We start from the raw sequence: 72,089 nt of genomic DNA on the forward strand, positions 1-72,089 counted from the left end.
TATGACGAACGATTTAACAGTGACAGACGGTTTGATGCAACCGGTTCTTACTTTAGGCATTAGGCACACGTGTCTGACAAAGGCTGGTTTTATTGTCACGCGGACCGTCCGCGCGGAGCGATCCACGCGACTAATTTGTATGAAATTGATGTTATAGTCCGAGCGGTCCCGTCCGCGCCACTCTAAAACGCTCCCTGAAGTTAACACATATAACATATATAACATATATAACCAGTGCGCATCGCGCCGCGCGGTCGGTCCGCGTGACACTAAAACCAGCCAAAGTTATCAGTCTTTATTAATTGTCTAATCTCTGACCGTAACAAAGAAAGGGAATCTGCCGTACATAAAAGAAGAATGAACATTGAACACGGCCATTTATCAATAGAGGAGCAAAAAACCTGATGAATGGACGGCTGACTGTCATATTTGAAAACATTCACGGGAAATACTGTTTTATTAAACAGATTCTAATATTAGCTACTTTTATAAATAAAAAAAAAGAATAATGGACCTATTGTTGTCTGCCGCTTCGTGAAATTTGAGTTGTATTGAAAGAATGTGACATTTTTGACGGAAAAATCGTATAAATAAATAAATAAATATTATATTAGGACATTCTTACACAGATTGACTTAGTCCCACGGTAAGCTCAAGAAGGCTTGTGTTGCAGGTACTCAGACAACGATATTTATAATATACAAATACTTATATACATAGAAAACATCCATGACTCAGGAACAAATATCTGTGCTCATCACACAAATAAATGCCCTTACCGGGATTCGAACCCGGGACCGCGGCGTAGCAGGCAGGGTCACTACGCGCTAGGCCAGACCGGTCGTCAACTTAGGTATATTGTGTTGTTGAAGGAGCCTCTTCACTTTGCCGTATCACGGTCTGTCAAATTATGCCCCACAAGGTATTGTAAATTCCATTGGGTAACCATTTTAAATTTGCAACAGTAAACAATTGAATGAGTTTCCAACGGCTGTTTATGCAGAGTTCTAGAAACGACTGAAGCGAGGGATTGAACTATTCTCGTTTCATAATACTAAATTATGCATAAGGAGGCTGATTCTTAAAACATACGTTAAGCTTTCGTGAGACATAGGTATTCAAATATTTGCATGGGCCCGAGCACTCCTACCTGATGATGATGGGTTGCCATGTGACTCGAAACAAGTCGCCAATCGCGATATAGTGATCAATCCTTATATTGAAATGTTAAAATTTGATATTATTTTTCATTTCGTTTTGACACGATCTTATGTCGTATTACTACGATATAGCTACCAAAGAGGATAATCGACAAATGTCAAACAACAAGTCAAGATCAAAGTTTCTTGACGACTTGCAGTTCTTCCCATTACTCAATATGATTTTAGTTTCGATTAGTCAACGAAATCATGTGATTTTTTTCGTGAAACGATTCCTGTCAGTATTTATCATTACATTAACCTGAACCTTTAACGAATAATGTAAGTAATTTATTATTTTATTGTGTACCTTTTAACTTCCTATTTCTGTGATAACCTGATATGACCTGTAAAATGTTTAATTTTTACCAATAAAGAAACTGAACTGAACTGAACCGCTAAAACTGTTTCACATCTGGTTAAATTATGAACTGAAATGATTTTCTTATAAATATAACTCTCATTACATTCTAACGAAGGAGAATGGAAAGAGATTCCAATTTTCGCAATAGACCCTCAGAATCGGCCCCAAGAAGACGTTGTATTTGACAATCCAATGGCACAAAATAAATGGCACTTCGGCACAGATTTAAACAATGAATAATAACTCCTCTGATGCGACGTGACTCTTTGTACCGCGTGACCTTTGAACTTACGAATCCAATCACGATTTGAAAGATTCGAAAGTAAATGAAAGATGAAAGTCCCGATCGCCCATAGTTAGCCTTACCTGGCTTACCCAGAAAGAAAAACATATTGTCGAGAAAGATGCTATTGTAGAATGTGTGAATAAAACCATATCGTTGAGAAAGATGTAGAAAGTGTCGGTGCCTAAATTGAGAATTGCGCAGTCATTAAATTGTAATTCGTGTCTACTGCCGTAGTCATTAATCAGTAGATAACGGTTTTATAGAGGTCGTAAACCATCAGTAACGTATCTTAGGCGTTTAAGTAAAAATTGTAATTTAGGTGGAACTATTTATGATATCGATAAAGTATTTATAACTTCGTAAGGAGATTAAATATGAAGTGATATCAGTTAAGACTCCTTATTCCTTAGAGCGCTCATCAATTTCACGAAACGGCCATCGATAGATGGCGTTGGCGCTCGGTACGCGAGCACCTGCAACTCAACGCGCGTTTCAACGCCGACACAAATAATCTTGATAGTTTTGAATTAAATTGGTAATAACATAATTTTCAATTTTATACGGGGAATTTCCTGTTCATGGTATGGTAGTAGTAAATAAGGTGTATGAATGTAGTAAAAGTATAGTAGTCTACATATACATATATAAATACAGGTTTCCTAATTGATTGATTCAACAACCAACACCGCTGAGCCGAAACTACGAAAGCTAGAAAGTCGAAATTTGTATAGATTGCATTAACAAAATTTCGAAGAGATAAGAATCGATTATGAAAATTTACACCCCTAGTAGAGGGAAAAAGGGGGTGAAAGTTTGTATCGGGATCAATTTGTTTTTTTTTATTAGGAAAATTTTAGTTAGGAACTTGAAATTAGAGAATAGTTTAATAGTGATTTCTGTTTTTTTATTGAATGTATATGCATACTGATTGGTCCCATTTTTATCAGAACCCAGTTCTGATGATGGGATCCTGGAGAAATCCAGGGAACTCCTCAAGTCTGAAAGGCATACATATAGCGATTTTTGTGTTTTTATATGAATAGCATGCATTTACGTACGGAACAATGACATTTGGTGCAGTGGAACTGTTGATGATGGTCAGACCGGAACTCCCTAAATCTAAACGGCACAGTTATAGTGACTTTCATATTTTTATAAGAACAGCATGCACTTACGTCCAGAATAGTGACATTTGGTGCAGTGGAACTGCTCATGATGTTGTGTCACTTTTTAACCATCGCCTCAAATCTCTCAAGGAAGGACGGTTCTCAATTCGTCTGTTTTTTTTTTGTTTGTTCCTCGATATCTCCGTCGTTACTGGACCGATTTAAAAAATTTAATAATTAAAGCATTAAAAGCAGTTTTAAAAAATACCTACACATTTCTACATGTGCTCTGCCTACCCCTTTATGGGATACAGGCGTGATTGTATGTATGTATTTGTACATAATCCAACATTCGCAAGTAGCTTTCATCAGAACCCAAAAGGCGGCGGTTTTTTTTTCTTAAAAATTATTAAACGTTTTTTTTATGGGATAGGAGGCAAACGAGCAGACAAGTTGCCTGATGGTAAGCGATCACTGCCGGCTATGGACACCCGAAGCACCAGAAGTGTTGGTGCGTTGCCGACCTTTAAGATGGATGTACGTTCTTTTCTTGAAGGTTTGAAGGTCGCATCGGTCCGGAAATACCGCTGGCAACAATTCATTCCACAGTTTAACTGTGCATGACGTGACCTGTGCAAAACATTGCGTCTTAGAAACATTTGAAAGGGTGAAAATCAAATTATGTACATGTTCGTTCTAAAAGTAGCTGATCAAACATCGTCGGTTTGGAAAGCCTGCGGTTAAATTTTTGCTCCTTCCTTACTATACATATTTTATATAGAGGGTTTTGAGATTTAGGTAATAAAACAACGCTTCATTAGGTTTAATAGCATTATGTAAAGTATAATGTCAATGTAAGTGCAAGCAGTCTTATGAATAGAATAGCAGTTCTGTTGACCACCTCCTGACTCCATCATGAGACCTTGGACCTCATCTAGTTCGATGGTGCTCGTCGGCCCAAATCTAATGAGCCCAAACATGATGGGGTTATAATGAGGAGAATAGCAGTTCTGTTGACCACCTCCTGACTCCATCATGAGACCTTGGACCTCATCTAGTTCGATGGTGCTCGTCAGCCCAAATCTAATGAGCCCGAACATGATGGGGTTATGATGAGGAGAATAGCAGTTCTGTTGGCCACCTCCTGACCCCGTCATGAGACCTTGGACCTCATCTAGTTCGATGGTGCTCGTCAGCCCAAATCTAATGAGCCCAAACATGATGGGGTTATGATGAGGAGAATAGCAGTTCTGTTGACCACCTCCTGACTCCATCATGAGACCCTGGACTTCGTCTAGATCGATGGTGCTCGTCGGCCCAAATCTAATGAGCCCAAACATGATGTGGTTATGATGAGGAGAATAGCAGTTCTGTTGACCACCTCCTAACTCCATCATGAGACCTTGGACCTCATCTAGTTCGATGGTGCTCGTCGGCCCAAATCTAATGAGCCCAAACATGATGGGGTTATGATGAGGAGAATAGCAGTTCTGTTGACCACCTCCTGACTCCATCATGAGACCTTGGACCTCATCTAGATCGATGGTGCTCATCAGCCCAAATCTAATGAGCCCAAACATGGTGGAGTTATGATAAGTAGAATAGCAGTTCTGTTGAACATCTCCTGCCTGACTCCATCATCATGAGAACCAGAACCTCATCCTGGTCCCAAAATATAATAATAATTCAAACTCTCAACAAACTTCACGTATAACTTAAAATCCAAAATCATATGAAAAGCATGTCGAATGCTAAAATTGCATAAGGTGTAAAAAGGATCAAGATTTGTTTAGTCGCAGTTTACGGCACTTCTCGGAACTATCGCGCTGCTTACGAAAGCTAGGTGCGCCGGACGATCAAACGCAGGTCCGTTGTCTTCGAGCGCTCGGCGCAGACTGAGCGGGCTCGCGTTAGCACAGTGTCTTTTATTCGAATTTTAGGTGTTTTAAAAACATATCTATCGACAGAAAGGTATGTCTTATATGTATGATTTTTTTTTTATATGTCAATAAGAAGTTCTAGTTTAGGATAATATTATTTAAGAGTTACAAAAAATGCAGGAATCGCAGGAAAAATACATAATGTAAACCTCTTATTATCGAAAAAATGGGGAGGATACGGAAGGTTATTTATCCACCATTTCAAGTAAATCTTAAAATGTCAAAGTATTAGCTAACTCGTACAGGATATAACAAATAGGATTGTGATCATTTATTACCCCAAATAACATTTTTAACAGCACAATCACGATTCTAAACGAGCTATTCCACTACGAAATTTGAAAACGTCTTCCGAAAAAACTGATTTTTCGGAAGTATAAAAAGACATATTTTAAAGTAGTACCAATTGACTTTCTAGCTTAAGATATGTACTTTTAGGAACATTATCATTTTTTTAATAATCATTTATAGTTTCTTTATAATTTTGAATGAAAAAGGTTCTATTTTGCAAAAAACGCTCGTCTTTAGGAATAAGGCCTCTTAAGCACTGGAACATAAAGATAGTGCTTGATAAAGATGATTATATTTTAAGTCATTAAAAAGAGGTTATTTAATTTCATAGTGTTATCTCATCTTATCAACAGCTGCAGGCCTAGCACATGATGGCCGCGAGAGTATGTCGCCGCGAGATAGACTACCTGTCCTTATGTCATTAATACAATTAGACAAAGACGTGTAGTCTATCTCGCGGCGACATACTCCCGCGGCCATCATGTGCTAGGCCTACTGGTTACATTGCGATTGACAACAAAATTATGATTATGACATCAGAGAAATTAACGTAAAGGTACAAGCACGTAACTTTAGCGCTGAGTGAAATATGGAGGGGATAGCTGTGCATGGGGACGTATACCCTTCGCCCCCTGTAATCCCCTGAGAGACCTGTTTTTGACTTCTGAAGTTCTTCTGAAGTCAGCGCTGAAGTTACTTGTACACCTGTCACTTAACATTTTCATCATCGTTATTATTTGTAGTTTTTTGATGATACATCATAAACTCACTTCTCTACTTTTGGACTAGCGATAGCGCCCATCTCAAAGTCCAGCAACGCACTTACAACCCCGCTGTTGTTGCTATGGGTGACATTCGTCGATTACCATAACGCGGCAACGTCTGGTCGTTTACCTCCTATATCATAAAAAGAAATAAAATTTAGGACACGGAACGTGTTTTCAAACGGGTTTTCTTATCCACAATTCCACACGACAACTTTTATTTAAAAAACCGGTGTGTTTACACAATTACTTTAATTAAACCTTGACTGCGAAGTAAAACAATGATTAGGTCGCAAAATACTTAGACGACCTTCATTCAACCGAGACTAGGGCAATTCGAATTCACATTTGTGTCTATTTGATTTCAGTTTGACGATAATGCTAGTATATATCTGTACAACGTACAGGATGATTTTAGGAATGAGTCAAATGTGTTAATTAAGAGAGCAAATGCCCACAAGGAAATGTTAAAAAATGTAAAGATATCGCAAAAAATCCAATGGATTGAAGGCCCATGAAACGTAGACCCAGGGCATATACCACAGAACTAAATCAAGATAGAAGGAAAAAGTGTATCTACTTCGCGTGCGGAAAAGTTAAATAGCGAGCAACATTGTTCGCCGCGCAAGTCAGTCTGCTCCCGACCGCTGCCTGCGAGTGACATACAGTGAAAAATACAAAATGGGTCGGTATTCGATAATTAACTGTTCAAACACCACCAATAAAAGCAAGAGTTTTGAATGATTCACGGTTATTTTCATTAGACTTATATTGACCGGGATATAGACCGTGATTACCTTTTTGATTTTTGTCGAGCTCCCGATATTTCGACGCAGTTGCATACATCATCAAAAAGGAAAATCAAAAAGGTAATTACGGTCTATATCCCGGTCAATATAAGTCTAATAAAAGCAAGGGTGTTAAACAAAGTGTTTCCTATCATTGGTAAGTACCATTTGTCCTAAAATATTTTTTATTAAATAAAAAACACAATTTTCCTATTTTTATCATAAAAACATTAGCTGACGTACGGCCGTCAAACTAGTTTTCCATTGCGGCTTTAATTTGACGAGTCCGACTTGGCGTGCGTTTAAAACAAGCGATATAAAAATAGGCTATTCAAACTGTCGGGACAAAGTGAAGGTAGATTTGTTATTTTGTCCGTCGAACTCACGTCGAACTTAAGAATAGTGGTGCACCACGGAACTATATCGTCATGTATGCTGCGATTTCCTTATTCGATTTAAATCGATTTTGCGAAGCAGTGGAAATTATAATTATGTTTTTATATTGTTATGAAACTATACATATAAAGTACGAGTGAAAAGTAAATTTAACTTTAAAATAGGTTACAGTTACGGTATTAACGTTGAATTTGTGGTCGGCAGAAAAACAAATACAAACATAATACGCTCTATATTTATTATGAATAAAAATAACTCTAAAAATGTGTTAATGGTTAATTATATTTATATATTACTAAAAGTTGTAACAAATAACATGAGGATAATGCTGTGAGTACATGGTCGATTTTCTTAAAAATATTACGAAATATTAACTAGTATTAATACCTACCTACTAAAACCTTTGTTCCTGGCCTTAGGCAAATTATATACCTACTAGTGAATTGTTTGTCATCACACGAATACAGGTATATACTTACTTCATTTCACAACGAAGATGAACATCCGATATTTTTAACTTCGGCGGGCATCCCGCACGCAACCTCCACAATCGATCGAATGGGTTACGCGTCGACAACGTTCCCATCACTAAAGTACACTCGTGACGTCATAGGCTCGACACAAAACGTTACACGCTCGGTTTCGCTGTTAATCGCCGAGCATTTTCCTTCTATCTTGATTTAGTTCTGTGACATATACTTTTTCACTATTTTTTAGATCGGACCATGCTTTTACCATTTATCATGCTTTATCATATGGAAATTGTTCAATATGATCAATTAACCATCTAAATATGGATAGCATGACAATAAGAACGCCATGGTGAATAAATCGATCGTTACCTATATTTTGGACGTTTGGCTTAAAAAAACGACCACCAAAAATCACCCAAGTATGGTGTGAAAAATAATATCAAAGAGAACTGATGTTTCTCGTTCGAACGCCACCAAAACAATTTCAATTAGACACGCGTTAGTAAAGGGATTTTAAAGGAAACCCTTGATGTTGGTCATAAAATTTAACAGCACAATTACGTTAACAGACGTCAGTCTCTCTGAAGTTAGTGTGGGGGGTCGGAGTTTGCGTTGGGGGACCGATTACTGGCTATACTGCGTTTGCTGTGCAGATTACTGATGGTAGATGCCGGGTCTAAATTCAATGCTTGTAAGCTACCTTAATACCTACCTGTAATACCTACCTAGTTCCTACCTGTTTTTTTTTCCTTTCTTCCAGTACAGGCCAATTCCGGTATTGACCCTAAAAGGCCATTATTTAGAGGCCCGTTACAGTCCCAGTCAGACAGACAGACAGAGAGATAGAGACAGACATACGGCCAGACGGACGGACGGACGGACCAGAAAGTGATAAGGGATACTATAAGGGTGACGCTGGCGTGGGTCCATATTGGGTCATATAAAAATATTTGTTATAAAATTATTGTTTATACCGATTTGTGCTCCGAATGATCATTTCTCATAATTTTACTTATCATAATTTTCTTTCATTATTATCAATAGTACTACTATCACTGTTCATAATAATCATTTAGCCGAAAATTTTTAATTATAAATTCTATACAAATATTTAATAAAATTCATAATTTTGTGTTTAAGAAATTCATCATAAAATTATTTAAAAAGTTTTAACTTGTGCCATTTTTATAGAAACGCGCTTGGAGTTTTTACAGTGACATATACAATTTACATTAAAAAGTCGTTTCTGGTTTGCTCACGGTCAACCTAATAGTCCATGGGCCAGTGAAGAAGTCGGTATAATTTGGGGGTACTAAGTTTCCTTTTTACAGCAGTTAGATAGGCTTATAAGGATGCTAAAAAACTATGATTGCCATCTCAAAATGGTAGCTAAACAAAATGGCCGCCAATCCAAGATGGCGGATATTCAGTTTTACAAAATCGACCATAACTCCAGAAGTATTGGTCCAATTTCATTTCTTTTTTTTTTAAACGAAAGCTCTTTTTGTGTACTCAAATAATTGTTATATTCATTGTTTCGATAAATTCAACCATTAGTTGGTAATTAACGAAAAATGTAAAAAAAATTCTTTTTTTCTAAGACTTTTTGTCAAAAATCATGTTTCTACAAAATACCTTGCATATCCTAATAAATATTTAAATGCAGAAAAATAGTGCCATTAATCACCTTTAATTTGATGTATAAAAGATACAGACTTAATTTACAAAAACACATAGAGGCTTAATTTTAATTCTGTCTTCGTTGAAATTCACCGTTGTGCATACGGTACTAAAAGCTTCAGGTTGAAGTTGTAGATTACTAATGTGCTGTTTTTAGTATATTTCTGCAATTTTACTTACAATTAAGAAAATAACTGAACATGATAGTATCCGAAATCCATTAGCTTTAACAATATAATAAAATATGACATAGGTAAAGTACTGTTTTAGATATTTTATTATTTTTATAAAATTTCTTTAGTGATGCAGCGCCAACCAACCGAGGTAATACAAAATAAATAAACTAGACATAGTTGAGGTCCTATCTCATCACATTAACCTTTTGACCAGCATGGGCGGATATGGCCGTCGCTGGAAATGCTTCCTAAGGACGCCAACCATGGCCATCAGTTTTGTCAATTACATTGGGGACCCATGCGGGCCTTTTTAATGCCTAATTTTGCTCAAATAATCGCGATCCACGTCTGTCTGGTGTCCGGGGCACGACATATTGTTTCAATATTTGGCGTTTAAAAGGTTAAGCCTAACTCTGATCCGTGTTCGAGAAAACTTATATTTAGTTAAAATAATAGTCTTGAGAAATGCACTATAATGCATTAATAAGGCATATCTATGAAGTATCCGACTACTAAATAACGTGATATAGGTACCTACCGAATAAACCTTAATTTACGCACAGAAATATATAACTTATTACCGATAATGTAGATTGTATAGCCAATATCACCAATATCAAGCCTTCAAGACAATCACAGGTAACAGATTAATTTTCTCCTAATTTTTCGAACTTTTATAGCAGGTCTTGTCTCTGAGCTATGCTTCCAAAACAATACACGCATATTCCACCTTCAATCATGACTTACGTGCCCTGACCCGGCCCAAGCCCATTTTACAGTAGCAATCCGATCTCTATAACTCTGACCCGTCGCCGCATCAGCATCATCTCGTTTCGCTTCCATCGTAGAAAGACATACCGAACGTGTTGTGCTCTATATGCAACTTTTAGCCTCTTTATTTAGTACATTGTTAGTGTCCACATCTCGCAAGCTTATGTCACGGTGAGAAGTACCCAGTTACACACTGATCAAACATGTTGGTCTTCAGTGACTGGTATCCTTACCCTTAATACGTCCTTTAGCCTACAAAAGGCATCCAAGTCCTCCCTGTGATCTCCGCCGGCAGGGACGCCGACCCAAGTCTCTGTATTGTGTTAATGGTTCGCCACAACTCGACGTTTTGTGCCTATTTTGCGTGATGTGGGGGATTTAGCTAGTCCTGCCAGCTTATCTCCTCGAGAAATCCTATTAGACCTTTAATGTTGAGTAGGAGAACTTTGGAGAGGTCTCTCGGGGTCCTCGGGGATCTGAGATGTTTTTTCCTGTATGGAGCCACTCTGCTCACTCAATCACCAGGTGACAGGCACCCTCGTCACAGGGGAATGTTCATAGCATCTGTTATGAAAATATGTTTGTTAAATAGTCTACGACCTGTTCTGACATTGGTTACTATTCTCAGGCGGACTTTCCCTAGTTAAAGGAGTGTCTTTGTGAGTTTTCCATTGATGCTAGGCTTGGCTTGTTTGACTGAAGCATTTGATCTGGTTTTGCCAGTGTGCTGTGTGTAGTTTCCTATTCAGCATACCTTGCTGAAGGGCATAGGGAGAATCAGCAGTCGACCCCAGCTGCCTGGCCAGCTCGTAGGCCGCATCATCACCTCGAGATCCACTGTGTCCTTTGGTCCATTGAAGGATGATTTAGTTATTATGACTTACCGCCGTTAGTCGTTTATGGCATTCCTTAACCCAAGCCTTATTTGTTGTTCCGGATAACTTGTCCTCTGTTACTTGTTATAAAGGCTGAAATATGGAGCTTTGGATAAGTCTGTCCTTGCCATAACTTTCAATTTGTACATACCTCTATATGTTTAACTACTTTAACCCAACACTCACCGACGGCATACATCATCGGCTTCTGAAGGGGAACATGTGCTTCTTTGAAGATGACAATGTTATCCGCATATCGAAGATAATTGAGGCATACATTTATACATCTATCATCCCTATTGCGGCTTTTATAAATGCCTTCCTGTTTAAAAACTTGGCCAGATTGCATAACCCCGGAGTTACTCTCTACTAATTGAGATTCGTCGATACGGGTGCTAACTTTTCTTGATTCAATAGCAGGTTGCATAGAAACATTCGCATTTTGGAACACCTATTATGAAAATTCAACTTACGTGAGTAGGTAATTAAAACGTCTGTTATTAACGTCTTCTAACGTTTTTCGTTCGGTAATGACCAACAATACATGTTAATAATATTTAGCTCTACTTTGAGCGGTGATAAATGTCTCAAAGTTTGTCCATCCGGTATATCACGGCTTCGTTGTTTGGTAATCGGTAAAATATAGGTAAGGAATATCTATTAATGCTGTACTAAAGAACATTTCTAAAGTTTGCCCGAATTCTGGGGGTGCTTTTCACTAACCCGCTCGTCCGTAGGTTTTTTTTTCAAATCTGAGAGTCCTTGAATGCGGAACTATTTTCAATCCGGAATACGATCTAACCCTTATACGCAAGTTGATGACGGAGTATCCCGTCTCCCGGGCACAATCGCAACAGAATTGCATAGCGAATTCGCGAATATATGAGCGAAATTAGGCATTACGGAGTCCCAATTTTATTGCATTTGGCGTCCGTATCGTTGGCGTCCTTGGCAAGAATTTCCGGTGACCACCGTGGCCGTCCGTGGCGGTCAAAAGGTTAATGGTTCTATCTTGACAGTCTCGATACATGTTAGTCATATACCTAGTACACTTAAATACTTAATTTTCATCATTGAGGTGTGTTGCACATATGGTATCTAAACAAATTTTATCCTAGTACTATAGAATGTCTACAAACTCATGGATACTATCATGTTCTATTAACATAAACTATTATTCTAATTGTACAATTGCTAAAATAAACTAAAAACAGCATATTTGTACTCTACAACATCTTTTAGTACTGTATGCACCCCAACTGCACAACGGTGAATTTCAACGAAGGCAGCTTTAAATATAAGCCTCTATTTGTTTTTGTAAATTAAATCTGTATCTTTTATACATCAAATTAAAGGTGATTTTTTTTTTTTTTTATTAGCCTACTGTAGTGTCCCACTGCTGGGCAAAGGCCTCCCCTCGCTTCTTCCACTCAACCCTGTCATATGCGTAATTTTGCCAGCTTGGATAAAATGCGTTCAAGTCGTCCCGCCATCTCTTTTTCGGTCTGCCTGAACCCCGGCCTGCACCCTCCCTCCACGGTGATTAATGCCACTATTTTTCTACATTTAAATATTTATTAGAATATGCAAGGTATTTTGTAGAAACATGATTTTTGACAGAAAGTCTTAGAAAAAAAGATATTTTTTTTACATTTTTCGTTAATTACTAACTAATGGTTGTTTTTAGCGAAACAATGAATATGACAAGTATATAAGTAAATAAAAAGAGCTTTCGTTAAAAAAAAATAAAAGTGAAATCGGACTAATACTTCTGGAGTTATGGTCGATTTTTTAAAACTCAATATCCGCCATCTTGGATTGGCGGCCATTTTGTTTAGCTACCATTTTGAGATGGCAATCATGGTTTTTTAACATCCTTATAAGCCTACCTAACTGCTGTAAAAAGGAAACTTAGTACCCCCAAATTATACCGTTTGGCAAAATTGGACCAGCTGGCCCATGGACTATAACACGCTCCTCCTCGCTACGCTCGTCGTCGCACCTAACTGGACTGTCACATGTGATTCCTGTTCTGTTAACGATAAATTATATTACTCGCAATCGTTATGATCAATAAGTATATAAACATTAACATTAGTATAAAATGTATTTATGATGAATGACATTATGAACATAAGTCATTCGTAGTTACGATAGTTATTAACATAAAATTGTTATAAATAATGATCATTATAATGTAAAATTGTATGAGAAACATTTTCGGACTACCAATAATCTATATACCAATTTTATATGAACTTTGGGGCACCCCGCTGGCGTACATCAATGAATTGTCTAGTGAGTAGGTATAACTGTCCTCACCTGGGGTCTGAAATGCAGTCCGGCGACAGACAGACAGGCAGACAGACAGACCGAAGTATCTACAGATGTACTCAGATGTAGTGCGAAAAGATTTGCCTTCATATTGCTACGGAAACGTACGAACGTGTCATGCTATTTCAGCCAGTGTCAGTATAAGATGTACTGACATTGGCTGAACTAGCATGACAAATACGAACGTTTCCGAAGGAAACCCTTTTCGTTCTACACCTGTACAGACGGATAGACGAACAGACGGGCGGTCTGTCTGCTGTCTCTGTGTAAGGTTGAATTGCGTCAATGCATTATCTAGTGAGCATAGATGCCATGATCTCCTGTCCCCACAGAGGCCGGGTCTGAAATATTGACCCTAAAAGGCCATTAGAGGCCCGTTACAGCCAGATAAGCCATCTCGCACCATTTAGGATGCTACGATTGAGGTCGTAGAGCAAATCGAGGATTTAGTCGTGTGCTTCTCAAATTGGATATTTGATCTTTGAGTTACTGTGTATGTGTATATTATTACAAAATGAAGGGAGTTGTCCACAAATCCACATACTAATAGGTACCAAAAGGGTAGGATAAGCTAAGAAAAAGTGCTCCCAGCGTTTTTAGGTCGAAACTATAATCAAACTAGCTTTTGCCCGCGGCTTCGCTCACGTTAGAAAGAGACAAAAAGTAGCCTATGTCACTCTCCATCCCTTCAACTACCTCTACTTAAAAAATCACGTCAATTCGTCGCTTCGTTTTGCCGTGAAAGACGGGACAAACAAACAGACACACACACTTTCCCATTTATAATATTAGTATGGGTGATGCCTTATGGGGAGGTAATATTTTTTTTAGCTTGTTATATTACTTCGTGGCATGGGATGTGGCTTTTCAGTACAGAAGGGTCCTTATGCTTGAAGTTTAATTCGTTATTGTTGATGAAACATAAAGCCACTTTTGGCACATTTAAGTTTTATCGGAAAGAAATACTAGTCGTTTAAGACCCACACCAACACATGTAACGTCCATACGTTACGTAGACTATGGAGCAATACATTACGAATGGTCACATGGTCAGTATAACGGGCCCCGCCAAAGATGGCGGGAACCATCCACAGTTCTTATAACATACCGTGTTCGCATACACATATGGTTCACCGAAGGTCAAGATTCTACATCGTAACGGTTTCTTTCATACGCGTCGAATCTTCGTGTGAATTCGCATGGGTGTGCTAATTTGAATGAGCTTTTGTAGATCTTATAGTATTGTGGTAAGGTTTGAAATGGTAGTTTTATTGATTCTACGTTATATGAGACGATGTGACGATAATGGACGTATTTTAGTAAAAAATCCTTAAAATTGCCATTTAAATATGACTCTTTCGACAATATAGGTAAGGTCAGTGCGGGCAAGACCGGCATACTTGATTTGAAAAAAGTTTGAGTGATAAAACTAGGACTAATAATAAAGAATGGGTGACGAAAGCAGAATCAGACATGAAAACCGAACGAGTCGAGTCGACCCAAGAGTATTAGTCGACCCATAATATGACAAATGAAGTGATATGACAGGTGTAGCTAACTATCGGCATACTGTAGCGGCCAATAATCACCAATTTTTTAATCTCAGAACTTTTTGTTTTAACTTTTTAATTTTATTTTGAGCACTTTGTCCGAATCCATTAGGCTTGTGTAGTACATGTACTATAATAGTACATAAAAAGACACGATTCCCTGCACTGTACTAGACCGAACTACTCCCAAATGATTTTTCTCTCTAGTACATTTAGTACACTCACACACGCACAACAGAATGGGATCGTAAGGAGCGAAGAGCCTAGAAGTGACAATGACAGCAAAGCGATCCGTGTGAGACCGCGCGAAAACCGCCGATCTCCTCTCGGTTAGTACGAGCGAGCGTTACTGTACGCCATATGCAATTTATCTCTCGCTCTCTCGGTGTACTACTGTACCTACTAAATGTGCAACTCGTAAAAGAACGAACTAGTACACTTCGGAGATCGTACTTCTTGGGAGCGATCTTTTCAGTGAACGAGCAGGCACAGCTCTAGAATCCATATTTATAATACCTTGACTATTACCTACCTACCTACCGATATTTTACCGTTGCAGGCTGGTCAATAACGAAATTGTGTACCTAATGGGTACACAATTATTATCGTCAAAATTCCCCATCATTTCCTCGCATTGTCGTTTAAGCCTTTCTCCCACTACGGTACTCGATTAAGGTCGTTACTCGTTAGTATTACATGACGGGCTATCATCATATTGACGTTAAGTTTCGATGGCGACTTGAACCGAACGAACGGTCATATAACATACAATAATTTGTATGCCTTTGTACTTTATTCCAAAAGTTTAAAGTTGAGAATTGTGTACGTGTTAATGACTGGTTGTAATACTTTTAACGATGAACTTTATTGCTTTAAAAAAAAGTATAATGATAGTTAAAATACTTGTAGATAAGTGTTCATGTTGTATGGATACAGATAGATGAGAATGTTTTTTAAACAAGTTGACTATTGCTTCTCATTTTACTAGTATGTTCATGGTTGTTCATGTAGATTAAAACGATAAGTTATTATAGTTTGTTTTGGAATTATGTTTGTTCAAGTGTCGTCTGTAAAGATAGGTACCTACATACCTACAGTAAGCTCAAACGGGCTAACATGCATGTACTGTGTGATGAAGTTATTATGCAGAACAGCAGCAGTCAATTATCATCTTCTTTAAACTCTGTTATGATGAAACGTCGTATCCCCACCGAGTAAGGGGTTTTAGAAACGTCTCGGAGATCAGTAGATGACTGTTGAAGGTACAGTAGGCGATAAAAGCTTGTGCCAAAAATATTTTTTTTGTGCAAAAAAACTTATATAATTTTTAAATGGAGCGGCCGAGTGTTTATGACAACAGGCCCCTGCAGGGGAGAAGTGGCAACCACTAGTCAGGTTTTAAAGTCCCCTCAATCTCTAATCTGCCACTTTTCCCCTACTTGTTCTGCGGTTCTGCCTGTCTGCGTAGCCAAAACGGTTAATCTAACCAACATACGTACCGCACGCTCTGTTGAACGTAAATCATAACTCTAGTAGGCATTGTTTACATAAAAACCAGTCAAGTGTGAGTCGCACTTTTTGGGTCACAGGTTCTGTGTGAACATACCATTTATACGTTTTCACGCATAGTTGAATAAGGAGTATTAACGTTTGTGGGCATTTTTAGAATTTGGGACCCCCCCAATTAGCGTAACTTGTTAACAAAAAATAACTTGCTGTCAGTTTTGTGACGACAATTAAGCATGAAATTTCAATAAAAATATTGTTTTTGTGTTAATTACATAAACTTTAAGGGTTCCCTTTATCTTGCAGAATATCGATTGTCCCAAATACATTTGGTATAGCAGCTTTCGCAGAAACATTTTTACCCGAATGATACTTTTGCATAATTGTACAAATAGCATAACTGCCGTATCGCATATCATTCATTTGGCATAATTCTGGATAGCAGAATACTAATATTGTCGATTTTAATATAGCAGAATTGTATAAAGTATACATTACATTTCACCGAATTAGTAATAGCATACTGTTAATATCGTCGATTTTAATTTTCCAGCATTTTATGACGCATAATACCTACTCATGTTGCTGACTGTAATTTTATTTTGCACCGAATAGACGATCCGCCGAATTTATTTTGACATGTTGCCAGAAATGTAGATTAGGTTAGAATCCTTATCCAGACAAAATACTCACACGACACAGAAATCTTATATGTCACAGAGTCGGTTTAGGTGCGACGACGAGCGAAGCGAGGAGGAGCGTGTTAGGTTGACAGTGAGTAAACCAGAAAATCCTTTTTAATGTAAAAAATAAATAAAACATAAGTGACATTATTCTGCGCATCAGCATTTGTTATTTTTTTTTGTTATTTATTGTTATTAATATACAGTGACAAACTTATGTCTAACACATAGTCCCACAAAACTCTGGAACAGAACGAGTTTGTCTGTGGGATCAACAGTCTCTCAATTACATAAACAATTAACTTAAAGAAAAATCATTAAACTTCTTAAATAATAGATAATATAAATTATTGTAATATATATAGGAAATGTTTTTTTAGCATAGTTTTAAATTTGTTTGGGTGCTTTTCACTTCGGATGGCTTCAGGTAAGCTATTGAGCAGATATGGAATACGCTTTTTTAGCGATCTGTCACCAAAATAATTATGAATTCTAGGCACAGATAGCTTACCTGTAGCCACCGACTTAGTGTAATAGCTGTGCCCTATAGGATGTATTGGCGCATTAGAAGAGTTAGGGGGTTTTGCACTAGACAGCCATGGTTATTGACTGCGAGCAGGTATTTATGTTTAAGGCTGACTGGTAATATTTTACATATTTTGAAAAGTAACCTATAGTTTCCTTTACATTTTGCTTTGGTTTTATTGTTAACTAGTAATTTTAAAAATCGAATTTGAATGTTTTCCAATTTATCTATGTTAGTCTTGGTGGTTAATCCATAACTGTCTAGTGCATAACTCAATATGGAATCTACCAGTGACATGTAAAGACATCTCAAAGTGCCTATTGGAACTCTAAATTTTAAATGGAAGAATTTACCAAGTAAAACTCTGAGTTTGTCATAGATAAAGTTTACATGTAGCGACCAGGATAAATGTTCGTCTATTTGCATTCCTAGGTAAGTAACACATTTAACTTTCTCTATAGGTCTGCAGGTACAATTATTCATATTTTGGTGACAACAAGGATAACTGTGGGCATATAAACAAATTGGAATATTGGTGATAGGTAGATACGGAGAGTGGATTAGTAGCAGTTTGGTTTTGTCAGCATTGAGAACTATCCCATTGTCATGAGACCACTTAACGACTGAGTCTATATCTTGTTGTACAAGTCGAATAGTCTCTTCTATGTCAGTGCCGGCGCGCAGAGCACAGAGATCGTCCGCAAACATGTATGCCGAGCAATGCTGCAGCACCTCGCACAAGCTGTTGACGTGCATCAGGTAGCAGACTGGACCACACCCTGAGCCCTGCGGAACCCCACACTCGACTGCACACTCATGACTGAAGGTGTTCCCAACCCTAACTTTGTAGGAGCGCGAAGTGAGGTAGTCGCGGAACCACGAGTTCAGCGGCTCGCTCACTCCACACTCGGACATAGCTTTCAAAAGGGTGCTCGTTTCCAATGTGTCGAACGCTTTTTTAAAGTCGAAAAATACGGCCAGAACAAATTTTTTATCATTAAGGTAGTTGTTAACTTCGTCTGTAAATTGGGAAAGTAAAGTTGTGGTGCTTTTATCCTTTTGAAAGCCATGTTGGCACGGGCTGATGATGTTATTTTTCCTGAGGTAGGTACTGAGTTGGTCTATTACACATTTTTCCATGATTTTGTCGATACTAGATAATATTGCGATAGGTCTATAGTTGGAGAAGGATTTACGACTACCTTTTTTGTATATGGGCCGGACTATGGCTTCTTTAAGTTTACTGGGGAAAATATGATGCTGAACTGATAAATTAACTAACTTAGCAATAACTGGGCTTATTTTGTCAGCAACTAATTTTATATCAGACATGCGTACGAGGTCACTGCCAGGAGACTTATTTACGTTACAATTATTAATTATTTTTCTTACCTGATGGCTTTTAACAGGCTGCCATCTCATACACATGTCGATTTTTTTGACATATAATTCTCTTTCTTATGCCAATGTATTATTGTGCCTAAGACAATTGTGCGAAATGACAGAATGCCAAGTCAAAAGAATGCGACACAATTTTCGACAAAACAATTAATCGATTATACGACTATTATACTATTTACCATTATGCCATTGTATTACTCTGCTTTAAATAATTCTGCAAAATGACAGTATGCCAAGAAATTTATACAAAAAGTAAAATATGACAAAGAAAATTATGCAAGATAATGGTAATCCAAACTTTAAGCGATAATCCACATTCTTCAGAATGTGAAAAAAGTTAAATTTTATACAGATTTTATGCTTAATTGTCGTCACAAAACTGACAGAGAGTTACTTTTTGTTAACAACTTATAATTGAGGGGACCCAAATTCTGAAAATGCTCTTGTTCATCATTAATACATCATCATTAACAGACGGACAGACGGACAGACGGACAGACGGACAGACGGACAGACGGACAGACGGACAGACGGGCAGACGGGCAGACGGACAGACGGACAGACGGACAGACAGACAGACGGACGGACGGACGGACAGACAGATGGCTAAATTTTTTCTAAATACTTCGCCACTTTTTACGGCCTAGCCAGTCTAGCCACGTCGGTATTTGTGTAGGTTTCCTACGGTACCCTAAAAATGTACCATGTTTGTATTTCTGAACAATGGCACATAAGTTAGGTACTGAGTACCAACTCTAGTAGACGTATAGTAGTAACCAGTTGGTATATATGAAAATAACGATCATCGTGAACTTTATTTTCTTTGCAACAGAGTTGAATTAGGATTCTATTCACTGATCGTATCGGGTATTGTAATTGTAACACCGTTTCGATTGGAAGCAATGAAAATGAGCGTTTTATCCATCCATACTTCCATACTAATATTATAAATGGGAAACTGTGTGTGTCTGTTTCTTTGTCCGTCTTTCGCGGCAAAACGAAGCGATGGATTAACGTGATTTTTTAAAGGGAGATATTTAAAGGGATGGAGAGTGACATAAAATAAATAAAAACAAAAATAAAAAGATATTTATTTACCAAGCGAGACCGCTGATTTTCAGTCCCCAACCAATAAACTTAAATCTAATACTTAACTAAATAACTAGCTTACTAGCTAACCCGCCGAATAGATCGCTGCCAAGGCGATGTAAGTACTTAATAATTACAGGGCGAAAGGGATACAGAGATTATTTTTTTTATATTTTGAATTTGAATAAAAGGTTTAAAGAGCAAAACAGAATAAATTAGCACTAAGTAAAGGTTGACAAAACTACTTATTTATCAGACAAAATTCATCGTGCACCTGCTAACTTAACTGGCGACCAGTTACACGATGCCTTCTGTTGTGATGGAAACCAGCTTTTACACATTTTTTTAAACAAAAACTGGGATTTGGTTTTCTTTATAGGAGGAGGTAGATCATTCCAGCACTTAGATGCTGCAAAACGAAAACTGCCCTTAAATAAAATCAATCGGTGAATGCGTGGAACGTAGGCTACTTTGTGTCTCTTTCTAACTCCTTACTTTTCTAAAATAGCGGGTGGAAGTTTGTATAGAGCATTCCGCAATTTTCGAATTTAACACGAGCGAAGCCGTGGGCAAAAGCTAGTGAAGAATAAATTACAATATCTCCTTCTTACATCAGAATTGAGAAGTATTAATTCCTTGCCCATGAGTTGCCAGATTGAATGATTCCTATTTGTGATAAAAGGATTTTTTTTCGAAATTCGAGAATTTTAGTTTTCATACATTTTAAAAAACTTTATGAGGATATGCGAAAAATCGAGAGAATCCCGCAAATCTCGACCATCTGGCTACCCTAAAGTGCAGTACATTTTGAGACACTACCTGACGTGCCAAGTCCCTCAAGTGACAATTGGTCGAGAATCTGTATATCATCATCATCCTCCTTGCGTTATCCCGGTATTCGCTGCCTTTCATGGGAGCCTGGGGTCCGCTTTGACAACTAATCCCAAGATTTGGCATAGGCACTAGTTTTACGAAAGCGACTGCTATCTAACCTTAGAACCTGAAGGGCAACTAGACCTTATTGGAATTAGTCCAGTTTCCTCACGATGTTTTCCTTCACCGAAAAGCGACTGGCAAATATCAAACGACATTTCGCACAAGTCACAATTTGGATTTTTTTCAACCCCTTTTTGCCAAGAGTGGCACTGAAACTTAGTAGTTTATGTGCTCTGCCTACCCCTTTATGGGATACAGGCGTGATTATATGTATGTATGTATATGTATTTCGCACATAAGCTCCGAAAAACTCATTGGTACGAGCCGGGGTTCGAACCCGCGACCTCCGGATTGAAAGTCGCATGCTCTTACCGCATGCTTTTAATCTGTCGAGAATCTGTACAGCCTGGTAAAAAAAATAGTAGAAAATAATAGGAGCGCTACCGTCTATGTAAACCGCTTGTGTGGAAACTATTTTGACACTTCTATATGAGAAAAGTAAGTGTTGCTATGATAAATAGTACATTACATCAGAGGCCGGGAAAATGAGGATTTCCGGCCAAGTGGGTTATACGGCCGAGCGAGCGTGCGAGCGATGCCAGATACGAGGCCGGGAATCCGTTTTCACGCCGAGGCATGCATAGTGCTTTTCTCAAACATACAATGAAATAAAAAAAATGCTCTAAAGGACAATATTTTATAAAAAAAGACTTTGCAGGCCCTAGGCCTAAAAAATAATATGAAATCCCTTTACAGTCCTCTCGAGTTGTTGCGCCCAAAAAGCGATACTTCCCAGCCCATTTTAAGGAACGTAAAGACAATATTTCATTGCATGTTTGAGAAAAAAACATTACTTACCTCCATTTTTACTCTTTACTGCCAAGAAAGGTATGAAACATCGATTTCGGCCTGAAATAACCTCAAAGTCTAGAAGAATAAAAAAGCCTTAGGGATATCCAGAGCACTTTATTTTTTCAAATCCTTTGAGATTAAAAAGGAAATTTTACGTAGGCCTGTTATGCCTTTACTAAGCCAACCTAAAGTTATTGAACCCGTTACAGGTGTAGTTAAAATGAACCTCGAATTTAATCTTAAATTGATTTTTGTTTCAGGTACTACGGCGTAGGTTATTTGGCGTTATATGAGGCAAAGGAGATCATTAATTACGTAATGTACATATATACATATTAATTGGGACTTTGTTACCTATGTAAAGTATATGCGTTTCTATAATTATTGCCTAAGGCGTTCTTTACACATAAAATAACCTAACCACAAAATTAAAATTTTGAAAAAACCCCCGACTGCGACATAGTAGACCGATTTTCATGAAACATGGCTAAGAACACTCCCGACTTACTCAGCTTTCAGACTAAATTCATCCGTTCGGGAGCTACGATGCCAAAGACAGACACACACACAGACAGACAGACAAACAAACAGACAGACAGACAGACGGAAAAAACACTGAGAGAAATCTAAATCGGTTCATCCGTTCGTATGTTTAAAACAATATGGAGCTCGACGATGCCAAAGACAGACAGACAGACACGTCAAACTTATAAGTTATAACACCCCGTCGTTTTTGCGTCGGGGGTTAAAAAATACCTTGATGTAATTATTTATACCTTAAAAGCTACTCAAGGTATAATTATGCCCGATTTATTATTTTTTAATCACTTCCTTCCTAAAAGCCGGGGCCCGATTAGCAACTCAAGGCCAAGGTAACCGTACGCGAAACATTTAAAAATTTACCACCCGAGCGCCTTGAATTCCCATCTTTTTTTTTTTTATTATTTATTTAAAGAAAAAAAAATACAGTTACATAGTACCTTAAATTAAATTTTCGCCAAACTGTGAGACAGTTTGTTGGAGTAGCGCTCATCTTCAGTCCAGAGTTCAGCAAGCGCGGTTCTTCATACAAATGTAGTTAGTTCTCAAGGACATAATTTTCCTCTTCAAATATTGATATTATGGATATACAATATTAAGTAACATAAAAACAAAATTGTTTATTTAAAAAAAAAAAACACATGGATATATGATACAGAGGATGGTGCTATCCTGTAAGCAATAAATGCCCGTGTTTGGTAACGCCTCTTCCCTATTTAACTATTAACATATTATATATTGTTGTTGAAAATTCTATTTTCTCAAACATGCAATGAAATATTGTCTTTACGTTCCTTAAAATGGGCTGGGAAGTATCGCTTTTTGGGCGCAACAACTCGAGAGGACTGTAAAGGGATTTCATATTATTTTTCAGGCCTAGGCCTGCAAAGTAACTTTTTTTTATAAAATATTGTCCTTTAGAGCATTTTTTTTTAATTTCATAGTATGTTTGAGAAAAGCACTATACATGCCTCGGCGTGAAAACGGATTCCCGGCCTCGTATCCCTATCCGGCCTCGCTCGCACGCTCGCTCGGCCGTATATACCCACTTGGCCGGAAATCCTCATTTTCCCGGCCTCTGATGTAATGTACTATTAATCACTAACTTAAACTAAGTTGTATACAATTTTACAATACCAAAGGGTTGTATATAGAGCTACAAAGGAACGATAACCTATTTACGGCGAGGACGCACATTAAATGCTGACCGGAGCAAATAAATTGATGCTCCTATGTTTGACTTTTTTAATATTTATAAGAATTAGGGATGAAAAATCGTTTTTCTCAAACATGCAATGAAATATTGTCTTTACGTTCCTTAAAATGGGCTGGGAAGTATCGCTTTTTGGGCGCAACAACTCGAGAGGACTGTAAAGGGATTTCATATTATTTTTTAGGCCTAGGCCTGCAAAGTAACTTTTTTTTATAAAATATTGTCCTTTAGAGCATTTTTTTATTATTTCATTGTATGTTTGAGAAAAGCACTATACATGCCTCGGCGTGAAAACGGATTCCCGGCCTCGTATCCCTATCCGGCCTCGCTCGCACGCTCGCTCGGCCTTATATACCCACTTGGCCGGAAATCCTCATTTTCCCGGCCTCTGATGTAATGTACTATTTATACAATATTTAACAAAACTCTTTCAATAATTATAGGTATCAAAAGTTTTATTAAAAAATGCATTATCTATGTTCTTCATCATCATCCTCTTTGCGTAAAAAAAATCGAATTTACAATAATGTTATATTGAAAATGGGGACTTGTACACTTCCGTCGAATTTCATTTCATCTTCCCGTACAAAGCACAAACTCAGCTTCGTTGGCACAAGCAAAACAAAATGAGTCGAATTGAGAACCTCCTCCATTTTTGAAGTCGGTTAATAAAATTAAACAGTCATGACCTACAACAACAGAGATCAACATTAGGTTAAAATTCACTGTATTTTTTACCCTCGGCTAATAAAGCTAAATAATCTTTTCAACTTCAACTATCAACTTTTCAGATCAATCTAGCTAGTAATTTTAAATGGTTACGCTCTCATTTGTATGGAGAACCGAGCTTTAAGAGTCTTAAATAAGATAAGCCTAGCACACAGTTACTTTCAAGTCATTCCGCTATCGTGCGAAATTAATTTATTCAAATTAGCCCTGCCTTCTGCTGAGGGTTTCTTTATGCTCCTAAAATTTACCTTTCTTTGACAGCGACCCTCAAAGGGAGTTAAGCCGATATCAGAATCCATAATTTGTGACGTTATACACGGTGCTCGTGAAGAAACGGATTAATTTTAATTTTTATACAGCGTATTACCGCACTGAGAGAAATTTGCATTGTGAATTTAACAAGTTCGACTTGTTGCGGTTTATCCGTTTGAATCAGCCTAACGTATGTTTAAAACAATATGTGTCAGGTTGTTTTTATAAAATCGACTTGTTGATTCAAATATATTGCCGATTCAAATGACAAGTAGCTTGTTGTTTGAACCAAGAGCACGTAGGCGCTATTTTAACTTATAAAAACAATTCTTGTATATTTATTTATTTATTGAACGAACATGAAAACTGGTTGTATTTTCTCTCAGTGCGAATTTACCGATCATTTTTTAATACTAAAATGCCATATTGTACAGCAGGGCAAATCTTGACTGGGAGGCAATTGTAACTAATCCATTTTTAATAATGCAAACATTGTAAAACACGGAAAAATGAACCCGTTACATTTGCCCCCCAGTCGACATTTGCCCCGCTGGACCATACCTATAAACTTTTCTGGATTTTGCCTAGTTTCAGAATTCAGAGTTACAAAATGAAAAAGAAATCTTCTTGTTACTCAGTACAAAAGGCTTTTTAACGGCTTTGATGCCATTATGGAGAATAGGCTCACTATCCTCATTGATAAATGTCGAAAATTGAAAAGTAAAACCTTTCAATAATGAAGTTTTTAGAAAAAAAAAATGTTAAAACTCATTCCATATTATAGAATGTAGTTATAAAAGAAGACAGATTTCTATGACACACTAGGTAAATATGTCGCTTATGCTACAAAGCTTCGTCGCAGCCTTTTATATAAGATAAACTAGATTAGACGGGTTTTCTCAATGAATCAGACCGGTCCGGACTGTTCGTAAATCAATTTAACTATAAACCTACAGTTTAGTATAACTTGAACCCGAAAAATATTAAGGTTTAGGAGACTAGTACGGACTGAGGTGAGTTGTGACAGAGGAGAGTAGTAATATCATCGATTTTTGTTAACGTATTAACTATAATTATGTATTAGCGAGCTTGCAACGGCCTAGGCTTTTTAATCCAAGGCTCATGCTAGCAAAACGCGCCATTGTGAACTTGTTGATCAGGAATAAATAGTTAAATAGTTCCGTAAGATATCGACGTTGTCACAATTCGCCCCAGACACAACTCATCTTGGTGTCCCCTTTTTTTTGTTTTTGTTAGAAAAATATTTATATCTGACTATAGTTTTCTTTCAACAGGCAACTTGTAGGAACCCTAATACTACAGTCGACTTCTGAGACACTAATGGGGAAAAGTGGGTTGTAAAATTCTTAATGCACGGGGCATCCATAGTTATCTTGAGCTGACAGATATATTAGGACTGTCAAATACGGTAAACGGACATAGATACGCAATGTTAATTAAACACTAACCCCGTATTCATAAACGTTCACTAAAGTGATCAAGTCGATAAAGTTCGTTTGTCCCTTTCCGACGTATTGGTGTGATGGAAAAGGACAATCGAACTTTATCGGCTTGATAACTTTAGAGTACGTTTATGAATAAGGAGGTAAGATTAGCTATATCTTGCAGTCGCATCAATACCAATCTCAGACGAAGAATACTATAGACTTGACGCAAGCGTACACCCGTAAGGGACAGATATAGAATAATGGAGCGAATTTAAGAATCACTTTAAAAATGGCTGACAGTTTACCATAAACAACCTACGTAATTTGGGCGGATAATAAGCTTGACAAGTCACGTCCTTATTGTTTGCCCTTGTTGTTTGCCACAAACTCGTTTGTGGCAACGGCGGAAAAGTGAAATTATGACAAACATTTTGCTCTCTGTCACTCTTATTATAATTTCTATGTGACCATCTCGTTCGGTAGTGGTATTATTATTTGGCTGTCTAGTCTATAGTATCCTTTGTTTAAGATACCAATAAACTTTAATTTTGTTGAATGGCATATCGGTACTCTTACAGTAAATAGACATACGCATGCTTTAACTAGCCATAGCTGAACCTTAGCTAGTAGAATTAAAGTTTAAGTTAGTTCAACGTCTGTCATCGATAGTAATTCTAGGTAGAGAGGAAAATCTTTATTAATGAGCCGGTTTGTAGGCGGCGGTCGGTGGCAATGACCTTGCCTTTGCCGGGACTTGGATGGAAAACGGCTTAAGCGACATAGTTTTATGTTTATGTCTGGGTTCTTATTAATTTTCTATTCTCTTCTTTTTCTTCTTCTTCGTGTAAAGGGATCAAGTAAAACTAAATTTTTGTTTGCCAATGCTTAGCCACTTCAAGCCCTCAAGGGGTAGCCCTTAAGAGATCTTCTAGTACACGTTGTTGAGCACCGGGGACACTGTCTCATATGTGTTGTTGTTTGGGGGACGCCACAATCGCAGAGTGCATACTCTGCGATTGTGGCGTCCCCATCCCCATGCGCGATGGGGGCATCCCCATGTCGCCCAATCCCCAATTTCTGGAGATTATCCTCTGATCGACTCACTCGCGTCCTGAGTCAGTTGAGAGCTTTCCAGCAATTTTCTATTTATTTTGCACAGGTATTTCTGCGATTATTTTGTTTGGGTAGAAATTATTTACATTGATACTCTTGATACTCTTCATTTTTTAACCCAAAAATGTGAGAGTGCTGCTTTTTCGTAAAATTAGGTGTTTCGTTCTGATTTTTTTCTTAGGTCAGTTGTAGTCTACAGGTTGTCAGATATAAAGACATAATGTACACTACTGCGTGCCTGCGCGCGATCATCTGTACCTACTGCGTTCGAAAGCACGTGGTTGAACAAAATTACTATATGTTACTCGACATCGTCCAAAGTAAGATGTAAGTTTTTAATACTATTAACTACAATATAAGTATTAGTATAATAAAACCACATTATTTCAGTTAGAAAACACAAAAAATATCATTATGCATAATTGCATATTATTCTTATCCACGTTTATCCAAATCTGCTTGCATGTGTTGCGTACGTACACGACGCGCTTGTGTGCACCCCGTGCGGTGTATAATATACCTACGTTTGTTAGAAGAAGATTTATTACTGCTTTATTCTGTGTTTTCGGGAATCCGACTCTCGAAAGATGATCCGATTTACAAATCAAGTGGTACATTAGTATTACATTGTAAAAAAAACATTTATAACTATTATGACACATCAGTCATGTGACAACTAAGTATATTGTGGATAACTTTTTGTTAGGTTGTTTGAAGTAAAGTCATTTTTGACAGCCCTGTCAGATCCATGTCGCATTAAAGTTCATATCAGGCCGATATTTTAAAAAGCAACTTAATTTACTCTCTCAAACTTTTATATCAAAAATGGATATCTAAAACTCAACTCAAATAATTTCTACATAAAATACATACTCGTTTAACAATTATGTGCTATACGAGCGAGAAAATGGGCAGTTGCAACAGTGTAAACAAGTCAAAATACACTCTATTCATTTATGATATAGGAATTATTCCTTTGACACCTGGGTCAGGGATCGGATATAGCATAAACGCTAATAATATATTCAACCTTATGAATGTCAAATTACTGTTTTATTTTATTTTCCATTTGTTGTTCTTTTTAATGCAGACGGGCTTGAAATGACAATCCAAGTGGATTATTTTGTACGGGAGGGACAATATTGGTCAATAAATATTATTATTTTATTAAAGGTTTAATTTAAAATACATGCAATAATTAGTATAATTACTTAGCCATAAAGGGCAGGACTCCTTAACTCAAAAAAAAATAGTTAAGATTAGTAGTTAAGAAAAAAACATGTTATTTGTAATTATTTATAGAAATAAATAGTTTAAATTAAAAAAAAATATTTTTTTTTAGACCTATTTTCATGAAACATGGCTAGGAACACTCCCAACTAACTCAGCTTTCAGACAAAAAAAAACTAAATATAAATCGGTTCATCCGTTCGGGAGCCACGAAGCCACAGACAGACACACACACAGACAGACAAACAAACAGACAGACATGTCAAACTTATAACACCCCGTCGTTTTTGCGTCGGAGGTTAAAAAAAATGATTCTTAAAAATAACCTTAATTCGGATAACGGTATTATAACACCATTCAAGTATTGTTACCTAATGCATAAATAATAATGGCTAAACGACAACAGATGCATACCTAATTGCACACGTCACATACACGCGTTTTTTTTTTCAAAAAAAAAAAAAAAGATGTGATATTCATACCTATGCCACGCATTCATATTTTAGACCGTGACTGTACGTAGGCACTTAATGAATATAGAATTAGTGCGTTTCTTTGCCACTTGACATGCCGCCGGCCGTATTAGGAAACCTGTTGAATATACCATACCGTTATACGCAGTGGGCAAGACACAGTGCGCCGGTTTTACCGTTTTGTAATATCACATGCATGATACATGGGTATCGCGAAAGTCATGAAATTGTAATGATGCGTAAATGTTTTTTTAATGTAGGAAATGCGCAAGTTAGGAAATGTATGGTCAAGTGATTCTATCCAGGAGATTAAAATACGTTGCAAAATAATGTCTGCATATTTAAGGATAGATTCTTATAAGAAATTAAGATTTTTTTTAATAGCCTATAATTTATGTCCCACTGCTGAGCAAAGGCCTCCCCTGTTTTCTGCCACTCGTGATAACCATATATTAAAAAAAATATTTATAAAGTTTAAATAAAGAAACATTATTGTAAATATTAACGTCCTTATACATTTATTACTTGTGGATGTAAATGTGTTGTGGCCATAACACTTTATTATACTATCTTATACTTTTAAATGAGCAATTCTTGTATATTTATTTATTTATTTATTTATTTATTTATTTATTTATTTATTTACACTGACGATCTCGGAAACCGCTCTAACGATTTCGCAGAAATTTGTTATGTGGGGGTTTTTGGGGGTGAAAAATCGGTCTAACTTATCCTTAGGTCCCGGAAAACGCGAATTTTCGAGTTTTCATGCGTTTTTCTTCGCGCGCCATCTCGTGTGCAGTAGTTGTACTGTTAAGACAGAATTCTTTCGGTCGATGTAAGTACTATTTATTGCAAACACTAGATGGCGACACAGGTCAAGGCTAAAACGAATAGAAAAATACACTATTTGAGTTTTTGTGGCGAAATGCGCGCCATCTCGTGTGGAGTAGTTGTGTTGTTAAGGCTGAGAATTCTTTCGCTCGATGTAGGTAAACTAAAATTCACAATTCTGCAGACAAAATTGACAAATGACTGACAGATGAAATGTTACCAGAAACAGTGAAATAAAAATAGTGAAGGGTATATGTCGATAACAATATATCGACAAGTTGTAAAGTACAAATAACAGACTAGTTTAAATAAAAAAAAATACGAATGTTACTTTTAAATACAAGGTAAACATTTTGGTTTGTTCGGTTTTCGAGGTAGTGGATGGATAAAATGCGTTTTTACCCACTAAATTTATAGCATAAAAAGGTATCCGAACCAGTAAGTAAAAAAAAAATATGTTGTCCGACAATGAGTAGTCTTTATTATAAAATATTATTCATTTCCAAGCTCCGTTATTACGTCATTTTCATCATCATCATCATCAGTTACATTTATAATAAAACGATCCGAGACATTGTCCACTAAATGGTCGAGTTGTAACATTTTGTCCTCGGTTTTTAGGGTTCCGTAGTCAACTAGGAACCCTTATAGTTTCGCCATGTCTGTCTGTCCGTCCGTCCGTCCGTCCGTCCGTCCGCGGATAATCTCAGTAACCGTTAGCACTAGAAAGCTGAAATTTGGTACCAATATGTATATAAATCACGCCGACAAAGTGCAAAAATAAAAAATGGAAAAAAATGTTTTATTAGGGTACCCCCCCTACATGTAAAGTGGGAGCTGAATTTTTTTTTTCATTCCAACCCTAACGTGTGATATATTGTTGGATAGGTATTTAAAAATGAATAAGGGTTTGCTAAGATCGATTTTTGATAATATTTATATTTTCGGAAATAATCGCACCTAAAGGAAAAAAAAGTGCGTCCCCCCCCCTCTAACTTTTGAACCATATGTTTAAAAAATATGAAAAAAATCACAAAAGTAGAACTTTATAAAGACTTTCTAGGAAAATTGTTTTGAACTTGATAGGTTCAGTAGTTTTTGAGAAAAATACGGAAAACTACGGAACCCTACACTGAGCGTGGCCCGACACGCTCTTGGCCGGTTTTATTATGTGATTTACACAATCTTTTCATCTTTCGGCTGCAATTATTGTAATAATTCATTCGTAAAGATTCAATAAACTATCATAATAAATATATAAATTTCATTTACATTACTGCTGGTTTGAAATTAACATTTTATATCTAATTAGGGGTCTTCCTTTAGATCCGATTAGAACCTTTCGATCTGTCGAAATCACAAAAAAAGTTGGTATATTGATTAAAAGATCAAATTGCCAATTTGATTGTACCGTCTGGGTGCACCTTAAATCTACGGTGTAATAATAATTTTAATATCGATAAGAACGACACTAGCCAAACCATGGCAACATTTGTTCACACTTACTTGTCAATTTGGTCCGTAGGATTATGGATTTTAGTTTACTATTCATATTTGAACTAGATGGCGACACATGTCAAGGATACGAAACAGAACCGATCGAAGCTCGGTTGCCCAGATATTTAAACTAAATGCTATCAACTATAATCGTTAGGATATTCCGTTTTACGAGGAAATAATAATTAGTTCGTATTATTATTACAATGCGAGATGAAACTATTTGAATTTTCCTGTTGTAATCTTAGCTGAAACTAAACCAAAATATTTTTTCAGGGTTGATTAAGTTCCGAGTCACAGTGGCATTGGCAAAGCTAGTTTTCATTTAATGTGTTTTATAAACAACGTATAAGAGAATTTACGAGTATGCGTATGTTCGAATGTATTAAATGAGCATTTCTTTTTTTTTGCCACTTTTATTAAGTGTGATATTTTTGAAAAAAAAAATGCTATTTCTACTCAGAATTACTTAGCTTTTTCAATCCTAGTAGTTAAAAAAATTGTCCCGTACGATTTTTTTCTTATTTTGTTACCATTTTCCGTACATGTTGTATGGGGTAACAAAAGAGAAAAGTAACAAAAATGTATGGAAATTCTGGGACACTTTTTGTCTCCCAGTGAGATTGAAAGTACTCGTGATTCTGAGTATAATTGACCTAAAATTCCCTAAAACAATCAAAAAAATTTTATTGGCAAAAAAAAAAAAGAAATGCTCAAATATAGATGCGGATTGCGGACAAAGTGCTAAAAATATGCATCCACAACCTTAAAGTATAAGCAGTAAAATCGTGTATACATATTTTTGACACTTTGTTCGCATCTATATTTAATACCTTGACTGTACTTGCAGTGGCGGCTGGTGAAAATTTCTGCTAGGCAACACCAAAGCAAAAAGAAACCTACCTTAACATTAGGTACTTTACTAGTAATCAATTTTAGGCAAGCCGGTGGGAATCGGCTTGTATGGAGCAGCCGCTGCTGGTACTTTGACAAATAAGAGCTTTTACCATCAGTTTTAGATGTTCTGGAATTTGGTAGTCAATAGCTTAAAAGTACGGAATTTACTTTCATTGTATGGAGAGAGAGAAGAGCGCGCCGAAACAGTTATCTAACTAGAATCAAAATTTACACATCATTTCAGTGACTTTCATCAGATAAGAGCGTCAAAGATATATTAGATATCTGGTGCCGTAGCCCAATGGCATTTCTGCGACGCGAAACGATAACGAAACGCCGCGAAAGGTAGTCTGGTCGCGCCAATACGCAAGAGCAATAGAGAGAGATATCTACGAGCGTTTCGTTTCGTGAGCGTTTGTGCCATTCGGCTACGTACGATACCCTGACTCCCTAATAGAGTTACTTTAACACGAAAACTTTACCTACGTTTTCATTTTTAACCCTCGACGCAAAAACGACGGGGTGTTATAAGTTTGACGTGTCTGTCTGTCTGTGTGTGTGTCTGTCTGTGGCATCGTAGCTCCCGAACGGATGAACCGATTTAGATTTTGTTTTTTTTTTGTCTGAAAGCTGAGTTAGTCGGGAGTGTTTTAGCCATGTTTGATGAAAATCGGTCCACTATGTCGTGGTCGGGGGTTTTTAGGGTTCCGTAGTCAACTAGGAACCCTTATAGTTTCGCCATGTCTGTCTGTCCGTCCGTCCGTCCGTCCGTCCGTCCGTCCGTCCGTCCGTCCGTCCGTCCGTCCGTCCGTCCGTCCGTCCGCGGATAATCTCAGTAACCGTAAGCACTAGAAAGCTGAAATTTGGTACCAATATGTATATCAATCACGCCAACAAAGTGCAAAAATAAAAAATGGAAAAAAATGTTTTATTAGGGTACCCCCCCTACATGTAAAGTGGGGGCTGATATTTTTCTTCATTCCAACTCCAACGTGTGATATATTGTTGGATAGGTATTTAAAAATGAATAAGGGTTTACTAAAATCATTTTTTGATAATATTAATATTTTCGGAAATAATCGCTCCTAAAGGAAAAAAAAGTGCGTCCCCCCCCTCTAACTTTTGAACCACATGTTTAAAAAATATGAAAAAAATCACAAAAGTAGAACTTTATAAAGACTTTCTAGGAAAATTGTTTTGAACTTGATAGGTTCAATAGTTTTTGAGAAAAATACGGAAAACTACGGAACCCTACACTGAGCGTGGCCCGACACGCTCTTGGCCGGTTTTTAAAAATGAATGAATTTGTGTAGATAAAAGTATTTTAAAACGTCCCGCTTGGTGCAAATAAAATGTGGCTTACATTTCTATCGATTATGAACAGTTGACAGCCTTGAAATCGTACCTATTAATTTGCCAATTTACTTAGTAGCTTGTTATCGAAATTCTACATAGGTACATGCATCTTTTCATTAATATGACAATGCAGAATGACGCAACAACACCTACGCAAATACAACTAATGAAATGAATTGCCACGATCAAGTTTTACGACTGCATAGTGCAGACTTTACAAACAATTCATTTGATAGGTACACGTATCCACACTCGAGCGTGAATAATGTTATAAATAAACTTAAGACGATACGGTAGGGGTCAATTCTCCATACAAACGCTCTCGACTATTTACTCCCTGGTTTTTGAAGATAGAGCAATGATTTTTCGACACAGATTGTTATTATTTTTATCTGTGTCGGACCGTTTTGATTTTTTTGATATTCTGCTTTTTAAAGAGTCTAGAGCCAATCAAAAATTTCCAAAAACGGCCTTTTCCATTGTGGCGCAAAAAAAGGTGTGATACTCAAGATTGGTAACAAATAACCAAAAAAGCTAAACGGTCCGACATAGATTATTTCATTGTTATTCAAGTTCTCAAATTTCGTACCGATTGATTAAGTTTTAAAGGAGGAAAGAGTCGAGAGCGGAACCTCGATTTTAAAGATTTTTTTGAAATATCTTTTGTTGTTCTTAACGGACAATTTTTTTTCGATAAATCTAGTTAATAACACTTGTATATTTAACTAAAATTTCCAAGTTGAAATGGGGGCTTCTTTCCATTTCAGCATTTTCGCTACCGTATCCTCTTAAAAGTGGAAAAATTCGAGCAACTCTGCATCATTCCATTAGTGGAAGACTCAAGTATTTATTAATCATGTAACTTACATTCTGCATAATTGTAGGCTGTTTGTTTCCCAATAAAATAATATTGCTGCCTTGGGTGATATGAACTCACGGTCTCTGTACTCTAGAGCTCTGCCAACATATATCCCATTTATTTATTTCGAAAAAGTTATATTCAGCCCATATCCATAGTACCCTTACTCCCCCTCCCCGTACCCTCCCCCTCCCTCCGTAATGACGGCGGAAGATCATAATATCCTCCAGGGGGCCGATTTTTGAGTCTCACGGCGTTCGATTTCAGAAAATTGTCACTGAAAATAATAGGCAATTCACCGTTTTCAACCGGTATTTTAGTGACAGTGAGACTCGCATTTACGCATACCACTTAGGTGTGGGAACGGGCCCGTGGTTATTTGGGACTCCTTGTTAAGGGCTAAGAAGGCCCCAGGTCTACCCACTAAACGTCCCCCCCCAACCCCATCTGCCGCCATTGTGCTGTAGCGGTGGGCTGTAGGAACACTTGCGCTTTTCGTCTACAGTACAACCAGAACCAGTCCGCAGTGCAGAACACCACCTCCGGAGGCCCTTCATGACCTCGTTTTCTGTAGAACCGTACTCAGTACAGCCGACCTCTCAGGAACCGCGTGTGCAATGGATGGCAGGCGTCCCCGACCCTAAGACAGCGTCCCCACTTAGGCGTCGCGTGTCCGCGGCGCGCAACGGACGTCTCCGTCACGCCGCCTGGGGCGCGTCTTACGTCCTTCCTATACAAAATGTAATGAGATGTTTTTTGAATTACATTCAGGCGGCGTGGCGGAGACGTCCGTTGTGCGCCGCAAGACAGAGTGGGGATGGTCCCTAACGAACCTAACCTAAAACCTAACCTTACTTTCGATCGCCGACATTTCTACAAGTAGGCTCTACGAGACTCGTGGTAAATGACATCATTGAAATATTACGAGCATTCTGATGTCACACTCAGTGTAGTGTACTTTTGAATCGGTTAAATCACATCACCCATTGTCTTCAATTAGAGTAATCAAGGCCAGTATCAATTCGGACGCAATCAGAATCGTTAAAGAATCGAGCTGCTTGTGATACTTAACTCGAAAAATCATTCAATTATCTTGTTCAGATCAATTATCGTCGGTTAGTAGTGATATATGTGGAACAAAAAATAAATTGGTGGTTAAAAAAGTGCCCGTAGACTGTTACTATTGACTTTATTGCTATTGAATTGAGCGTGTAGCGTGTCCCAATTTTCAATTAACCGTAAGTATGTTTTTTTTTAAATATGGATTAAGATTAAATTAAATTAAAAATTATTTATTTCATAAACGACTGTTTACATGATGTAAGGTGATGGTGCCGCCCGGTAAGCAAAATGCCTGTGTTGGGAGGCGCCGCTCTTCCTTTACGTAAGAAAAACGTGAGTACTCAAAACCTATGTACATAATTACCTAAATATACAGTTGTCTCTAAAACCAACAGCAAAACGAATAGGGCTGATAGGACATCTCTTTAGCTAAGTATCACATTATGCGAATTTGACCTTAATGAAAATTAAATCGAAAATGTATTAAATTATAAATCATTTGTGTCAAAATGTCATGGTTTTCAAGATATTTAGCACTTTTTACTTTAGGTTTAATAAATTAAACGGCCTGCCTGGATGACCCGTAAGTCATCGGACTTACGGCTGATCAAATGTTTGTAACTAGTCTCAGAACTGTATTTAATAATATCAGGGGCGGCTCACTCCGCGATTCTATCGCCGCGCTACAAGTACATGCCGGCGGCCGCGAGTTCGCGGCCTAATCAGAGGTGGCGCGCGTTCTCACGGAACGCACGTTCGCACTTTCTATTGTTACTTTACGTCGCGAGTTTTTTTTTAGATTCAAATGTGATGTCCGCGTGTGGAATGGCTAATAATGCTTAGTTAAATAGACATCATGAATAGAATAGGACAATCTTACACAAATCTAATATTGATTAAGTCCCACGGAAAAGTTCAACTAGACTTGTGATAATTAATTGAAATACGGTTGTACTCACGTTATTATATCGCTATTGCTGCGACATGTTTCGGGCCAATTCGGAGGCCCCTCTTCAGGCGTATAGGAGTTCACGCGACGGCTAGACTCCGCAAACTGAACGCGCCGCTCGCCGCTCCGCCCGCTGCGCGCGCGCTGATAGGACGGGGGAAGGGGGCGCAGAGCAGTCTGCTGCTGTAGTTGTTGTGTAGAGTTCTGGTAGCGCGGCTGTGTCGACCGATGGAGGTAAGCACACTGCACTCACTGTGTCCACACGATTGTCAAAACACATTTTCCGCTTCACATTAGGTATTACCGGTTTCCATGCTGGTGGCAACATCCAGCCTCCGTCCCGATTAAAATTAGGGCGGCGTCCGATTTCAATGGCCTCGAGAACTTTGCGTGGTACAAAACATTTCTCCCGTACCAACAACCTTGCTCTATCGAAGCGTATAAAATGGGACGCGCCGGTATCGTACGCGTGCTCTGCCACTGCGGAATTCCTGGTGTCCATGTTCTTCACGCTTCGTATGTGTTCCGACAACCTCGCGGAGACATTCCTTCCAGTCTCGCCGACATACGCTCTACCACAGTCACAAGGTATCTCGTATACCCCCGGGCTACCCAGTGGGTCCTTATCTTTAGGAGAGCGCAGCACCGAGGTTGTGCACCGAGGTTGTCGGAACACATACGAAGCGTGAAGAACATGGACACCAGGAATTCCGCAGTGGCAGAGCACGCGTACGATACCGGCGCGTCCCATTTTATACGCTTCGATAGAGCAAGGTTGTTGGTACGGGAGAAATGTTTTGTACCACGCAAAGTTCTCGAGGCCATTGAAATCGGACGCCGCCCTAATTTTAATCGGGACGGAGGCTGGATGTTGCCACCAGCATGGAAACCGGTAATACCTAATGTGAAGCGGAAAATGTGTTTTGACAATCGTGTGGACACAGTGAGTGCAGTGTGCTTACCTCCATCGGTCGACACAGCCGCGCTACCAGAACTCTACACAACAACTACAGCAGCAGACTGCTCTGCGCCCCCCTCCCCCGTCCTATCAGCGCGCGCGCAGCGGGCGGAGCGGCGAGCGGCGCGTTCAGTTTGCGGAGTCTAGCCGTCGCGTGAACTCCTATACGCCTGAAGAGGGGCCTCCGAATTGGCCCGAAACATGTCGCAGCAATAGCGATATAATAACGTGAGTACAACCGTATTTCAATTAATTATTTGAATATGTCATTTAGGTACTAGCCTTCTGTTATTCTTTTTTGCACCACCCGTAAATTTTATTCCGATCGCCACTCGACTATCTGAAGGTTGTCTGTAAGAGACCGCTGTTTTAGCGATAAGACCGCCTGTTGTTACCTACCACGTTGTATCTGTTCTGAATTATGTTTCTTTTCTTCTGTAGTGTGCAATAAAGTATTTTATTATTATTATTATTATTATTATGTCTCACGGAAGTTTAACGTGTATAGACTTGTGATGTTGGAACTTAAACAAAAATATATAAATACTGTATGGATATATAATGTATACCTAGAAAGTACCTAAGACTTGAATATAATAGTATAACATTTTATATGAGTATTAATTCGTTTAATCCATAGGCAACCCTATCTGCCGACGCTGCGCACGTGCGGCTCGTTTCTTTGTTAGAATTTTGTAGGTATTTAAAAGGCGGCATTTTGTGAACATCAAAGCAGTGGGCCTTCTGTATTTGTACTATTATATATTCTGTGATAATATATCTTGTCACTTTGTAGGTATGTCAAATTCGCGCGCCATTGTAAATGACACATTCTATACTCTTAAAGTTGTATTATGTGTCCTACTCCTACTGTAAGCGTTGTGTTAACTGTGCCCGTTTCCTCTGAGGTAGCATGGCATCATTATTATGCGGCATTATTGGATTAGCCGGGCCGATGACTTACGCCTCATCAGGTCTAGTACACTTAGTGTCTATAACGGGTCGCATTGTATACGATTTCCATTCAGAGGCCCGTTTCAGAGCACACAAAATGTGACTAATGTTCAAAAAGTTATGCGTGGTCATACATGAATAAATATACACGTTGAATCGAGAACCTCCTCCGTATTTTCGTCGGTATAAAACTAAAGTCATACCAAGATAAGTTAATTGTCATTAATCCCCCCAGGGTACAAGTGTTTCCTTGATATTATAACATTTAATAAAACCAATTGCCAATTTAGTTTGATGTGATTCCATAATCTTTCGGCTGATTTTGAATTGGGGGCATCAATCAATCAATCAATCAATCAATTTATTTTGCAATAATAAGGGTTTGATTACAGATATTATTCAAAGTGAAGGTACTCCTTAATTAGCCATTCTTCATAGCATGCAAAATATTCACAACTATTTACATATTGGCCCATATTCTTAGCTTGATATGTGTTAAAATGTCAAATATTAATATTAGCGCCATCTAGCCGAGCGTCCCCTAAAGGTGTATCGCCATCTAGGCCACCGTACCTTTTTCTGTATGGTTTTGAGGTACGTTTTTTTCTTAGAATTTATCTGTCTATACGGAGTTATATATGTCTTTGTAAATATTATATTAAATACAGATGATCAATGTTTAGGTTTTTTCTTTGAATAACTCTAACCTTGATCAAACAGCAGTTAGTCATCTCTTCAAAGAAATAGCGGAATCAAATTCAATACCGCATATTAGTTGATTAATTTCTCAATATTCTCATCTAGTATCACTATAATTTCAACCATGACTCGTTACTGATATCGTCGTCTTTTCAACGCACTATGAGAACAAGATCGTGTGATCTGATTGGTTATTAATCAGTTATTATGTTCGCGTTACCTGATTGTGCGCTTTGATTGGAGAGACTTAGCGAGTCTAATTGACTAATCGAGTCTAGCGAACATAACGATAAGATGAAGAGAAGCAGGTAAGTACGGGCACAGATTATTAATAAGTTACTAACGTAACAGATCCTTCACTTGCCCGCAAAACGACATACAGCTACGATTTATTTAACAAATACCAATAAGTTACTACGTAAAACTCAGAAGAATAGTAGGTACGTGCCACGAGACTACACAGGCGGGCGCGTGGCGCCCCTCGGCCACTTGTTCATTCGAATGAACGACTGGCGTGTAGGTACTTAACGCGCGACCTCGAGCGAGTGACGTAAAATAGGCCTGCAGGGTTAACACATGATTGCCGCGAGAGTATGTCGCCGCGAGATAGACTACCCGTCCTTATGTCATTAATACTGTTAGAAGAAGACGTGTGATCTATCTCGCGGCGACATACTCCCGCGGCAATCATGTGCTAGGCCTACTGGTATGGGGTGGATCGTGTGAGAGAAAGGAGTGACTGAGATGACGAAAGATATAATCGCAAGTTTTGTTATGGGTTCAACTATGATGTAGGCTGAAAGCTTAGCAACTGGTCACTGCAATATCACAATTTTGATTTTTTTTCTACCATTTCTTTGCTAGTCTCATTGAAACTTGAGCAGTTTTACGTGGTCTACCCATTCCTTATTTCCTTTATACAGGCGTGAAAGGCGTTTATGTACAACAGTAACAGTAAATGTTACTTATAATTATACTTACGTAAGTGCGAGATAGATGTAATATGAGTTGCATTTGAAAAGGTATTATAGACACTAATAAGAACTGATTTAAGAATGCTATAACATTAACATCTGTAATATTTCCAACCACCATTTGCTCAGACACATCTTACATCCTATCTTGGTAAGCGATCGAAATAACTCTACTCTAAAGAAGTATTCATTGTTATCCAATACGTAATATTTTGAACTGTATTGTCTGCGAGCTAACGTTGAAAGTTGGATTACTGTTTCTGTTCATACATTGTTTTTATTAGTACCGGCAGTAGCAATAATTGTAATATTCACACTTTCATGCATCGTTAGATAATCTTAGTGGGTTATTGCTTAATGTTGAGTAATTTAAGTAGAAATAATGTATAGGTTTTGTGTGTAATACCATAGTTACTTAAGCTTACTGTTCAATATTGTGTTTTATTTTGTCATAAACATCATTCAAAACTGGAAGTGCGTTGGAGATGGTCGCAAGTTCATCAATGAGACCTGGTTTGCGGCACTTGCTGACAAAAAGGAAAGAAGACACCATAGCGAAACGTCGCAATTAGTTGCAAGCTTCCCTTTACAGCTATGTGGCAAAATATGTCGCTCTCGCATATGTCTCTTTAGCCGTCAAAAGCGATGTCTCGGACATTGCACCATAAATCGTCTGAAATAGACGCTAAGGCCAGTAGTAGTAGGTAGTAAACATCATTCGCTTGCCCTTATCCCAATAACTTGGGGTTCGCGCAGCATATCTTTTTCTTCCATACCTCTCTATCGGACATCCTCATCTCATTAGTCACTTGCATTTGTTCCATATCATCTCTCACCTTTTCTTCGGCTTTCCTTTCTTCCTTCCACATTCATCCGTAATACTTGTCTCGTAATATTCCTCATCCCTCCGGTATCTTTTGTATTCGTTTATATAATGAATGCATTTTCTTTCTTTCATATACATCATTATCAATAGCGCATGATATGACCCACTGCTTAGCAAAAACGGAGGAAACCAGCCCAAGAATATACACATTATGTATTTATTTTGTGCATGACTATTGTAAGTGTATTTTACACTGAGAGAAATTTGCATTGTGAATTTAACAAGTTCGACTTGTTGCGGTTTATCCGTTTGAATCAGCCAAACGTATGTTTAAAACAATATGTGTCAGGTTGTTTTTATAAAATCGACTTGTTGATTCAAATATATTGCCGATTCAAATGACAAGTAGCTTGTTGTTTGAACTAAAGAGCACGTAGGCGCTATTTTAACCAAAAAACTTGTTGAACGAACATGAAAACTGGTTGTATTTTCTCTCAGTGTACCTATGTACTTCAAATAAACCTTGCAAAATACAATTGTTCTAAAATGCACAAACGCGAAGTTGGTAATAACATTGAGCTTACATTTATAGCACCTGCTTTAGTTTGGTCTGTAAATAGAAATTTAATTTTGGCAATTTTGCGACAACACGTTTCGAAAGCTCCATATTTCGCAGACGGGGAGCTGACCGCAGACATATTAGGTCGAGCAGAATCTTTTTGTACCTATGTATTTTGTTTGAAAATTTTAAATACCCATGGAATTACAAGTAACATTTTGGAGAGTGTGCTATGGGATTACAATTATGAACTCACACTCCTCAAATTGTAATCTGTTACCAAGTTCTAATAGGCTGGAAAAAATAATTTAGCAAGTGAGTTCCACTCCTTAGCCGTTCGCATGATAAATAAAGCTAATAGATGCAAATCGTTTAGTGCGAATCTGTGGAAAAGTAACGACGCGACGTAAGAGTGAAACGCTAGTCTGCTAGTCTCACAATCCATCCAGTTTAAACATATGGAAAATTGTACCATTGGATATGGTGCTTTACGCTCTCTAAGCAGTTTAAAATTAATTAATTGAAATACGGTTGTACTCACGTTATTATATCGCTATTGCTGCGACATGTTTCGGGCCAATTCGGAGGCCCCTCTTCAGGCGTATAGGAGTTCACGCGACGGCTAGACTCCGCAAACTGAACGCGCCGCTCGCCGCTCCGCCCGCTGCGCGCGCGCTGATAGGACGGGAGCGGGACGGGGGGAGGACGGGGGAGGGGGGCGCAGAGCAGTCTGCTGCTGTAGTTGTTGTGTAGAGTTCTGGTAGCGCGGCTGTGTCGACCGATGGAGGTAAGCACACTGCACTCACTGTGTCCACGTGGATAATAACGTGAGTACAACCGTATTTCAATTAATTATTTGAATATGTCTCACGGAAGTTTAACGTGCAGTTTAAAATTCATGGTTTCGGACATTGTGTCTTACTATACTTACTGATCTAGAATATCTCCTTTCCTCATGTCTGTGTATGTAGTTCGAAAGTTATTACGTTCGGTGGTCTTGTCTGCCCGGCGGCTGCGTGGTCAAAATGCTTTGTCCACGAGGGCTAAATGCTACGGCTGCGAATATGCTTGGATTCTCACAAAAGTTGTTACGACGTCTATTCACAATACCATATCTATAAACATATCTAATGTTTCTGTATTTTTTAACCCCCGACGCAAAAACGACGGGGTGTTATAAGTTTGACGTGTCTGTCTGTCTGTTTGTCTGTCTGTCTGTTTGTCTGTCTGTCTGTCTGTCTGTCTGTCTGTCTGTGTGTGTGTCTGTCTGTGGCATCGTAGCTCTCGAACCGATGAACCGATTTTGATTTAGTTTTTATGTCTGAAAGCTGAGTTAGTCGGGAGTGTTCTTAGCCATTATTCATGAAAATCGGTCCACTATGTCGCGGTCGGGGTTTTTTCAAAATTTTAATTTTGTGGTTAGGTTATAGTAATTTGTAATTATAATTGGCGGTATTCTGTGGATAAAAAGGTTGCTTTTAATCTGAGGAGGTACTTTATTATGCACATCGCCTTTGGAAAATACATAGACTTAGAAGGCACCTAGGCTTTCAAAGATAACATATATGTATATGCTAGAGAATTTGGCATGGGTACGCGACTTCAATGGCAATCTAGTGTTAAGAAATTTAACCGTGTAAGTTGAAGCCGCGATTTTGATTCCCGACTCGGACGCCGGTGTGAACTTGGTCACTTTTTCTTTAGTGTAAAACGTCTATTTCAGTTTAAATTGTACCATTATATTCCACGCTCAATACAGTATTCAGTAACGCACGACTAAGCCCTTCCAAATACCCTTGTTAAAGCCAATACTGAGCCAAGATTAACAAATAATTTCACGTCACGTTCAAACGGGACTCACACAAGCCGCAGTCGGTACAATGCTCTTATACGACCGTAATACGACCGCGGCTCCTGTAGATTAGTCAAAATAGATTTCTGTTATGCCTGGAGAAACTGAAATTTTGAGGTGAGTATGGAAATATTTACGCTTTATTTAAGTAATACTAATAAGTTACTACGTAAAACTCAGAAGAATAGTAGATGCGTGCCACGCGACTACATAAGCTTGCAGTGGCGGCTGGTGAAAATTTCTGCTAGGCAACACTGAGCAAAAAGACTTAGCATTAGTTACTTTTATTACTAGTAATCAATTTTAGGCAAGATTGTGGGAATTGGCTTGTATGGACCAGCAACTACTGCAAGCTTGTTACCTCGAGGCAATAGCTAGCGGGTAGGTACTTAACGCGCGACCGCGAGCGAGTGACGTAGACCTGGTTTTACTCAAGTTATTTCTAGATTTTACTCAAGGTATTTCTAATTCATTTCATACCACGTCTTATAGTGATTCAGTCGAATAGAGATTGACTAAAATAAAAACATATTCTAACTGACAGTATACCTCACCTTAAGGCTATATATTTTCTTTCAGCACATTATAGCGACCCCTATCAATACCCTATAATGCAACTCCTCTAAGCATTTTCTTTGAGAAAATTGGTCGGATATAAATATAACCTTTCTTGATGCATTCTTCTTCAAAAAAAAAAACTTTACATCATTATACATTTCTGGCGAAGCGCTGGTAGCCTAGTGGTAAGAGCGTGCGACTTTCGATCCGGAGGTCGCGGGTTCGAACCCCGGCTCGTACCAATGAGTTTTTCGGAACATATGTGCGAAATGTCGCTTTTCAGTGAAGGAAAACATCGTGAGGAAACCGGACTAATTCCAATAAGGCCTAGTTACGAGTACCCTTCGGGTTGGAAAGTCAGATGGCAGTCGCTTTCGTAAAACTAGTGCCTACGCCAAATCTTGGGATTAGTTGTCAAAGCGGACCCCAGGCTCCCATGAGCCGTAGCAAATGCCGAGATAACGCAAGGAGGATGATGATGATGATAATTTATTCTAGTTGACCGTAACTGTACTGCTAATATACTGTCAATGCACCTCAGCGTACATGTTTACTATTTCCACTGCATCAACTGCAGTGCACAATGCACCGGTTCTCGGCCAAGGCCGTCCGCGTCGGATGACATTTGACACTGCACCCAATGTCTGCTGGTTGCGATATCGTTGTCATATCCTATGGACGTAGTTTGAAGGCCATTATCAGCCTGCAGCCGGTTTCTAAAGTTATACTGAAGTCTGTAAAGATCGGGATAGTGGAACGATGGTACCGGAGGGCAAATAAGAATCCCTTCAAATGGCACACGCCATTTTTGACTGATTGTAGGTAAATAAGTTTTGTTTGCAAAAATTTCATTTTTGGCACAAGTTTTTATCGCGGACTGTACCTTTCTTTCAACAATCATCTACTGGTCTCCGAGACGTTTTTAAAAACCTCTTACTCGATGGGGAATATGGGGATACGACGTTTCATAACAGAGTTCATATAATCACCTTTCTGCTCCATCATCAGATCAGCTCCATGATACCATAATATTGCATTGTCACGTGACTTACGTATGTGTTCAAAATTTCAGCTAAATCGGAAACCGGGAAGTGGGTCAAATTTAGCTTCTACGTTTTGCTTTTGACCCAAACTAACATACTAACAAGGGAAGTAGAATAAAAGCTTGTAAAAATAAATCGGGTTTAAAAATGGCGTAATGTATGCCATTTGAACGGACTATAAAATTATAAAAGCACATTGCATTGCAATGTGGCACCTAACAATCTTCAAACCTTAAAAGAGTGTACTCCCATTTTGCAAGCCATTAACACAAGTACAAAATACAACCCATCTGTATATCCAGGAACAGTGCGAAATTGCATGGAGAAATTATGAATGACTTCATTGATAAATTCGCCATGCACTTTTGCTGCTCACTGTACAGACACACCGGCATAAATAATTGATGATTTCTGTACCTTGTCGCTTTTAATCGTTTGACAAATTCGTATGACATTTCAAACACAACGTTAAAGTGACAAGGTACATACTCATCACTTATTTATACCGGTGACTGTACCTATGGGTGACTTACTGTTTTCCATCAAGTAGTTCTTCTTCATGCCTTATATTCATATCATAGATAAAATTCTCCCACCTTTGGGCACTGGTCCCATCGCGAGCTAGTAAGCTATGAGCTATCGGCTATAAAAATAAAAACGAACAAAAGATAAGCACTCCCGTGTAAATAAAAGAGACAAGGCGATGTTTATAGTTACTCGCCCAGCGGTGAGCTATCAAAATCGCCGTGTCTCTTTTATTTACACGGGAGTGCTTATCTTTTGTTCGTTTTTATAACCGATAGCTCATAGCTTACTAGCTCGCGGTGAGACCAGTGCCTTAAGCAGGAAAATCTTGTTTTGGATTTTTTATGAGCTTAGCACAATATTTCTTTACTCGCTGTTTGTGTATAACAGAAACCGGGATTCCAAAGAACACAAGAAAATTATATTCAGTGGATATTTATTTTTAACAATATTAATTTCCAATCGGATGTAAATTGCGATACATCATTACATCTCCCAATTGTTTTAACTGTCATCACTTAATACAAATCAATGAATTATCGTTCGCCTTTTGTTCGGTTATTGAATTACGTAACCCCATTGTGGTAAAGCGTGTAATGTTTAAGTTTTAATTGAAACAATGGATATCTTTTGTTTTTTTGTCGAATCGAACGCGTTGGTTGTTGGAAAGCGATTGCGAAAGCGAACGCTGTGATATTGACGTCATCGAAATCTGTTTTACACAAATGGTTTGAGTACCTACTTTTTGCAGTATATTTGCAAGCAAACATATTAACATAAGAATAATGTTTTAATCGTGTTGTTCAGTTAAAATTGTTTGTCTCGTCCATACCAATCAGTAAATATTGCACAAGAAAAAGTTACAAAGTCAGTGATAATAATATACAAGTAACAAAGGCGAACTTATGAAATGCCATTCACATATCTGTGTACTTTTCGATTGGTGTGAGAGTTACTATATTACTCGTAGTACGTGTTGTACTTTATAAGTCCCACATCGAATCTGTCTATAGTATATCTGCGATAAGTTTAAAAAAACTACTGATCCGATTATGCTGTTGCATTTATTGATCGACAAATTATTGGGGAAGTTTTAGGTGTACAATTTGTTAAAAATTCCTGTGACCCGTGCGAAGGCGGGGCTGGTGAGTGATTATGCCAAAATTAACAAACATTATTAATAGCAAACAAGCTACCTGTCGGAGCAAATATCCCTTACCTGACTGAGATTGCATATATTCACGACTATCTACATAATATAATAAAACTACCTTGAGACACTGACATACTAAACATGTAAAAACAGTCTGCGTCGGGATACCAATCGGCATCTCGCGTGCTCAATGAAAATGCTCCTCGTTACGGAGCGAAACATGTCGAGCGGTCTTCGACAATTTTACGTGAGTTACCCGATTTTACATGTTTAATATATCTAGATATAATATAAAGGTTGCCAGTTTCAATATTTTCATAATAGCACGGTTTGTGTCCACCAGTTAACTTACAACCTATGCAACGTGTTAAAGTTCATCGCATGAATAACATCATCCTGTAACTTTCTACTTAACTTCCGTAGTCTCGGAGTCGGTATCTGCAATCCGCAAAGTCATTCGATTTCATCGGCTGAACTATTCCACAAGCATCTAAAGATCTTAGATCGAGTACCATTTTGACTGGGCCTTTGACTTTCTTGGATGGTTGATGGTTGGGATTCCTGCCTCGTTTTGGTGAAATGTGGCATGATAATAGCTCAAAGTCCACATCATCACTTACCATCAGGTGTGATCGTGGTCAAACGTCTACCTATTCATACTAAAAAAAAAAAGTCCAGCCGATAGATTTTTCAAGAATAACAGCTCTTTCATTAAAAAGCGCTGGTAGCCTAGCGGTAAGTACGTGCGACCTTCGTTCTGGAGGTCGCGGGTTCAAACCTCGGCTCGCACCAATGAGTTTTTCGGAATTTATGTACGAAATGTCATTTGATATTTGCCAGTCGCTTTTCGGTGAAGGAAAACATCGTGAGGAAACCGGACTAATTCCAATAAGGTCTTTCATTATTGATGTTTATCAGAAACCAAAAAAGTTAAAAAAAACCTCTAAAAGTGTTGAATGATGAATTACGTGAGGTCTATCCAGAGTATCCGGACTAATACGACCTTCAAACGTTCAAGAGTACGGTACATCTTACCATAAACACCAGCAACGTAGATCTTAAGATAGGTAAAGAAACAGCCACCAGGGGTCTCGTGAGCATGTTTGCTTCTTGAATCCCTGACAAAATATTGCCACCAAGCTCAGATTGTGTGCCTAGTGTGTTTGTCGTGCTACTTTCCGTTCTATCCGTCTTCATAATGCAGGTATTACATGAAAACTATGGAAATTTAATCCATACTAATATTATAAATGGGCAAGTGTGTGTGTCTGTTTGTTTGTCCGTCTTTCACGGCAAAACGGAGCGACGAATTGACGTGATTTTTTAAGTGGAGACAGTTGAAGGGATGGAGAGTGACATATGCTACTTTCTGTCTCTTTCTAACGGGAGCGAAGCCACGGGAATAAGCTAGTAATTTATAAACATGGTTTAGCTGGAGATTATATTCTTCGTAAGCTACAGGAACAACTTGCCTCACGCGCTGACCTTTGCCTTTGCACCGCTTCTAATCAAAAAGGTTCACAAACCGCACATAAAATTAAACCTTCGCGCACAGAAATAAAATCCAAAGTACTTGTCAGTATTACCAGTTGGCATATACCCAATCCTCTGCATCTTCGATTCTAGTATTAGAATGTAATATGAGTCGTGTATTTTGATGGCGGTTATGCCCTTTTAGAAATGGGATTGATGTCGGAAGAGTAAGTTCCATCTTTTGGCTTAGAAAGGTATTTTCTGTAAACTGACTGGTAAAATGGAATAAGAGAAAATTATGAATGTGAACATTTCATTCGTTGTTCAAGCGCATGTTTTATTTTAAAAGAAGAAGCTCTCAAATGAATCATAGTTAAAACTAAATTTTTAATTAGTGTTATCATGTGCGCTGATTTATAAGGTTTGATCTGATAGTCTAAATAAAAAAACATTTTTGTCTTACCAAGTCTAATCATATGGGTATAAATCCATACTAACATTATAAATGGGAAAGTGTGTGTGTCTGTTTGTCCGTCTTTCATGGAAAAACGGAGCGACGAATTGACGTGATTTCTTAAGTGGAGATAGCTGAAGGAATGGAAAGTGACATAGGCTACTTTTTGTCCTTTTCCAACGCAAGCGAAGTCGCGAGCAAAAGCTAGTTATTTATAGTTCCGCTAAGTTGTTTATATATTTTTGTTTTTTTGATTAAATTAGGTTTCTAATTATGTTTTTCTTGTTGTTTCAGGTAAGTTTTACAATGTTATACAACGCAGCAGTCCCAGCATTAGGTAAAAGTTCGTGTTTTTTTTCAACGCACTTCCGAAGTAGGTATGTTTGTAATTACGCAAGCGTAGCGGGAGTTATAAAAAAAGCTTTTTATTAAGGGAGTTCTGTACTAAACTATTAAATAAGAACGTAGCTATTCTTAATAAAATAGTAAATGAACATTTTATTGTATTTCAAACGACTGCAAGTGCTATTTTGATTCCCCTAGGACCGAGAAATTCATTACGATACAAGTGCGTAAAAAAGGAAGTTCGAAACGAGTGACGATAAATTAAAACACGACCGAAGGGAGTGTTTTAAAATCGACACGAGTTACGAATTTCCTTTTCGCACGCGTATCGTACGACGTTTTTCAGTACAGATGAACCTCCAAAGTTTCGACCTGGCATATAATGAACCACTTCTCGAACTAGTGCGTAAAAAAACGACCATCTTTACTGAAAAAGTTTTTTATCAAATCCGTCATGTGAAAACGGACGCCTTTCCTCTAGGATTACACGTTTTCTAGAAACGTCGCGACATAGGTACATTTATCCTAGACAGAACTCGTTCCCGTCCAAAGATAAATCGTGAGACTGTGGATATCGCGATTAACCTTTCCGGTTTAACGACAGATATGTCTGCGCCATTTCACCAGGGTTGTACATTACGATGTATTTGAATGGCTGAAAGGTTGTAAAGAGGCCGTTTCGAAAATCGAATATCGAATAGGAATATCGCATGTAGATCGATCAACTACTTATGTCTTGCCCCGTCAGCCAGTTTTCCAGAAAAACTGTTCTGTTACCATGTTCTTAATAAAAAAACAGTAGATGTCATTATGACAGGCCGCAATAATGGTTTTTAAAACCATTACCAACCAAGCTGATCAACCAGATCAACCTATGTAGACAAGTCAGTTAGAACGTGTTGACGTGCGTGTGGGAATACCTAATACATCTTGTTTGAGAAAACTAAAAATGATGCATCCGGAGAGATGGGCCAAGGTAGCGACCGAATGGGCGCCACAAATTACCAGAGGCCGAGGTAGACCAAAGATGAGATGGCGGAAAGACCTGGACTCATTTTGTGGCGGCTGGCGAGAGCGTGCACAGAGCCGTGACGAGTGGCGGAAAACAGGAGAGGCCTTTGCCCAGCAGTGGGGCACATTATAGGCTATTAAGACCCCTTACTCCTTAGAGCGCTCATCAATTTCACGAAACGGCCATCGATAGATGGCGTTGGCGCTCGGTACGCGAGCACCAGCAACTCAACGCGCGTTTCAACGCAGACACGAATAATCTTGATAGTTTTGAATTAAATTGCTAATAACATAATTTTCAATTTTATATGGGGACTCTTTATTTAATTTCATATTCATGGTATGGTAGTAGTAAATAAGGTATATGAATGTAGTAAAAGTATAGTATTAGTCTACATGTACATATATAAATTCAGGTTTCCTAATTGATTGATTCAACAACCAACACCGCTGAGCCGAAACTACGAAAGCTAGAAAGTCGAAATTTGTATAGATTGCATTAACAAAATTTCGAAGAGATAAGAATCGATTATGAAAATTTACACCCCTAGTAGAGGGAAAAAGGGGGTGAAAGTTTGTAGCGGGATCAATTTGTTTTTTTTTTATTAGGAAAATTTTAGTTAGGAACTTGAAATTAGAGAATAGTTTAATAGTGATTTCTGTTTTTTAGGGTTCCGTAGTCAACTAGGAACTCTTATAGTTTCGCCATGTCTGTCTGTCCATCCGTCCGTCCGTCCGTCCGTCCGTCCGTCCGTCCGCGGATAATCTCAGTAACCGTAAGCACTAGAAAGCTGAAATTTAGTAACAATATGTATATCAATCACGTCAACAAAGTGCAAAAATGAAAAATGGAAAAAAATGTTTTATTAGTGTAAAGTGTAAAGTGGGGGCTGATTTTTTTTTTCATTCCAACCCCAACGTGTGATATATTTTTGGATAGGTATTTAAAAACCGGCCAAGTGCGAGTCGGACTCGCGCACCGAGGGTTCCGTACAAACCTGCAAGGTTTACAAAGTTCGTTCATTACGACAATCGAGTCATAACTATGGTATTTTTATTGCAAAATGAAATTCATAACATTACAATGGGGAAAGATGGAGGAGCATAAATTTAAGACAAAGATCTCTTTATCGTTTAAGTAATCCTTTATTTTATATTAACACATATCATTTATCTATAATATAACTGAAACACTTATACTAGCCTTGCAGCAGACTTGCGAAAGTTCTTTTATTAAAGTTATTTATTTACTAAGTTTTTTAGTCACTATTTAGAAATCTGGTTCAAAAATATTAACATGAGGAAAAAAGTAATAAGTTTATATTTATTAAAAAATATATATTTTATAATGCAAAAGGGAATGTACAAGTTTCTAATGGGGTGGCAACGCGCATGTGACACTGTTTGAGTTGCAGGCGTCCATAGGTTACGGTGACCGCTTTACATCAGGCGGGCCGTATACTTGTTTGCCACCGACGTAGTATAAAAAAATAAAAATTTAAGGTTTTCGGAATTTTTCCTTTATGTGTGCTATAAAACGTTGCTTCATGCCAAATTTCAAGATTCTAGGTCGACTGGAAGTACCCTTTAGGTTTTGATTCCCTTGCGAGTACTTGCGAGTTTCAAAATATGCAGCTTAAATTGCTGTTTCTTTTGATTGCGTTGACATAGAAGTTTGATTTTGTTACAGCTTAAAGGTATTATAGACCTGAGTATTTGGTATGAATTTCAATTTAATACCTCTACGCGTTTATGAGGAAATGGGTAGTAAGGTTAAAATTATTAAAAAAATATATTATGTGATGTAACTAAAAATTTATGGTTTTCGTAATTTTTCCTTTATCTATGCTATAAGACGTTGCTTCGTACCAAATTTCAAGATTCTGAGTTCACGGGAAGCACCCTGTAGGTTTTGATTCCCTTGCAAGTGTCGAAAATTTGCGGCATAAACGGCTGTATCTTTTGATTGCGTTGGCTTAGAAGTTTGATTTTTTCACAGCTTCAAGGGACAGTAGACCTGAGTAATTGATATAAATTTCAGCTTCATACCTCCACGCGTTCCTGAGAAAAAGGGTCTTGACAGACGGACGGACGGACAGACGGACAACAAAGTGATCCTATAAGGGTTCCGTTTTTTCCTTTTGAGGTACGGAACCCTAAAAATGAATAAGGGTTTACTAAGATCGTTTTTTGATAATATTAATATTTTCGGAAATTATCACAGTTATAGTGACTTTCATATTTTTATAAGAACAGCATGCACTTACGTCCAGAACAGTGACATTTGGTGCATTGGAACTGCTCATGATGTGTCACTTTTTAACCGTCGCCTCAAATCTGAGAGATTTGAGGCGAGGTTCTCAATTCGTCTGTATGTTTATTTATTTTTTTCATTTTTTTATGTTTGTTCCTCGATATCTCTGTTGTTACTGGACCGATTAAAAAAAAAATATTGAATGTATATGAATACAGATTGGTCCCATTTTTCTCAGAACCCAGTTCTGATGATGGGATCCTGGAGTAATCGAGGGAACTCCTCGAATCTGAAAGGCATACGTATGGTGATTTTTGTGTTTTTAAAGGAACAGCATGCATTTAGGTACGGAACAGTGACATTTAGTGCAGTGGAACTGCTGATGATGGCCAGAACGGAACTTCTCAAATCTGAACGGCACGCTTATAGTGACTTTGGTATTTTTATAAGAACAGCATGCACTTTCGTCCAGAACAGTGACATTTGGTGCAGTGGAACTGCTGATGATGGTCAGATCAGAACCGATCTTCTCAAATCTGAACGGAACACTTATAGTGACTTTGGTATTCTTATAAGAACATCATGCACTTACGTCCAGTCCAGAACAGTGATATTTGGTGCAGTGGAACTGCTGATGATGGTCAGAACACTCAGAACCAAACTCTTCAAATCTGAACGGCACGCTTATAGTGACTTTGGTATTTTTATTAGAACAGCATGCACTTACGTCCGGAACAGTGACATTTGGTGCAGTGGAACTGCTGATGATGGTCAGAACCGAACTCCTCAAATCTGAACGGCACACTCATAGTGACTTTGGTATTTTTAACCGACTTCAAAAAAGGAGGAGGTTCTCAATTCGACAGAATTTTTTTTTTTTTTTTTTGTATGTATGTTACTCGATATCTCCGAGAATCGTGGACCGATTTTCAAAATTTTTTTTTTGATCGAACGGGTATAACCCCGAGATGGTCCCATTGGCACCAAGTCGGGGTCTGATGATGGGATCTTGGAGAAATCAAGGGAACTCTTCAAATGTTATAGGCAGATGTAATGTTTTTAGCGTATTTTTCAAAGGTACACCAGTATTTACGCCTGATGGTAATAATTTTATGTGACTGAGCTGATGATGGAAGGTCAACTCCTCAATGGTTAGGAGTTAAAGGATAATTCTTTCACTACTGTACATATATTCGGACTGATACATATAATATCACTAGGAACCACTAAAAATCAACAAATAAATTAACTTTTTAACAAAAAATAAAACCGCCTTCAAAAAAAGCGTGTTACAAAACACGGAGAAACTAAAAAGCCAAAAATAATAAACCTTCGAATTCAGATTTCTTATCGGATTGCAATAATCTAAACATCCAAATTATAAACAAATCAATTATTTTTGGAGTCGGGGCCAGCCTGCGTATGGTTGGGTGGGGCAAACAGGAAATAGCAAGGCGACGAACAGGTCTGGTCCCGACTACAAAAATAATTGATTTGTTTATAATTTGGATGTTTAGATTATTGCAATCCGATAAGAAATCTGAATTCGAAGGTTTATTATTTTTGGCTTTTTAGTTTCTCCGTGTTTTGTAACACGCTTTTTTTGAAGGCGGTTTTATTTTTTGTAAGAAAAGCATGCATTTAAGTTCAGAACAGTGACATTTATTTAGTTATGTTTGTTAAGCATAATTATTGAGTTTTCAAGTCAAAGTTTGTCAAGCTTCGATTTCTTATAATCGGATTCATGAGGAATTGAGAAACTCCTCAAACCTTAGCGTTATACGTATATTTATTTGTGTTGCCATCAAATAATTAAAGCATTAAAAGCAGTTTTAAAAAATACCTACACATTTCTACATAATCCAACATTCGCAAGTAGCTTTCACCACAACCCGAAAGGCGGCGGTTTTTTTTTTCTTAAAAAATATTAAACGTTTTTTTATGGGATAGGATAGGAGGCAAACGAGCAGATAGGCTGCCTGATGGTAAGCGATCACTGCCGCCCATGGACACCAGAAGCACCAGAAGTGTTGGAGGTGCGTTGCCGGCCTTTAAGATGGACGTACGCTCTTTTCTTGAAGGTTTGATGGTCGCATTGGTCCGGAAATACCGCTGGCGACAATTCATTCCACAGTTTAACTGTGCATGACGTGACCAAATTTGCAAAACGTTGCGTCTTAGAAACATTTTAAAGGGTGAAAATCAAAATATGTACACAGTGTCCAATAAGTTTGAATACAGCACAAATAGCCAATAAAACAAAATGAACAAATAGTTACTACATTATTATTATATTTTATGAATGGCACTCTTATTTACTACATTCACAACAAATGTTTTGGAATAACTCCAGCATTAACTTGTTTACCAGCCTCAAACGCTTCTCAAACGGATCACACGCGGCACGCATCGTTTTCTTCACATTTCATCCGAAATACTCTCAATAATCTTTTTGAAATGATCTAGGTTTATGATTTTATAAAAATTTAGTCTTCAAAGCATGTATGACCATACAAAGTAGTCTAATACGCCTAAACCTGGAGGCCTGGGTGGCCACTCATGTTTCGGATAAAAAACTGCCAAATTAGTCTGAAACTACGCTAGAATACCATTTGCCGAATGTGCTGGAGGTGCGTCTTGTTGGGACACATGATACTCATTCCCAAGCATCCTTTTTAACTTTAAGGCATTTTTTTCTCCAAAACCTTGGTTTTAAAGTAAAAAACGTTGATTTTAACGCTTTTATCTGTAAGTACTGAAGGTAGTTTACCTCGCTTACATACTGCATCCCACACCTGGGCCGATGGTGAGCTCTGGAACCTAGGCACATTTTTCTAGCTGCCCGGAACGTTATCTATCCTCGGTACCCATAATAGTTTATTTTGGACACGTGGCGTCTGTTTTATCACATACAGATTCTGCTTATAAAAAATAACTCGTCACCTGCGTGCCGAGCAAGTATTTTGTTGGCACTTTACCTCTTTGTTTTTCTTAGACACTTCGGAAATTTCATGAACTTTGTGCTTGTATTTTATTAAAAGAAATATACTCTTCAGTTTAAATAAGAATTTGATGGCCTGTGATCCCTATATCTTTAGAACTGAGGTAAAATGTGAGTATTCGGACTTATTGGACACGGTGTACATGTTCGTTCTAAAAGTAGCTGATCAAGCATCGTCGGTTTGGAAAGCCTGCGGTAAAATTTTTGCTCATTACTATACATATTCGATTTAAAGGGTTTTGAGATTTAGGAAATAAAACAACGCTTCATTAGATTTAATTTAATAGCATTATGTAATTATAATCTCAATGTAAGTGCAAGCAGTCTTATTTACAATAAACTTAAAAGCGGAAACAAATATATGCAGAAAGAAAAAAAAGAAGCTGTCAATACTGAATCCCCTAGGGTGGCTATGTATGAATAGCACAGAAAAGTATTAAAATAAAATAAAAACCGGCCAAAAGCGTGTCGGGCCACGCTCAGTGTAGGGTTCCGTAGTTTTCCGTATTTTTCTCAAAAACTAACCTATAAAGTTCAAAACAAATTTTCAAAGAAAGTCTTTGTAAAGTTCTACTTTTGTGATTTTTTTCATATTTTTAAACATATGGTTCAAAAGTTATAGCGATTATTTCCGAAAATATGAAAATTATCAAAAATCGATCTTAGTAAAACCTAATTCATTTTTAAATACCTATCTAACAATATATCACACGTTGGGGTTGAAATGAAAAAAAAAAATCTGCCCCCTCTTTACATGTAGGGGTACCCTAATAAAACATTTATTATTATTAACGACCTTCCACATATTTATAATGAGCCCAAATATGATGGGGTTATGATGAGGAGAATAGCAGTTCTGTTGACCACCTCCTGACTCCATCATGAGACCTTGGACCTCATCTAGTTCGATGGTGCTCGTCAGCCCAAATCTAATGAGCCCGAACATGATGGGGTTATGATGAGGAGAATAGCAGTTCTGTTGGCCACCTCCTGACCCCGTCATAAGACCTTGGACCTCATCTAGTTCGGTGGTGCTCGTCAGCCCAAATCTAATGAGCCCAAACATGATGGGGTTATGATGAGGAGAATAGCAGTTCTGTTGACCACCTCCTGACTCCATCATGAGACCCTGGACCTCATCTAGTTCGATGGTGCTCGTCAGCCCAAATCTAATGAGCCCAAACATGATGGGGTTATGATGAGGAGAATAGCAGTTCTGTTGACCACCTCCTGACTCCATCATGAGACCTTGGACCTCATCTAGTTCGGTGGTGCTCGTCAGCCCAAATCTAATGAGCCCAAACATGATGGGGTTATGATGAGGAGAATAGCAGTTCTGTTGACCACCTCCTGACTCCATCATGAGACCCTGGACCTCATCTAGTTCGATGGTGCTCGTCAGCCCAAATCTAATGAGCCCAAACATGATGGGGTTATGATGAGGAGAATAGCAGTTCTGTTGACCACCTCCTGACTCCATCATGAGACCTTGGACCTCATCTAGTTCGATGGTGCTCGTCAGCCCAAATCTAATGAGCCCGAACATGATGGGGTTATGATGAGGAGAATAGCAGTTCTGTTGGCCACCTCCTGACCCCGTCATGAGACCTTGGACCTCATCTAGTTCGATGGTGCTCGTCAGCCCAAATCTAATGAGCCCAAACATGATGGGGTTATGATGAGGAGAATAGCAGTTCTGTTGACCACCTCCTGACTCCATCATGAGACCTTGGACCTCATCTAGATCGATGGTGCTCATCAGCCCAAATCTAATGAGCCCAAACATGGTGGAGTTATGATAAGTAGAATAGCAGTTCTGTTGAACATCTCCTGCCTGACTCCATCATCATGAGAACCAGAACCTCATCCTGGTCCCAAAATATAATAATAATTCAAACTCTCAACAAACTTCACGTATAACTTAAAATCCAAAATCATATGAAAAGCATGTCGAATGCTAAAATTGCATAAGGTGTAAAAAGGATCAAGATTTGTTTAGTCGCAGTTTACGGCACTTCTCGGAACTATCGAGCTGCTTACGAAAGCTAGGTGCGCCGGACGATCAAACGCAGGTCCGTTGTCTTCGAGCGCTCGGCGCAGACTGAGCGGGCTCGCGTTAGCACAGTGTCTTTTATTCGAATTTTAGGTGTTTTAAAAACATATCTATCGACAGAAAGGTATGTCTTATATGTATGATTTTTTTCTTATAGGTCAATAAGAAGTTCTAGTTTAGGATAATATTATTTAAGAGTTACAAAAAATGCAGGAATCGCAGGAAAAATACATAATGTAAACCTCTTTTTATCGAAAAAATGGGGAGGATACGGAAGGTTATTTATCCACCATTTCAAGTAAATCTTAAAATGTCAAAGTATTAGCTAACTCGTACAGGATATAACAAATAGGATTGTGATCATTTATTACCCCAAATAACATTTTTAACAGCACAATCACGATTCTAAACGAGCTATCCCACTATGAAAATTGAAAACGTCTTCCGAAAAAACTGATTTTTCGGAAGTATAAAAAGACATATTTTAAAGTAGTACCAATTGACTTTCTAGCTTAAGATATGTACTTTTAGGTACATTATCATTTTTTTAATAATCATTTATAGTTTCTTTATAATTTTGAATGAAAAAGGTTCTATTTTGCAAAAAACGCTCGTCTTTAGGAATAAGGCCTCTTAAGGAAAAAGAGAAATACTACCATATTACTCCTACTATGTTTTAAGTGTAAGTACTGATGCCGATAATTAAAAGCATGAAGAACAGGCATAGTTGTCAAAGCGGACCCCAGGCTCCCATGAGCCGCGGCGAATGTCGGGATAACGCAAGGAGGATGATGATGAAGAACACGTCTATTTATTTCATTTTTATTAGCGCACTAGCTTTTTCCCGTGGCTTCGCTCGCGTTAGAAAGAGACAAAAAGTAGCCTATGTCACTCTCCATCCCTTCAACTATCTCCACTTAAAAAACCACGTCAATTCGTCGCTCCATTTTGCCGTGAAAGACGGACAAACAAACAGACACAAACACTTTCCCATTTATAATATTAGTATATAGATCTTGTCTATTAATTGAACAGCTGTTTTAATTCGATGAGAGCGTAGGTATTTGTGCTAGAGATAGTACATACGTACTAAGAATTCAATTAAAATATTATGAAAGAACAAAACGCCCTTATCCAATAAATTCCGATGACCTTCAACCCGTTGGCAGCTGGCCAAGTGCAGTCGACCCATTTTTAACCGACTTCAAAAAAGGAGGAGGTTCTCAATTCGACTGAATGTTTTTTTTTTTTATTTTTTTTTTGTATGTATGTTACTCGATATCTCCGAGAATCGTGGACCGATTTTCAAAATTTTTTTTTTGATCGAACCGGTATAACCCCGAGATGGTCCCATTGGCACCAAGTCAGGGTCTGATGATGGGATCCTGGAGAAATCGAGGGAACTCTTCAAATGTTATAGGCACATGTAATGTTTTTAGTCTATTTTTCAAAGGTACACCAGTATTTACGTCTGATGGTAATAATTTTATGTGGCTGAGCTGATGATGGAAGGTCAACTCCTCAATGGTTAGGAGTTTAAGGATAATTCTTTCACTACTGTACATGTATTCGGACTGATACATATAATATCACTAGGAACCACTAAAAATCAACTGAGCTGATGATGGAAGGTCAACTCCTCAATGGTTAGGAGTTAAAGGATAATTCTTTCACTACTGTACATGTATTCGGACTGATACATATAATATCACTAGGAACCACTAAAAATCAACAAATAAATAAACTTTTTAACAAAAAATAAAACCGCCTTCAAAAATAAGCGCGTTACAAATCACGGAGAAACTAAAAAGCCAAAAATAATAAACCTTTCAATTCAGATTTCTTATCGTATTGCGATAAGCTAAACATCCAAATTATAAACAAATCAATTATTTTTGGAGTCGGTACCAGCCTGTGTATGGTTGGGTGGGGCAAACAGGCAATAGCAAGGCGACGAACAGGTCTGGTACCGACTACAAAAATAATTGATTTGTTTATAATTTGGATGTTTAGCTTATTGCAATACGATAAGAAATCTGAATTGAAAGGTTTATTATTTTTGGCTTTTTAGTTTCTCCGTGATTTGTAACGCGCTTATTTTTGAAGGCGGTTTTATTTTTGAAATGCGCGCATTGTGTAGAAATGGCCGAATTCCCAGGGTATCTAGCAAACTTAACAATCGCTTACGCTTCATACTCTTTGTAGCTAGCTCTCCCTATCGCTCTTCTCTTCTAGCAGTAGAGAGAGTAGTATAATCGTACAGTATGACCACTCCAGCTTCCCGCTGTAAATGCCTCCTACCCGTTATCGGCTGCCTCACAGACAGTTACCACCACCACCAGGCAAAAACGCGACCAGTCGCCCTGTCTTACCTCACACATACAAGCATGGTACGCATTCACCTACACGAGCTTAGACTGTGTGCGTAGGAACGCGCCTCTTTCATATATTTGATCGCCAGTGTTCGAGGTGTGCTTCTGTAGTGACCCGACGGAGCCAGGCTGCGTTGCAATCACCGCGTAGCGTCAAGAATTGTCACTTCGCCTAGGTTGGCTGTTTCCTAGTTTGAATTTAGAATTCGAAGTCGAGAAACGTTGCGTTCAGCATGGCGCGGCGCTGAGTAAGAATAAATGCAGTTTTCAACTGACTTTAGCTGGAAACATGACAATTTTTCAGGAAATTGTAACGAACAAGTTTTAGCCTGCTAAGAACTTGAATTAATAGTCAATGCTCGAGAAATGATCATCGAATCAGATAATGAATAGTGATGTAATCCTACTATTTTGCTCATCTTAATCCTGTACCGAATAATCTCACAGTTGTGATAAAGCCTATGACGTCAGTCCGTCCTATTCGCCTTAGTCCGTTTTCACATTATCCGATCCGATATCGGATGTCGGAAGGATTTAAATGGAAAAAATCCAAAATGGCGACTGCAATGTATGGCTAGATTGGCTAGTCACTGTCACTACGCCCACAGGATGTTTTTATGATTTTTTTAAATCTTATTGTTGCTGCCATTAAGGCGCTATTTCCCTAAAGCTTCAATTTCTTTTTATATAGTTGAAGCGTCACATGCACTTTCTGACCAGTCCTACGCGAATATACCTTTAATTTCTCTTCTTGTAAATATTCTCATGTCCATTATTAAAACATGTAAAGAAAGTAAGACCCACAATTTTGCCTTAGAATAGAAGCGATAGAACGGAACGCCACCCATAAGTTCCATTGACCTTCAACCCGTTGGCAACACGCCAAGTTCTAAGCGCATTCGTCTGCAGACCCATTTGGGAACGCTCCCATTGTTTAGAAACGGCCGAATTTCCATTTTCAAATGACCGTTTTGGAATTCGCCATTCGAATTTCAAATCGGTAAAGCGTGGCGTCCTGTGTGACGGTTTGCTTTTGTGTCATGGTAATATCGTACTTGAATGTTGCTGGTACATTGGTGCCAAGTTGATTGAACTTTTTTCCTCCTGTTATTCATGAACGCAGAAAATGGGATCGAATTGCTGAGATTGTATGTTTTTTGGATTCTTATTGCTTTTACGACACGCAGTTTTATTACTTGAGCTCGTTCCTTATTTTTGCCTTATGTAGTTTATTGTTTACGGTCGCTTCGTAAAACCAAAGTTATCTATCCTATAACGTATAAGTTCGTGTGTGTTCTTACCTGTTTTCCCTTGTACCCTATATATTTTCCCTCGTTTTCTTCGATAGCCCCGTCGTTAGTATTTTTAACCCCTTTTGAATTATGCCCCAACGGATCTCTCAGTGTCAAAAGTGACATTTTTCAACGAAAATCCGCAAATACTTCTACCATCACCATATGGTATACCTGCAGTCCAACCTGCATCTATGGAATTACAATAAAAAGCTAAAACTACTCGGAATTTCAAACTTTCTCAAAGAAACAATAGCGAAATTAGTTTTATAATGAAGTTTGTTTTCAATTTGCGAATGTGTTCAGTGCTTGTGACATTAAAGCTAGCTGTTCCCATCGCTTAAAGCGCTCAACGCTCATGCAAACCTTTTCATATCTACCTACATGGCCACAATATTTCATAACCATGATGTGTTACAACAAAATTATAGATTATAATTGTCTTGAATTATTGTATAAGTGATGATGGTGATGATTATGTGATTCTGTTATCCCCCATTAGGAACATAAGGCTCTTAGAATAATCTTCCACTTATAACTATCCTGGGCGACTAATTCCAGATCCTTCCAGCCTTAGTCCACTTGCTCCAGCCTCCTTCTCCACTGACCGCCTCCACGTGGTACAAGGCCGTCCCGACCGTCTACTGCCAGGTGCTTGCCAGCAGAGACCCTGCTTGGACAGGCGATTGTCTGCTCTAGCAGCACGTGACCTTTCCATCACCATTTCCATGCGCGTATTTCATGTCATATGGGTTTTTGTCCCACATAAGTACTAGTATAAAATCGGAGACAAAATTTTAAAGTTACACTGGCACATCTCAAAGCCTTAACAGTTGTGAACTATTAAGGCTGGTTCACACATTCGCTGACCGTTAGCTAGGAAGCGACGGATCAGAGGTCGCGAGGTGAAAGCGAGAGCTTTCGCTAGACCCGTGCCATTGCCATGTAAGTGCCATTGCTTAGCGAGCTAGCATTAACTCGCGCACAAATATCTGGCATCACACAAATAAATGCTCTTACCGATATTCGCACCCAGGACCGCGGCTTAGCAGGCAGGGTCACTACGCGCTAGGACCGACCGGTCGTCAAAGTAATCTTTGGTCGAGGAAGTCTATTATTAGTTACATCACGCTTGTATCCCATAAGTGGTAGGCAGACCACATGAAACTACTCAAGTTTCAGTGCAACTCTTGGTAGTTTAGAAGTAGAAAGAAAACGAAATTGTGACATTGCAGTGACAGCCCCATAATTATGGGCATTTTCGCGAGAACAATCACCAAAAATATTTTCTAAGGTAGGTAAATTTTATGTTTTTCCTACTCAGAATCAGAGCTCTTTCGATCTAGGACAAAAAACAAGAGACAAAAAAATGGTCCCAAAATTTTCTATTATTTTGCATACTTTCCACTTTGTAACCGCTGTACATAGTGTTTGAAAAATGGTAACGAAGTGGAAAAAATAAATTTAGGACGCTTTATTTCACCTAGTAGGATAAAAAGGGCTCGTAATTCTGAGTAGGTAAAACATTAAATTTACCTATTTTAGAAAAAAAGGGTTTTTGAATCTTTTTTCGCGAAAATGCCCACAGTCAACTTCCATGACACTGACTGGAAGAATAGGGTAGGTGAAATACCAGAGATGGGCAGTGTTTGATATCCACCAATCATCTTAGACAACTAAGATGATGTTGTTCTATGATGATGTTCTTAGACCTATTCCCACCAGCGCTATGCTATGTTGAACAATGAACATGATTGGTGGATATCAAGCACATCCACATAGCGCATCTCTGTTGGAAAAGCACCCTTAGTTGTCTATATATATTTTGTATACCCCCGTGTGGTGACGGGTTAAGAATTTCACCACCCCCTTTCTTCCCGTGGATGTCGTAAAAGTCGACTGTTGGGATATGGGTTAAATTGTGGCGTTATAGGCGAGAGGCTGGCAACCTGTCACTGCAATGTCACAATTTGGATTTCTTTCAACCCCTTTTTGCCAAGAGTGGCACTGAAACTTAGTACTTCTTGCGCTCTGCTTACCTCTTTATGGGATACAGGCGTGATTATATGTATGTATGTATGTATGTATGTAAATATTTTGTGGCTTGAATTATTTCCCGTTAAAATGACATACAATTTATAAACCCCGACGTATTGTTGCAGTTTTAGTAATTAAAATGACCTCAAATGCGGTCTGGCGGTTTTGTAGACTGCATTGTTTTAATTGGTTTGACAGTTCACAGCGGGTACTTGAACTAGATTTCATTGTGCTGTTAGTTAAAAATAATGATTGAAATGATATTCGGTTTTTACATTCACATTTATTTCATAAACTCACAGTTCACACTTGTATTGTATTCTCAAAATATAGGCAGAGTACTGGAAATGGGCGGGGCATGTTTCCAGGCAGAGTGATGGCAGGTGGACCAAAATGTTGACCGAATGGTGGCCGCTATCGGATGTAAGAAGCGCCTGGCATCCGTTGGCTCGTTGGGTGGACGACATTCGAAAAACTGCGGGGCACTTCTGGATGAGATTAGCCCAGGACCGGGATAAGTGGCGTACACGAAGGGCCATGCTCAGCAGTGGGCGATTAATGGCTGAAATGATGATGATGATGAGGCAGAGTACTTGAAACTAATCAAAGTTCCAGCGCCACTCGTAGCATTTCAGTTAGCGTCCCCACTTAGGCTTCGCGTGTCTCGGGGCGCGCAACGGACGTCTCCGCCACGCCGCCTGAATGTAATTCAAAAAACGTCTCCTCAGTACATTTTGTATAGGAAGGACGTAAGACGCGCCCCAGGTGGCGTGGCGGCGGCGTGGCGCGGACGTCCGTTCCGCACCTCAGGACATGCGTCTCTTAAGTGTGGCCGGTCCCTAAGGGGACAATACAATACAATACAAATACTCTTTATTGCACACCTCAATACACGAAACAACATAGCAAGTATAAACAACAACTTAAGAGGTAAAACAAGAGGCGGTCTTATCGCTAAAGAGCGATCTCTTCCAGACAACCTAGGTAGTGGAGAATAATAAATTTAACCTTGTAAGTAGGTGTACTAAATGTAGACTTAGAGGAAATCTAGCACGAACTATACTATGCAAAACAATATACTACATAAAAATAAAATACAATACATAAACATACAAATACATATATATATAACAAATAAAACAAACACAAACAAACAAAACAAATAAAAACACAAAAACAATACACAAAAAAAAACAAACAACACACAAACACACAAAAAAATAAAAAACAAACAAACACAAAAGAAATAAAAAAGACACACACAAACAAACAAAAACAAACAAACACACAAAAAACAACAAAAAAAATAAACAAAAAAAATAAAAACAAAAGAAATAAAAAGTGATATTGTAATGATAGGTTGCTTATTGAATCCATATCCCGCAGATGACTTCTACGGTAGGCATACAGTTCGGTTCAGTTTATGGGGACCATAATTATGTAGGTAATAGTTAAGAAGCCATTTTTGTAAATAGGAAACAGCGGCACATGTAAAACTTCAAGGGTTGTTTTAAATACAAAAGCCCCACTGGCACGAAGCTCGCGTTTAACAAAATCTTTTTGGGTGCATGGTTAAGACGATACAAGGGGGGTCAATTCTCCATACAAACGCTCTCGACTATTTCTTCCCTGGTTTTTGAAGATAGAGCAATGATTTTTTCAACCCAGATGTCTTTCCCATCACGGAACAATGGTATTCCGGACCTTTGGGAGGCGTGCGCGGGGCCGAAGCCAACACGTAGAGGCCCTTTCGACACTTTAATGAAATGTAAGGGGTACACCGAGCGGATGTTGCCCTTGCCCGTATCATGGGACACACGCAGAGGCAACACCCGCCAGGGTGTAAGGACTATTTGAGAGTTAATGGAATCTAAAATGAACTGGTCTATTTTGATGAAAGTGATGGACTAAATACTGTAATGATAAACAGATTATTATTATTTTTATCTGTGTCGGACCGTTTTGTTTTTTTTTTTAATTCTTATTTTTATAGACGCTAGAGCCCATCAAAATTTTCCAAAAACGGCCTTATTGATTGTAGCGCAAAAAAAAGGTGTGGCATTCAAAATTGGTAACAATTAGCCAAAAAAACTAAACGGTCCGACACAGATTATTTCATTGTTATTCAGATTCTCAAATTTCGTTACGATTGATAACGTTTTGAAGGAGGAAACAGTCGAGAGCAGAACCTCGATTTTTAAGATAATTTTGCAATATCTTTTAGCTGAGGTGTTCTGAATGGACAATTTTTTACGGTAAATCTAGTTAATAACACTAGTATATTTAACTAAAATTCCCAAATTGAAAGGGGGCCTCCTTTCCATTTTAGCATTTTCGCTCCCGTAACGTCTCGTCTTAACAGTTTTATAATAATCACGCATGTCTACGTTGTCTATTTGGTAAAATCGACATCACTCTACCTATAAAAAAAAAAACTCGTTATCAATAATCGAGTGTATAATAACACCAGTACCCATTCCTTTGTATCACAGATAGAAAACATATCTATTCACTATCAATACATCTTAAGAGCGTTATAACATTTCGGCGTCGGGCGAAATTAGGTATTTTACCCGCCGCGCGAGCCCAATATGCCGACCCTTTCTAGCACGTCTTATCACTCGCTCGCACTACAATAATGGACAAAACAATCTTGATCCTTTCTATGGAATTTTGATAACAACCACAATCTACTATCTCGATATAAACTTTTGGTTTCTAATAAACATTATTTTGTACGAAAATACGAGAATATAGCGCGAAATAATATCAATTATGTTAAAATTTATTTAAAAAATTAAAGTAATAATTATAAAAGTAGATCCCATCCCAAATATTTGCTTTTGTTATATGATAAGTATTAGAGTAAAGTATATATTAATATGATGATAAAATAAGACAAATACAATTCTAATTACTTCAAGGTGGTGCTCAGGGTCTGATGATGGAGCCAGATGGTGGTCACCAATACCAATGAACAATATGACTATACAACTTCGTGGTTTACATGTCATTCTAGCATTTTCACTTTCACATTTCAAGTGCATATACCACGAGTATAGGTTTTCGGGTGTGCTGATTTAAAAATTAATGACCGATTTGGAATCTGACATTGCTGACTGTCACTTTGACACAAAAGTCGTCATGGGTGTCGTCAAATAGGTTTGCGGGGGTGCTGATTCCAAAATTAATGAACAATGTGGAATCTGACATTGCTGACTGTCACTTTGACACAAAAGTCGTCATGGGTGTCGTAAAATTGGTTTTAGGGGGTGCTGATTCCAAAATTAATGACCAATGTGGAATCTGACATTGCTGACTGTCACTTTGACACAAAAGTCGTCATGGGTGTCGTCAAATAGGTTTGCGGGGGTGCTGATTCCAAAATTAATGAACAATGTGGAATCTGACATTGCTGACTGTCACTTTGACACAAAAGTCGTCATGGGTGTCGTAAAATTGGTTTTAGGGGTGCTGATTCCAAAATTAATGACCAATGTGGAATCTGACATTGCTGACTGTCACTTTGACACAAAAGTCGTCATGGGTGTCGTCAAATAGGTTTGCGGGGGTGCTGATTCCAAAATTAATGAACAATGTGGAATCTGACATTGCTGACTGTCACTTTGACACAAAAGTCGTCATGGATGTCGTAAAATTGGTTTTAGGGGGTGCTGATTCCAAAAATAATGACCAATGTGGAATCTAACATTGCTGACTGCCACTTTGACACAAAAGTCATCATGGGTGTCGTAAAATAGGTTTTAGGGGGTGCTGATTCCAAAAATAATGACTAATGTGGAATCTAACATTGCTGACTGTCACTTTGACACAAAAGTCATCATGGGTGTCGTCAAATAGGTTTCCGGAGGTGCTGATTTGAAAATTAATGACCGATTTGGAATCTTGACATTGCTGACTGTCACTTTGACACAAAAGTCGTCATGGGTGTCGTCAAAAAGGTTTCCGGGGGTGCTGATTCCAAAATTAACGACTATTTTGGAATCTCACAGTGCTAATTGTCATTTTGACACAAAAGGAATCATGGGTGTAGTCAAATAGTTTTTAGGGGGTACTGATTCCAAAATTAATGAAATGATTTAAAAAGTAATGACCGATTTGGAACCTGACATTGCACAGTACCCCTGGAAACCTATTTGACGACACCCATAACGACTTTTATGTCAAAGTGACAGTCAGCAATGTCAGATTCCAAATTGATCATTAATATTGAGATCAGTACCCATGAAAACCTATTTGAAGACACCCATGATCACTTTTGTGTCAAAGTGATAGTCAACAGTGTCAGATTCCAAATTGGTCATTAGTTTTCAAACACCTCCGGATACCTATTTGACGACACCCATGACGACTTTTGTGTCAAAGTGACAGTCAGCAATGTCAGATTCCAAATTGGTCACTAATTTTGGAATCAGCACCCCCTGAAACCTATTTTACGACACCCATGATGACTTTTGTGTCAAAGTGACAGTCAGAAATGTCAGATTGAACATTGGTCATTAATTTTGGAATCAGCACCCCCTAAAACCTATTTTACGACACCCATGACGACTTTTGTGTCAGAGTGACAGTCAGCAATGTCAGATTGAACATTGGTCATTAATTTTGGAATCAGCACCCCTAAAACCTATTTTACGACACCCATGACGACTTTTGTGTCAAAGTGACAGTCAGCAATGTCAGATTCCACATTGGTCATTAATTTTGGAATCAGCACCCCTAAAACCTATTTTACGACACCCATGACGACTTTTGTGTCAAAGTGACAGTCAGCAATGTCAGATTCCAAATTGGTCATTAATTTTGGAATCAGCACCCCTAAAACCGATTTTACGACACCCATGACGACTTTTGTGTCAGAGTGACAGTCAGCAATGTCAGATTGAACATTGGTCATTAATTTTGGAATCAGCACCTCCTAAAACCTATTTTACGACACCCATGACGACTTTTGTGTCAAAGTGACAGTCAGCAATGTCAGATTCCACATTGGTCATTAATTTTGGAATCAGCACCCCCTAAAACCTATTTTACGACACCCATGACGACTTTTGTGTCAAAGTGACAGTCAGCACTGTCAGATTCCAAATTGGTCATTCATTTTGTAATCAGCACCCCCTAAAACCTATTTTACGACACCCATGACGACTTTTGTGTCAGAGTGACAGTCAGAGCAATGTCAGATTGAACATTGGTCATTAATTTTGGAATCAGCACCCCCTAAAACCTATTTTACGACACCCATGACGACTTTTGTGTCAAAGTGACAGTCAGCAATGTCAGATTCCACATTGGTCATTAATTTTGGAATCAGCACCCCCTAAAACCTATTTTACGACACCCATGATGACTTTTGTGTCAAAGTGACAGTCAGCAATCTGAGGTACTACATATTCGTAATCTGAAAGTAATCAAGTCAATAATTTCAGTTATTTTGAATCGACTATGATTCCGAATTATTGGTAATAGTAATGATTGTATAGATGATTAGTGATTCCTTTACATGTAATGGTAATTTACCGTTTCACTTGATTACATTACAAGTAATCTGACACCCAGTAGTGTCAGATTACAAAGTAAAATCAAGTAATCGTGTAATCCGGAATCGATTACGATTTCCCCATCTCTGGGTTTAGTTATATGGTTCATTGGTACTGGTGACCACTTTCTGGCTCCATCATCAGACCCTGAGTACCACCTCTTGTCAAAGGTCTTGTTGAGACGAACCCAACGAGCCTAAACACGAAGTCGTTTACTTACATGGTTCACTGGTACTGGTGACCACCTTCTGGCTCCATCATCAGATCCCGAGTACCATCTTGATGTGTCTTATCATCTTGACCGTATTGTAATTTTCACATTTTTATCATCACAACGTTGTAATACGTAATACTTTAACATTCAAACATAACAAAGTATTACAAAAGCAAATATTTACGGATCTAGGATCAAATTCGTTGGTCGCTGTTTACACACACACAATGCGAGGATAGCCCGTGTAGAAACAAGGCGTCCGACCCACACAACAATAAATATTCTCGACGTTTGCGATGAAAACTCGGAGACCAAAGCGACATACGTCTTACCTGCTCGAGCTCCGGCGCGGCACTGAAATCGCAGGCGTCCGTCGCCGGTAAAATAGCGACAGGAAGGCTAGTTTTCAAAAAATTGGCAAAAAATCATGATAAAATATTATAACGACAAATGGATAACAGCAGTTTAAGCACATTGTGCAGATTATTTATATACTAAAATAACTTCGATAACATGTAGATTTTCGGAGAAATGATCACTTGTTTCGATGTATTTTCAAGACAAAATTGAGTTCGTTTTACTTTCAATTTCTCAATTTCAAAGGATTAAATAATAAATATTGTTTAATTTATGAGAGTGATCTTATCAAATTGTACATAATAAGAGCTCCGAATTCTGTGCTTCACGCGGTTTTTCCTAAACGAGCATCAGAAAAACAATCATTATTAATTGAAAAAGTTTTTTTTTTCATATGTTTTTTATTTAACCGACAGTTAATAAGATGTTCTAACTGAAACAAGTACTTTCACTGTCTTTTAGTATGAGTAAAGTGTACAATTTTGTCGATAAATATTGTGCATTTTACAATATATCGCCTTTTTTTGTCATAGCGCTCTTAATACCAAGAAAAGGCATTCATTCACGTCCATACCCTCATCGGTCATGCCAGAAAGAGATGAAAGATCACATCTGTCATGTAAGAAAGAGATAAAAGACCACTTAATAGATTCGACAGTGTTTCTTTTCATGCACGAATTAGAGTTTTAGCTCAGTCACTGTGCTTTAGGATACTTTTGTAGTATAATTTGTGATAAGATTTTTGAATTGATCTGTGGGAGTTAAAAAAAAAAGAATATGAGTATTGAATACGGAGGTTGATTCAACTCTTTATTACAATGAATAAGGTGCATTAGGGTAATTTCGAATGACAGAAATGCTTGGGTAATTTCGAAAGGGGGAATCTTGATATGATGGAAATAATGGTGATTTTATGCGACTTTCGAAATTACGCTAATGCACCTTAGTAGAATTTCACCACCCTCTTTCTTCCCGTGGGTGTCGTAGAAGTCGACTGTGGAATATGGGTAAAGTTGTGGCGTAGGCGAGAGGCTGGCAACCTGTCACTGCAAAGTTACAGTTTCGTTTTCTTACAAGGGACCGGCCACATCAAAGCGTCGCGTGTTCGCCTGGGGCGCGTCTTACGTCCTTCCTATCAAAATGTACTGAGGATAGGTGGCGTGGCGCGGACGTCCGTTGCGCGCCCCGAGACACGCGACGCACTGATGTGGCCGGTCCCTAACGGAGCCACGCTGTTACGTCGTCGCCTAAACAGAATATTGTTTTTTTTTTCTCGTCTGTTTTTAATCTGTATTTTACTATTTATGTGCTATACCTATTGTTTTTATTTTTTAGTTTCACAGTGCCTTTTGGATTTACTGTTATGCTTTGTAACATATTTGAATAATAAATAATAACCCCTTTAGTTGACAGAAGTGGCCTTTATAGGATAGGCGTGAGGCGTTGACGACCGGTCTGGCTCAGTCGGTAGTGACACTAGTGACCCTGCCTGCTGAGCCGCGGTCCTGGGTTCGAATCCCGGTAAGGGCATTTATTTGTGTGATGAGCACAGATATTTGTTCCCGAGTCGAGGATGTTTTCTATGTATATAAGTATGTATTTATCTATTTAAGTATGTATATCGTCGCTTAGCACTCATAGTACAAGCTTTGCTTAGTTTGGGGCTAAGTTGATCTGTGTAAGGTGTCCCCAATTTTTTTTTTGTATGTATGTATTGCCTCTATAGTAGTAGTTCAGGGTCAATGATTGCTCAACTGCTACATGTGAATGACATATTAGGCGTAGCAAAATGTTCGTACAGCATAATTCATGTTCCTAACTAAAGTTAAGATAAATATAAAAATCATTTATTGTATTTATAAACCATTCTACATCATCATCATCATCCTCCTTGCGTTATCCCGGCATTTGCCACGGCTCATGGGAGCCTGGGGTCCGCTTTGACAACTAATCCCAAGATTTGGCGTAGGTACTGGTTTAACGAAAGCGACTGCCATCTGACCTTCCAACCCGAAGGGTAACTAGGCCTTATTGGAATTAGTCCGGTTTCCTCACGATGTTTTCCTTCACCGAAAAGCGACTGGCAAATATCAAATGACATTTCACACATAAGTTCAGAAAAAATCATAAAGCATTCTACATATGGCGTCTTAATCTACGTTACACGAAATAACTTGTTCTCTAAACATTTAAGGCACTAGATATTGATTACACCTAAAACAATGATGCATCAGTAGAACAAAAAAACAGGGATTGTAAAAGAATCATTCCCGCCTGTGTAGTGGCAACAGAACGTCGCCACTCAGCATATGTTATGGTATAAATACCACAGCGCTGTGGCCCGTTTCTCGAAAGGTACAAGCCTTGTATTACAAGTGCACAAACTGTCAAATCGTATGGGTTGTCATGGAAACACACTTGTAAAACAAGGCTTGTACCTTTCGAGAAACAGGTCACTGGTCTTTTCCGTATGCTATGTTTTTTTTTTCCACTTAATATTAAAGTGATTTTATTTGACCCTAACGGACCTTAAGGTCCGTAGTAGATAGCGGGTCAAAGGTCAGAGAAACCTCGGCTGCCCTAAGCAGAAATCAAGTATCTGGGTTTTGCCAAATTTTACAGTAGAGCGAAAAAACGATTTTTTTTTCCTGATTATATGCTTATTAATTAATTGATAGCCTTTAAAACAGACGAACTTTATTATACTAGATATCATTAATAGTGTACTATAATTATTTTTTCAAAATGATTAGCACAATCATTTTAAAATACAAAAACAGCTTTCTGCGTAGAATGCGATTAGAAAATTTTAAAGCTTTTCTACAAGAAAGCAAGTATCTTGAACTGTTTTCATTTAGCTTTGGTAGGCTTGTTATTTTTAACTGTATCTAAAACAAAAACTACAGATCGGATTTTCATGCAATTTTTACCAATGAATAGAATTATTCTTGGGAAAGGTTTTGGTATATAATTTGTTGAGATCCTGTTTGAATTGGTTGAAATATGTCAGTTTTTGCTAATCAAGTCGGACAAAATTCTGCTGGCTGAGAGCTTTAATCGAAAACGCTGCCCAAACTGTTTGAGCTATATCAAAACAATGTATGGCGAAATTGTGTATCTTTCATA

The sequence above is a fragment of the Leguminivora glycinivorella genome, chromosome 10 (genome assembly GCF_023078275.1).
Source record: "Leguminivora glycinivorella isolate SPB_JAAS2020 chromosome 10, LegGlyc_1.1, whole genome shotgun sequence".
Classification (NCBI taxonomy): domain Eukaryota; kingdom Metazoa; phylum Arthropoda; class Insecta; order Lepidoptera; family Tortricidae; genus Leguminivora; species Leguminivora glycinivorella.